The sequence below is a fragment of the Cynocephalus volans genome, chromosome 10, assembly GCF_027409185.1.
Source record: "Cynocephalus volans isolate mCynVol1 chromosome 10, mCynVol1.pri, whole genome shotgun sequence".
Taxonomy (NCBI): Eukaryota; Metazoa; Chordata; class Mammalia; order Dermoptera; family Cynocephalidae; genus Cynocephalus; species Cynocephalus volans.
The window spans coordinates 107,158,838-107,230,926 of NC_084469.1; the positions used below are offsets into that span (position 1 = coordinate 107,158,838).

The 72,089-nt window shown below is 37.4% G+C and overlaps 2 protein-coding genes and 2 pseudogenes across 2 annotated transcripts; all 4 read left to right on the forward strand.

Annotated features, from left to right (window-relative positions):
• Window positions 1-7,706: 7,706 nt before the first annotated feature.
• LOC134387644 (olfactory receptor 7A17-like) lies at window positions 7,707-8,660 on the forward strand. Its single transcript, XM_063110049.1, has one exon. The coding sequence runs from the start codon at window positions 7,707-7,709 to the stop codon at window positions 8,658-8,660; it is 954 nt and encodes a 317-aa protein (XP_062966119.1).
• Window positions 8,661-34,241: 25,581 nt separating this feature from the next.
• LOC134387645 (olfactory receptor 7A10-like) lies at window positions 34,242-35,157 on the forward strand (annotated as a pseudogene).
• Window positions 35,158-43,376: 8,219 nt separating this feature from the next.
• Window positions 43,377-44,231, forward strand: LOC134387646 (olfactory receptor 7A10-like). Its single transcript, XM_063110050.1, has 2 exons — window positions 43,377-43,731; window positions 44,017-44,231. The coding sequence occupies exons 1-2, from the start codon at window positions 43,377-43,379 to the stop codon at window positions 44,229-44,231; spliced, it is 570 nt and encodes a 189-aa protein (XP_062966120.1).
• A 465-nt stretch (window positions 44,232-44,696) lies between these two features.
• Window positions 44,697-50,771, forward strand: LOC134387647 (olfactory receptor 7C2-like; annotated as a pseudogene).
• Window positions 50,772-72,089: the final 21,318 nt, after the last annotated feature.

A 72,089-nucleotide genomic window follows, 5' to 3' on the forward strand; every position in this document is an offset into this window, starting at 1 on the left:
TTCCTTGCTGCCTATTTGAAATTATACAAATAAATTGTTACCTGTATTCTTCCTACATTGGTAGAGAACACTAGATCTCATTCATCCTATCTACAATTTTGTATCCATTGATCACCCTCTCTCTATAACCCCTCCAATCTCCCCTTATATTATAACTGTTATATAACCACTAAATAGTCTATATAACCACTATTCTACTCTCTATTTCTGTAAGATTAACATTTTTAGATCCCACATATGAGTGACAACATGGGGTGTTTCTCTTTCTGTGTCTGTCTTGTTTCACTTAACATAATCTTCTCCGAGCTCATCCTTGTTGCTGCAAATTACAGAATTTCATTCATTTTAATGTCTGAGAAGTATTTCATTGAGTATAGACACCTCATTGTCTTTATCCAAACATCTAAGGGTGGATATTTACATTGATTCCAATATTGGCAATTGTAAATACAGCTGCAATAAACATGGGAGTGCAGGTGTCCATTCAGCATGTTGATTTCTGTTCCTTCAGGTATATACCCACTGGTGGGATTATTTGGATCGTATGTTAGTTGTATCTGTAGTTATTTTGAGAAACATCCCTTCAATTTTCCAAAATGGCTGTACTAATTTACATTCCAACCAACAGTGTATAACACTTCCACTTTCTCCACATCTTTACCACTATTTGTTATTTTCTGGTTTTTTGATAATAGTCACTCTTAATGGAGTGAGACGATATCTCAGTGTGGTTTTGATTTGCATTTCAATGATGATTAGAATTTTTTTGTACACCTGTAGGCCCTTTGTTTTTCTCCTTTTGAGAAATGTCTCTTCAGCTCATTTGCTCATTTTTTAAATTGTGGCAAAACATATATATAAATTAAATATCATCGTTTTAAGCATGTTTATACGTACAGTTGAGCCATCCGCCTGACTGATGGCACCATTGCACCTGACAGCTCACTGGCAGCAGCACTCCCTATTGCTGCCACAGACTCCAGTTCTGAGAGAGTGGCCCACGACACCCACCACCACAGCAACTGCAGCTGCAAGGGTGGTTTGCAGCCACAAACACCTTATAGGCTGCCCACTGATCACTCATTGGCATAGACAGAAGGAAAGGCACCACTGGATCTCAGGGAAAGAGATGAGTGACCACCGACCCAAGACCCACTGACCCAACCCACAGGGAGAATTATTCTGCATATGTGGTGTCACACCATGGGTTGGGAGATATGTGCACAGCCCATGGGACTGTCTTCATCTGGGGATAGACACATGTGGAACCTCCAAAAGTATGCAAGCCCAGGGTAACCAAATAGAGTTAGGAAGAAAATACCCAATCACCACCAACCCACCCCCGAACCAGAGGAAGCAAGGTCCCAGGAGGAGTCTCTGCCTATAAGAAAGATGAAAGAGAAAACCCACACAGGGTCACTCATTAGAAGTGAGGAGCACCAGTATACCCCACTGTGGTCATCAGAGACTGTCCTCCTCCAATGCATGTTCTTGGCTCCTTTGTTGAAAATCAATTGGCCATAGGTATATGGATTCATTTCTGTATTCTCCATTCTGTCCCATTGGTCTATGTGTCTGTTATAGTGCCAGTAGCATGCTGTTTTGATGACTATCATTTTGTAGTATATTTCAAAGTTAGGGCATGTGGTACATCATTATTTCTGTGAAGTATGTCATTGGTACTTTGATCAGGAAAGCATTGAATCTGTACATCCCTTTGGGTAGTGTGCTCATTTTGATCATATGGATTCTTCCAATCTATGGGCATGGGGTGTACTTCCTTTTTTGTGTGTTTTCTTTGATTTCTTAAATCAGTGTTTTAAAGTTTTCATTATAAAGATCATTTACCTCTTTGGTTAATTTATTTCTACGTATTTTTTTTTTTGGTTGTTATTGCAAATCAGATTGCTTTCCTATTTCTTTTCACACTAGTTTGTTGTTGGCATATAGCAACACAACCAATTTTGCTATGTTGATTTGGTATCTTGCAAGTTTACCGAACTTGTTTATCAGGTCAAAGAGGGTTTTGGCAGAGTTTTAAGTTTGTCTCCCTATAACAATATATCATCTGCAAACAGGGACAATTGGTTTTTCTTCTTTCCAATTCAAACGCTCTCTATTTCTTTCTCTTGCCTAATTGCTCTGGCTGCAAAAGAGGGATTCTGGAAAAAAATTTAAAAAGGAAATCTGCCTATGATAAGATAACTGCATCCCCGTGTTTCTTCCAGTACTATTCACTACAGCAGAGATAAAGACAGACCTATGTGTCTACTGACAGAAGAAAGGCTAAAAGCTGTGGTATACATACACAAAGGGTTTACTCGTGGGCTTTCAACCACTCTGCCCTCTGTGAGGGGACCTAGGATGAGGACCCACTTCATGACCACAGCACCCTGTCCGCCAGGAACAGGGCATACTAGACCCTCTTCCTGTCCCAAGAAATCTTTCTGGTGTCACAATGGGATTAGTAAATGTGGCAATGAGACTTAGTCAATGACAGCTGCTATCCATTGAACATCTGTGCCAGGTAATTTTCAATGAGCTTTAAAATATTATTTTCTTACATAAACTCCATAAGATAGGTGGAATTTTTAAAGTTTCATTTCCTGTCATGAAGGTACTTCTCAAGAGGCAAACGTCATGGTTTATGCAAAGTCTGTGCTACCAATTCAACATTTGATCACTTTAAGCCAGACCTGAGGTGGGTGGTAGGATGCTTGCAGAGCAAGTCCTCAAAATACTTGGAGCTGACTTTAACACTGCACCACAGCCTTGCTCCTCAAACAGTGGTCCATAAACAGGTCTGGAAGCACCAACATCAAGAGGGAAATAGTTACAAATGCAGAACACTGGGGTTGTGCCTAGACCTCCCAAATCAGAATCGGCACTTGAAAAAGAACACCAAGGGATTCATATACACGATGAAGGTAGAGATACTCTGGTCTAGAACAGTCTTTCAAACTCTTCGGTGTTGATGTTTTTGCTGAATAATTCTTTGTGGTCGGCAATAGTATCATGAGTAGCACCCTAGGCTTCAACCCATTAGATGCCAGTAGCACCTCCCCAGTTGTGACAACAAATAATTTTACCAGAAATTTCCAAGTGTATTACAGAGGCACAATCACCTCTCATTGAGAACCACTGACCCAAGGCAAAAGAATTGGATACACCATCATAAAGTTCAAACTAAAGTCCATCAATTACCTGGTTCATAACTTTGGCCAGATTACTTAATCCTTCTAAGCCACATTTCTGAAAATGTAGAATGAACTTTATCATAGTGTTGACTACATAGGAGGGAGTTTTATACAAATTAAATAGAAGACTACTTAGAAGGTGCCATTCTCAGTTCAATGTTCACAAAAATGTCTGAATGTACCTGATATAATTATCAAGCCTTTCATAAATAAAGGACTAAATGACAGCTCTGAACTTATAAGTGTGAAGTTTCTAATTCTTTCTGCAAAATTGTCATGAATCAAAGAAATGTATTACCCATGTTTAAAATCAGAGGATCACAGTTGCTGAAAGGGCAATAATTTTCTGGAGATTTCTGGGGCTGTGTCTCACTACAAGTCAAGGCTTCGGAGACCAAAGGGATATCGTCAAGACAGATTGGTTAGTCTTAGACTGTAGCAAAAACATTAAGTCAGGGATGGTATGAAGCTGTGGGAGGTGAGACCTCTAGAACACAGGAGAGTTCATGGAAAAGGGATAATAAAGACTGGATGCACATGATTTATAACCTGGTCTCTTGGGGACAAAAAATCTACAGGGAAAAAAGCCCTTTCTGTTCAAAGCAATATCCCACAGAGAAATGCTAAGCTCAGGGTTTAAAGTAGCAGTTGAGAGATGTGCCTAAAGAGCAGATGTATGCAGCTGTAAATATCTCCCCTACTGCTGTTCTTCAGAGTGTACCACCATAGGCTGGAAGGGACATAGTGCTTTTTTCTGGAGTCCTAAGTCTGACAAGGGGACCGATGCTTGACGCCTTCCTGCTGTCATGTCTGGTGACAGAGTTTCAGTCTCCATCATTAACCATCCAGGGAGGAACTCGGATTTTCACACAAAGACCTTCCTCTCAGACATCCCATCTAGGTGAGTCCAAGAGACCAGTGGGCACTGCAGGAAAGCTTCAGAGGGAATGGAAACCAAGAATGTTTCCTCGAGGTCACTTGAAAGCCAATTCAGCAAAGCCAGGGACCAGAGATTTCAGTGGTTGTCTGCTTGTTTGATTAAATAATGATTTAATGTTTTTATTTATGATGTTTAAAAAAAGAAGTGTGCATCGAACTCATCAATGCACTAGTCATGATTTAAATTTAAGAGTAGGTAATGAAAGCTCAATTAAGAGGGGATTGTAGGCATGACATTGTTCCAGTAGAAGTGCAACATGTGTCCAGGGTCCTTTCCAATTCCACGGAGTTTAGAAATAGGGTATTAGATGGGAGAGATGTACTGTGATGTGAGTGTATTTCTTTTTATATTTATGATGGGATATATTTGTGTACGCTTGCATAGTGATGAGAAAGATGCCGAACAATGGATTCCTCCCAAGTACTACCTTGTAAGAGCTGTTCATGAGGCACATATTTTGCAGTACCTACACTCATGCTAGATATAGCAATTTTTAAAAATCACTTAATATGTTTTTTTTAAAAAAGAAGTTTACTAATGAGCTTTGCTTCCAATGATTTCCTTACTTCTGAATCTGAATATATTTGTGGACTTGTTAGATGTTTACTTTGTCTATTCCAAATTGTCTCTGTGAATTCTATGCTTTTGTGTAGTGATGTCATTTCTGTTTTTGATTGCATTTTTCAAATATAAGAATTGGATTGTCAATGTGTACTAAATGGTGACCCATGATTTACAGTTAGATAGAAGAAGTAAGTTCTGATGTTCTTTTGCATAGTAGGAAGGCTATAGTTAGCAATAAGGTATTACATATTTCGAAAAAACTAAAAGAGAGGTTTTTGAATGTTCTCATAGCAAAGAAAGAATAAATGTTCAAGCTGAGGGAAATGCTAATCACCCTGATTTGATCATCACAGGATATCCACGTATATGGAAACATTACCCTGTACCCCATAAATATGTATAATTATCACGTGAGAATTATACATTTTTTTTAAAAAGAAAGAACTAATGTGAGATGCAAAAAAAAAAAAAAAAAGAATAGAATTTCAGTTTTCACCACCTTTGCTGTGTAGTATCTACTTCTTTTGTGTGTTATCTGGGGAATGTATAAAAGTTTGTAATTTTGTGTGGTAAAATTTATCCTTCAGTCACATTTTATTTTCCTCGTTGCTTTTAAATGTACAAAGTACATCTGCAGTATTTGAGTAAATAAATCACCTTCTGTATGTATTTCCAATGTATTTTTACATCTCTGTTACTCTTTAATCTGCCTTTCTTCCTTTTGTGATTAAATCTTTTTCTACTATTTACACTTCCTTCAGCCCTCAATTGAAAGGTATTCTTCTTCATCCTTAATACTAAAGATCATCTTTATATTTCATAAACATATTTGATCCACATATCTTTATATAAGATAAATTGTAAGATTAGATGATTCTAACTCAATTGTAGGATATATTCTCTTATGCATAGGTTTTTTGCAAATTGAATTATTAATCCATGTTGAAATCATTAAAATGTTGCTTTTCTATTTCTTTGCTTTAGTTATTGATAAACCTTTCATTTTGGTTAATGCCATTAATTTGAAATAACCCCGTGTTACTCTCCTGCCATTATTTTTTTTTAATCTCACAATTCTTTTTCTTAACAGTTACTTCTACACAATGCACATGTATTCAGGTATGTTTGTGAAAACATAAGGTGGACAGAGCTGGTGAAATCCTAGTCAGTTAGATCTTGCATTATAATGATGAAGACAGAACACAATGAAATAAATGTGGGCATAGTGCAATGCCACCAGGGATGAATTATATGAAAAAAGATTTTTCAGTGTAAAAGGATAGAATTGTCATGATCTGTGCAGGATTTTACAGAGTAACATCAGGGAGGCTTTGCATGTTGGATGAAGACCAGAACCAGGAATAGAATGTGCCATGGGATGTGTTAGAAAATATATACTGAATATCCAAACCTAAGAATACCACAGAATAGATTTCCACAAAAGAAAAGGAGGAATGGGCAGACTTAGATACTATCAGACCATACAAAAAGCAATTGTCAGAATGAAGGTTGAATAGGCAGAATAACAAATGGCCTTCTACAATTTTATATACTAAATGGGCAGATTTGGTTGTGTTTTTATATTTCCTTTCATGATATATTACTTTATTCCCTTTGTTTATTCTTTTTGTATGATTGTTTTATCTGCAAAGTTTGTGATATCAAAAAGATAGCATTACTTTAGTTTTTGAGACAAACATGTTTTTCTGTTTTATTACTTTTTCTGGGTATGAAAGGAACATAAGGTTATTTGGATGTGGACATAACCAAGGAAGCTTTGCCTTTTTCACAGTCTCTCAGCAACTACCAGGGGATCTTAGATATTTTTTTCCCATCAGGTCTATTTAATTCCCCTCCCTGTGTTGACAAAACAGATTTTTTACATATATTTCTTAAAACAGAGGGCAGAATGTAGCCATATCAAAATGGAAAGATAATTTGAAAATGAACACATGCCTGGTATCAACTCCTCTGTAATAGGTTACTAGGGGTCAGAATAATATGGTGTTAATATGTTCCTAGGAGTCAAAGTTTGCTTTATGTGTTTTCATGCTCTGTGTATGTGTATGCTGAGTGTGTGTGTGTGTGTGTGTGTGTGTGTGTGTGTGCACGCGCATGTGTCATAATACAGAGGCCAGAACTCAAGGCATCTTATGGAAATAAAGAGCAAATGCATTTAAATTCAAGAGCACATCTAAGCCAATTTATTACTGTGTAAATACAACAACACCTGGAGAGGACCTTCTGAGTCTTTCAATTTCAGCAGCAATGAGGCCACCTTGTCCTTCAACATTCTCTGACCCCATCTCCCATCACTCAGCTCTTCCTCATTTCCCTGCCACACAGGCTTCCTTGTGGGCCTCAGACATTAGAAAAAAGCATCTTCCTACAGGTGTTTCTACTGGACATTCCTCCTGCTGGGTACACTCATTCCCAAATATCCTTTTGGCTCCTGTCTTGTCTTCCCTGTGGTATTTTTTCAGATGTCACCTTATCTGCTCATCTTCCCTGAATGCACAGTCAAAACTCACACTTCCACCCACTCTCTTTTTAACCTTCTTTCTTTTTCTTGATAGCACTTATGACCATCTGAATAATATATGATATTTCTTATTTGCTTGGATTCTTTCTACATATTTTACTGTTGAAATTTTTATTGTTCTATACTGTCCAGTCATAGTTTACACAGTGCCTGGAACATGGAAATGAGCATTTCTCAAATGATTGAAAGAATTAGTTACTAAAATTTTTAAATACATGACCTCTTGGGAAAAAGGTAAACATGTGACTGGAATTCCTAATCAGACATGGGATGAGGAATCATTTACAAGGGATGGGATTGATAAATAAAATACAGGAATTAGTGTCCTATATGAAGAATATAAATGATAGCATTTCTGATAGGTTCATAATGCATGTTTGTTTCAAGTTCTTTTTCTCTCTCTCCTCTATCTTTTTTTTTTCTTTTCTTTTTTCTTTTTTCTTTTGGCAGTCACATCCACCGCATGGAACCAGAGAATTATACACAAACTTCAGTATTTCTTCTTCTGGGATTTTTTGAGGAACCAGAATTGCAACCCATCCTCTTTGGGCTGTTCCTGTCCATGTACCTCATTACCTTGTTTGGAAACCTGCTCATCATCCTGGCCATCATCTCAGACTCCCACCTGCACACACCCATGTACTTCTTCCTCTCCAACCTGTCCTTTGTGGACATCTGTTTCACTTCCACCACCGTCCCAAAGATGCTGGTGAATATACAGACACAGAGCAAAGTCATAACCTACACAGTCTGCATCACCCAGATGTTCTTTTTCATGCACTTTGTAGTGTTGGATGGCTTGCTCCTGACTGTGATGGCCTATGACCGGTTTGTGGCCATCTGTCACCCCCTACACTACAAAGTCATCATGAGCCCCTGGCTCTGTGTGTTGCTGGTTCTGGTGTCCTGGATGACGAGTGTCCTGCAATCCCTGTTACATACTTTAATGGTGATGCGGCTGTCCTTCTGTACACGCTTGGAAATCCCCCACTTTTTCTGTGAACTCAGTGAGGTGATCCATCTTGCCTGTTCTGACACCTTTCTTAATGATCTGGTGATGTATTTTACGGCAGCACTGCTGGGTGGGGGATCCCTTGCAGGTATTCTTTACTCCTACTCCAAGATAGTTTCCTCCATATGTGGAATTTCAACAGCTCAGGGGAAGTATAAAGCATTTTCCACCTGTGCATCTCACCTCTCAGTTGTCTCCTTATTTTATGGTACAGGCCTAGGAGTGTACCTTGGTTCTGCTGCTGCACACAATTCACACTCAAGCGCTACAGCCTCAGTGATGTACACTGTGGTCACACCCATGCTGAACCCATTCATCTACAGTCTGAGGAATAAAGACATAAAAATGACACTGAAGGATTCTTTGGGAAAGAAACTAAGAAAGAGCCAATTCTCCTGTTGCTAAAGATGTGCACCTCATTGTAGAAATTAAAGCCTCAAAGCCCAAAATTACTCTTATTTAATTAGATCATGGATATATGACTTGCTCCTTTTATTATATCCAGGAATTTCAATTTCTCTGATTTTGATTGCTTTGTAAAATGTACACAATTTTCCTTTATTAAGCTTTCTTCTCTGTCAAATATACAACATCCTTTCCCATCATCATTTTTCTGCTCTTGCAATTTAATTCCCAACATTGGATCAGAAACAATTTGGAAATTCTTATGTGTCTCACACAGTAAAGAATTATACCAGTTTTATGGAATAAACTATACTTATCCACTAAGGCCATTTAGAAAGTTCTATTGTAGAAGAATTTCTGACACCACATCTTCTCACCTTTGTGTCTATCATTCACTTCAATATCACTACCTTGAATTCTCTTTCTGATAATGAAGACTTTAACATACTAGTGTGTTGAATGCCGGTCGTGGGATTTTATGGTCCCATTTCAATCCTGTTCTCTTATTGCTCAGTGTCCACTGTACTTATTCTATTTTCTGGCACATATATTTCAGGCACACTGTCACTTCCATGACATCCTATGGGTCAAGGTGCCTAAAATTTCTAAGTCCAGCCAAGATTGAAAGGTGGAAAAACAGACTCTATTTCTCATCATGAGCAGCTTCACAGTCACATTGCAAAAGACATGAATATGCTGTACCTTCAGTAGTAAGAATAGAAGTTGTGGCAATGTTACTGAAATAGTTTTGTTTGGAATTATGTGCAGTCCCTGTCCACAACTACAAGTTAATATGCTTGGGACTAAAATGGTCTTTAAAAATGTACCAGCTCATGCCTTTGATAGACCAAACTAACAAACAAAAGCTGACCTCAAACTTTTAGAAAATGCTGACAGAGTAGGACCAGGCACGATGTAGGTCAGACCCAGGGAGAAAAGAACAAAAAGCCCCAGGGAGATGGATACACGCTCTGGTTTCCTAGGATACAATACTAGTAGAAGATAAGTTTCTTTTGAATTTGGCTGCCTCACTCATGGACACCAAACTGCTAAGAGAACAATTGATTTAATGAGCATTCATGAGAAATCAACCTCTGAGGCCCCAGAAATAGTAAATAACTCCTCTTACCCCACTTCCCTGCCTCTCAACTGTCACAGAAAGGAGAGAGGTCAACTGGTCCCTTGCAGAGGACTTATGCCTGATGCTGCTCCCATCACCCAGAGAAGAAAGGACCCAGGGAGCTCGTGGTTCAGCAACACCATTGGAGCACCTGGTGTGAGAAACAGGTGTTGAGGCAGGCAGAGCTAAAACCAGAATGAACTTTGGTGCCAAAGTGGTGATAATGTGTTGATGACAGTCCATCCACTCAAAGTACTCTATGCAATCGATTCCTGTGTCCCTCTCAACTTCTCTTCTCTTCAGCTTACTCTCATCTTGCCTTTTCTCTTTTCTGGAACCCAATTCTGAGGATCTCTTACCTTCCTAATAGAAACACACATTCTCTTAGCCTGCAGCATCTCTCAAAGGTTTGTAGCCAATCATCTTAGTCTTTTTCTGTAGTCATTACAACTGCTTCTGTTCTTCTCTATCAAAGATGCTCCTGTAGTCTTTTTTCTAAAATATCTTACTCATGCATTCATTCATTCACTCAAAAAACATTTCTGGAGGTCCATGTAGCAAAAACTTGCAAGCCCATTTCATATATCTTCTGACATGAGTTTACTTCACTTTTCTTTGGCTCCATTTTCACATTTGTAAAATAAGGATAATAATGTTATCCACTCCACAGAACTAATGTTAGGATGTCATTAAAGGAGATCATGTGTAGGAAGTTTTTTAATATGCTCTAATAGCTGGTGGACACCTATTCATGTTAATTATTATCACTGCATTGCTGTATACATTTTATTTGTTAAACCAAAAAACAAGTGATAATGATAATATAATCTAAGGTATATAAAGCATAACACAAGTGTGTGACATACAGAGTTCCATAATAAATTTTAGTTATTATTACTCTCATTGAGTATTTACAAGTCTCTTACCCCTGTTGCAGGGGGTTAATTTTTTTGTTGACATTTGAAATGACCCAGATCTATTTTCTAAGAGACTCAACTGTACATAGGAATGTTATCCTTTTTCCCTTGTACCCACATTTTTGTTAATTTTATCTTTGAATAATTTAAATTTACAGAAAAGTTGCAAAGAGGACAGAGGTCCCATATGAAAATATTTAGAACTAGATAGATGCAATTGTTGCAAAACTTTCTCAATGTACTATATGCCACTGAATGCCACTTTTAAATGGCTACTTTTTTTCTGTATTTGTTTTGTATCAACTATCTTACTTAAATTCTCAGTCACAATAGATCTCAGGCCACCAATTCACCACCTGCAGCCATTATCTGAAAACAATAGTATGTTGACTTTTCAACACTTATGTTTCATATCTTTTTCTTTTTGTTGCATTGATTCGAACTTCTATTGCACTAATAAACAATCAGTGATGAAAACTTAATTTTCTTCTTTAATACTTAAAGGGGAATTCTGCTATAGCTCCTGTGGATTTCTGGAGGTAAGTTTTGCTGTTCATTTAATTTCTTCCTTGGTTATTGATGTGTTATCCTCCATCCTGAATGAAATTTAGACACACATTTTCTCAGAAATAAGCTTATTTTTAAAAATATTAGTGCTTTTTGCATAAAGTTATAAGAAATATCATTTAGGGAAGTCGAGCACTTATCTCTGTGTGCATTAATGTCATTCTTAAATCTAGGTACTAGTATTCTTTCTCTCTTTTATTATCCCTTCCCTTAGACATCTGTCTATTTTTGTCTGTTCATTTGTGTATGCTAAAGAATTAGCTTTGAATTTATTTTTCAGTTCTAGTGTCTTTCTTCTTTTTAGTCCATGTATCTTTTTTCTTTACCTGCTAATTTCTGCTTTAACTAAGTTTGATTTATAAACTTTTTATTAACGATACCTTCATATTTTGAAACTTCTGTTTCTTGAGGATAGACTACATAGGTATTCACTTGCAATTATTGAAAAATATACTAGAAAATGAATCTAAAAATCACCTTTAATGTTATCACTCAAAGTTGATCCCTATTCAAATTTTGGTGTACCTTGTTGAAGATAATTATTCCTGTGCAAATATGTGTGTAATTATAAAAGATCTATATGCTGACTTAATTTCTCCAGCCCGGAGAAGGAGACCAAGGACATTTCAATACCAGTAACTGAAATGTTGTTTCTCTTTCCCCGTGATGGTATTTTGCATTTTTAATTTTCAAAAGACATCATAAATCCCGCATTGAAAAGGGTATCTTCAAGGGAGGACCGCAGCTCCTAGCCAGTCGTGGGGGGTGACCGCCATTTTGCCCCCGGCAGGAGAGGCTGCCTCATTTACAGGCAACTGCTTTGAAGTGTGGAGCAGGAAAAGAACTGTTACTTAGCTGCAAAAGCGAGTCTCGAAACAGGGAACACGGCGCCAGGGCTGCTGTGGATGCAGACAGGATCCCGGAGGCTGGGGCCACGGTAAAGGGAGCCAGCTGCCCTATTCAGGATTCGAGGTTTCAGGCTGGCATTCAAGAAGATTCCTGGGAGTGCCCAAGCCGCGCCGTGACTGAACAGCCCGAGGCGGCAGCGGCCGAGAACGGGGAAGGCAACAAACCAGAGGCAGAGAGTGAGCACCCAACCTGGAACAACCCTGTGAGTGACCCTTGGCCCAGCTCTGTTCGGGGGGCTGATGCCCACATTTCTAGTGCGTGCATCACTGGTTCACTCACTGCAGCAGGGCTGCCTCCATTTTCCCAGGTGCTGGCAGCTCTGCCCAGCTCGGCCATCACTGAGCCTTCCCAATTGTTGGCCCGGCGCGGGGCTTTCCAGAGCCTGTGGGATGGCCTCTCCTACCACTCCCTCTGTGGTTCTCTGGCAGGGCTAGTGGCTTGGGGCTTCCCCAGCCAGTGTCGTGAGGGCAAGGTAGTACGGTGGGCTGACTGTCACTCCACCACACCCTGGACTCTGGCCCCAGGAAACTTCCTGTTACTGGGAGGCAGATACCATCTCTGCGGCCACCAGTTCAGAAAAAAGCCTAACCAATTTCTGGTTGGGAATAGTGTGGTAGGTGAGTTCCCAAGTCCGCTTGAACCTGCCAGAGAGCTGGCTGCAGGGGGCGGTAGATTTGGTCTATGCCGGGGGTATACAAAGGTGAACAAGCCCCGAGAAAGATCTACATAGTGCTACAAAGGCACCCAGAGAGACCGGTCGTCTGTGCCTACCAGAAACCTGGTCGACTTCCTGGGCAAGGCAGTGCCGAGCAGGGTCTTGAAGGCCCAGCTGATAGACGAGGGGTGCAGAACACACACCCCAGCCCAGAACAGTGCACACAGAGTGGGGAGACATGCGGCCAGGGAGGTGGAGGCTTGACAGAAACCACACACCCAGTGGGGTCACCACTGCAAGATCCAACAGACTGGGCCAGAGTACACGGAACAGGGAGAAGTCCTGCACAGGAAGTGAAAGCTCAACAGAGATCACACACCCTGTGGTACATGATCCATCAGCCCAGCAGAGTCCAAGCTGACCTGAAGGTGGCTCCCCGGAGAAGCCAAAGACCCGAGGCAACCACACACACAAGGCACTAGAGGCCAACTGAGCAGTCACGGCGGGAGCCATACGAAATTGGCAACCACAGCAACATCCTAGTTAGTCATTAGTCTCAAACCAGTGGACTGTAAAACCCCCTGCCACAATGAATAAACACCAAAAAAAAGATACCAGAAATACAAAAAATCAAGAAAGTACACCACCAAAAGTTAATAAATCTCAAACTCTAGATCCTATAGAACAAGAAGCCCTTGAAATGACTGACAAGGAATTTCAAGTGATAATTCTAAGGAAACTGAACGAGAAGCAAGAAAACTCAGCTAGACATCATGATGAAATGAGGAAAAGTATACAGGATCTGAAAGAGGAAATGTACAAGGAAATCAATGTCCTGAAAAAAAATGTAGCAGAACTTGCCAAACTGAAGAAGTAATTCAGCAAAATAAAAAACACAACGGAGAGTTTAACCAGCAAGCTTGTCGAAGTGGAAAAGAGAACCTCTGAACTTGAAGATGGGCTGTTTGAAATAACAGAAGCAGACAAAAAGAAAGAAAAAATAATCAAGGACATGGAAGAAAATCTGAGAGAGATATCAGACAAACTTAAGTGCTCAAATATCCGAGTCATGGGTATTCCAGAAGGGGAGGAAAATGGAGATTCCATTGAAAACATACTCAACTAAATAGTGGCAGAAAACTTCCCAGGTATAGGAAAAATCACAGATCTTCAGATCCAGGAAGCTCAACGATCTCCAAACGTATTCAACCCAAAAAGGCCTTCTCCAAGATATGTCATAGTCAAATTGGCAAAACTCAGAGACAAAGAGAGAATCTTAAAAGCTGCAAGAGAGAAGCGTCAAATCACCTATAAGGGAGCCCCAATCAGGCTAACATCAGACTTTTCATCACAAACCCTAAAAGCTAGAAAGGAATGGGATGATATTTTCAAAATACTAAAAGACAATGATTGCCAGCCAAGAATACTCTACCTTGCAAGGCTATCCTTCCGAAATGAAAGGCAAATAGTATATTTCTCAGACAAACAAAAACTGCGGGAGTTCACTACCACATGACCACCCTTACAAGAAATCCTCAAGGGAGTACTGGGTTTGGTTCCTGAAAAATAACTACCACTCTGATAAAAACCCAAGAAAAATCAAAACTCGCTAGTATAATAAAAATGGCATTCATGAAGAGAAAACAGGCGAACAAAAACGCTATCTACAACCTAAGGAACCAACAAACACAGAAACCAAACAGTAAATCAGAAACCAAGGAACAAAAGACACTTAAGACAACCAAACAACCAATAAAATGCTAGGAATAAATCAACACCTTTCAATAACAACTCTTAATGTAAAAGGCTTAAATTACCCAATCAAAAGACACAGACTGGCTGACTGGATCAAAAAGCAGGACCCAACTATATGCTGCCTACAAGAGACCCACCTCACCCATAAAGATTCACACAGACTAAGAGTGAAAGGATGGAAAAAGATTTACCATGCAAACAGAAAAGAAAAACGAGCTGGAGTAGCAATTCTTATATCTGACAAAATAGACTTTAAACTAAAAACCATAAAAAGAGACAATGAGTGACACTACTTAATGATAAAAGGACTGATCCCTCAAGAAGACATAACAATCATAAATATGTAAGCACCCAATGATGGAGCAGCCAGATTTATAAAACAAACTCTATTACACCTAAAGAAGGAAATAGACACTAATACCATAATAGCAGGGGACCTGAACACCACAGTGTCAATATTAGACAGATCATCTAGGCAAAGAATCAGTAGAGAAACACAAGATCTAAACAAAACTCTAGACCAATTGGAATTGGCAGATATCTATAGAACATTCCACCCAACAACCTCAGAATATTCATTCTTCTCATCAGCACATGGATCATTCTCCAGAATAGATCACATATTAGGTCACAAATCAAGTCTCAATAAATTCAAAAAAATTGGAATTATCCCATGTATCTTCTCAGACCACAATGGATTAAAACTAGAAATTCATAACAAATGATACTCTGGAAACTATACAAACACAAGGAAATTAAACAGCAATCTACTTAATGACATATGGGTCCAAGAAGAAATCAAGCAGGAAATCAAAAATTTATTGAAACTAATGAAAACAATGATACATCATACCAAAACCTGTGGGATACTGCAAAAGCAGTATTGAGGGGAAAATTTATTGCATTAAATGCTCACTTCAGAAGAATGGAAAGATGGCAAGTGAACAACCTAACACTTCACCTTAAAGAACTAGAAAAACAAGAGCAATCCAAACATGAAGTTAGCAGATGGAACGAAATCATTAAGATCAGAGCACAAATGAATAAAATTGAAAACCAAAAAAGAATTCAAAAGATCAATGAATCAAAAAGTTGGTTCTTTGAAAAGATAAATAAAATTGACAAATCATTAGCATGGCTAACAAAAAAAGAAGAGAGAAGACTCAAATAACAAAAATTCGAAATGAAAAAGGCGATATTACAACTGATTCATTGGAAATACAAGGAATCATTCGAGACTACTATAAACAACTATGCGCCAACAAATTTGAAAATCTGGAGGAAATGGATAAATTTCTGGACACACACAAGCTCCCAAAACTGAACCGTGAAGATTTAGAAAATTTGAACAGACCAATAACAATAAAGGAGATTGAAGCTGTTATCAGAAGGCTCCCAACAAAGAAAAGCCCAGGACCAGATGGATTCACAGCAGAATTTTACCAAACATTCAAAGAGGAATTGACACCGATTCTTTACAAACTATTCCAAAAGATTGAAACGGACACAAATCTCCCAAACTCATTCTATGAAGCAAACATCATCCTGATACCAAAACCAGGTAAAGATATAACCAAAAAAGAAAACTACAGGCCGATATCCTTGATGAATATAGATGCAAAAATCCTCATGAAAATACTAGCAAACAGAATACAGCAACACATATGTAAAATTATTCATCACGATCAAGTGGGATTCATCCCAGGGATGCAAGGTTGGTTCAACATACGCAAATCAATAAATGTGATACACCATATTAATAAACTCACACACAAGGACCATATGATCATCTCTATAGATGCTGAAAAAGCATTTGATAAAGTTCAGCACTCATTCATGACAAAGACCCTGTATAAGTTAGGTATAGAGGGAAAGTATCTCAACATAATTAAAGCCATATATGCCAAACCCACTTCCAATATCATCCTGAATGGGGAAAAGCAGAAAGCTTTTCCTTTAAGAACAGGAACTAGACAAGGATGCCCACTCTCACCACTCCTATTCAACATAGTGTTGGAAATACTAGCCAGAGCATTCAGAGAAGAGAAGGAAATAAAGGGCATCCAGATAGGAAAACATGAAGTCAAAGTGTCCCTGTTTGCAGATGACATGATCCTATATATCAAACAGCCTAAAACCTCTACAAAAAAACTCTTGGAATTGATAAATGATTTCAGCACAGTAGCAGGATACAAAATCAACACACAAAAATCAGTAGCATTTCTTTTCTCCAATAGTGAACATGCAGAACGAGAAATCAAGAAAGCCTGCCCATTTACAATAGCCACCAAAAAAATAAAATACTTAGGAATTGAGTTAACCAAGGAGGTGAAAAATCTCTATGGTGAGAACTACAAACCACTGCTGAGAGAAATTAGAAAGGATACAAGAAGATGGAAAGATATCCCATGCTCTTGGATTGGAAGAATCAACATAGTGAAAATGTCCATACTACCCAAAGTGATATACAAATTCAATGCAATCCCCATAAAAATTCCAAAGACATTTTTCTCAGAAATGGAAAAAACTATCCAGACATTTATATGGAACAATAAAAGACCACGCATAGACAAAGCAATGCTGAGCAAAAAAAAATAAAGCTGGAGGCATAACACTACCTGACTTTAAGCTATACTACAAAGCTATAATAACCAAAACAGTATGGTACTGGCATAAAAACAGACACACTGACCAATGGAATAGAATAGAGAATGCAGAAATCAACCCACACACTTACTGCCATCTGATCTTTGACAAAGGCACCAAGCCTATTCACTGGGGTAGGGACTGCCTCTTCAGCAAATGGTGCTGGGATAACTGGATATCCATATGCAGGAGAATGAAACTAGATCCATACCTCTCATTGTATACAAAAATCAACACAAAATGGATTAAGGGTTTAAATATACACCCTGAAACAATAAAACTTCTTAAAGAAAACATATGAGAAACACTTCAGGAAATTGGACTGGGTACAGACTTCATGAATATGACCCCAAAAGCACGGGCAACCAAAGGAAAAATAAACAAATGAGATTATATCAAACTAAAAAGCTTCTACACAGCAAAAGAAACAATTAACAGAGTTAAAAGACAACCAACAGAGTGGAAGAAAATATTTGCAAAATATACATCTGACAAAGGATTAATATCCAGAATATATAAGGAACTCAAACAACTTTACAAGAAGAAAACAAGCAACCCAATTAAAAAATGTGCAAAAGAGCTAAGTAGGCATTTCTCTAAGGAAGATATACAAATGGCCAACAGACATATGAAAAAATGTTCAACATCACTCAGCATCCGGGAAATGCAAATCAAAACCACATTGAGATACCATCTAACCCCAGTTAGGATGGCTAAAATCCAAAAGACTCTGAACGATAAATGCTGGAGAGGTTGCGGAGAAAAAGGAACTCTCATACATTGTTGGTGGGAGTGCAAAATGGTGCAGCCTCTATGGAAAATGGTATGGAGGTTCCTCAAACAATTGCAGATAGATCTACCATACGACCCAGCTATCCCACTGTTGGGAATATACCCAGAGGACTGGAAATCATCAAGTCGAAGGTATACCTGTTCCCCAATGTTCATCGCAGCACTCTTTACAATAGCCAAGAGTTGGAACCAGCCCAAATGTCCATCATCAGATGAGTGGATACGGAAAATGTGGTACATCTACACAATGGAATACTACTCAGCTATAAAAACGAATGAAATACTGCCATTTGCAACAACATGGATGGACCTTGAGAGAATTATATTAAGTGAAACAAGTCAGGAACAGAAAGAGAAATACCACATATTCTCACTTATTGGTGGGAGCTAAATATTAATATATTAATTCACACACACACACACACACACACACACACACACAAAACCGGAGTGGGGGGAAGAAGATATAGCAACCACAATTACTTGAAGTTGATACGACAAGCAAACAGAAAGGACATTGTTGGGGGGAAGGGGGGAGGGAGAAGGGAGGGAGGTTTTGGTGATGGGAAGCAATAATCAGCCACAATGTATATCAACAAAATAAAATTTAAAAAAAAAACTAAAACACCCTACGCAACTGAAAATCTGTAACAAATCTGTAGGAGGAATACTTTCTCCTCAATAACCACACTAAAGTAACAGAAGAAGAAACAGTTCCACCAGATGACTAGACATCAACATAAAAGTAATAGAAATGTGAATAAACAAGAGAACATGACACAACCAAAGGAATACAATAATTCTCAAATACCAGAGAACATACAAGAGGAAACACTTGAAGTGTCTAAAAAGAAGTCCCAAGCAACAATCTTTAGGAAACTCACTTTAATTCGAGAATACTCAGTTAGATGACACAATGAAATGAGAAAAACAAGCCAGATCATGAAGGAAGACTTACAAAGGAATAAATACCATTAAAAAGAATGTAACTGAACTCCTGGAACTGAAAGACTCATTCAATGAAATAAAAACTACAATTGAGAGTGTAAACATCAGGCTAGAGTAAGCAGAAGAAAGAATTTCTGATCTGGAAGTCATTGTGAAGAAACCCAAGGGGGAATAAAAGGAAAAAAGAATTTGAAAAAATTTTTAAAAATCTAAGACACCTAGCAGATAAACTTAAGCACACGAATATCTGAAGCATGTGTGTTAAAGAAGGGGAGGAAAAAGTGAAAGGTACTGAAGCACATTCAAGGAAACAATAGTGGAAATTTCCCTGGTATAGCTAGGGATACCAAATTATAGATCAAAGAGGCTGGAAGATCTCCAAACAGATATATTCCAAAAAGGTCCTCTGGGACACATCAAAGTAAAACTGTCAAAAGACAAATAGAAAGAGAAAATGCTAAAAACAGCAAGAGAAAAGTATCAAGTCACCTATAATGGAGTCCCCATCAGAAAAGCAGAAAACTTCTCCGGAGAAACCATACAGGCCAGAAGATAATGGAATGATATGTTCAAAGGACTAAAAGAATGAAAACTGCCAGCCAAGAATACTATACCCAGCACGGTAATCCTTCATAAACAAAGGAGAAAAGGTATATTAAAAACAAACAAAAACTACTGAACTGCATCACAACACGACCACCCCTACAAGAAATCCTCAAGGGAGTCCTGCACCTGGAAGCCAGAAAATGAAAATCATTAGCATGATTATACAGGAAAGACCAAAACCCACTGGTAGAACAAAAATGCAAATGTGAAAGAGGGAAGTTACATCTTACCACTCCCAAAAAACAATAAACATTTAAGTCAAACGATTAAAGGGGAAGAAAGGAAAAATAGGTATATAAAAAATCCAAAGGAAAATTGATACATTACTAGGAATAAGACAATATCTTTCAATAATAACCCTAAATGTAAATGGATTAAATTCGCTACACAAACTACACAGATTGACTGATTGAATTATAAAGATAGACCCAAGTATATGCTGTCAACAAGGGATTCACCTCACCTGTAAAGACACACACAGACTAATAATGAAGGGATAAAAAAAGATAGACCTTGCAAATAGAAATCAAAGATAAGCAGAGGTATTTATTCTTATTTTGGGTAAAATAGACTTTAAACCAAAAACCATAAAAAGGGAAAAAGAAAGTCATTATATAATGATAAAAGGTTCTATCCAGCAAGAAGATATAATAATCATAAATGTACATGCACCCAACACCATAGCACCAAGAATATAAAGCAAACACTATTAAACCTAAAGAAAGAGACCCCAAGATGAAAACAGTTGGAGACCTGAACATACCACTCTCAACCTTGGACAGTTCATCTAGGCAATAAATGGAGAAACAGGATAGATACTACACTTAAGACCAATTTGTACTTGACAGACCTCTATAGAATATTTCATCAAAAAACTTCACAATAAGCATTCTTCTCATCAGCACATGGAACATCCTTCAAGATAGACCACGTGTTGTCACAAATCAAGTCTCAACAAATTTTTAAATTAAAATGATTTCAAGTATGTTTTCAGATCTCAGTGGATTAAATTTACAAATCACTAACAAGCAAATTTCTAGAAACTATACAAGTACATGGAAATGAAACAATATGCTCCTGAATGACCTATTGGCCCAGGAAGAAATTAAACAGAAAATCAAAAAACGACTTTAAACTTATGCAAATAAAGACACATCATACCAAATGAGGTGCAATAAACAAAAAGAAGCACTAACATAAAAGTTTGTGCAATAAATGCTTGTGTCAAAAGAATAAAAAGATTTCAAATAAAAAACCTTATGCTACTCCTGAAAGAACTAAAAAAAAAGAACAATCCAATCCCAAAATCAGTAGATGAAAAGAAATATTTGAGACCAGAGCAGAACTAAATGAAAGAGACCCATAAAATAATAAAAAAATCAATAAAATGAAAAGTTGTTTTTTTGAAAAAATAAACAAAATACACAAACCGTTAGTTAAGCTACCTAAAAAAGAAGAGAAAAGACCCAAATAACAAAAATCAGAAATGAAAGAGGAGACATTACAATCAATACCACAGAAATACAAGGAATCATTAGAGACTGTAACAAATGACTGTTGACTGGCAACTTTGAAAACCTGGAGGAAATGGGTAAATTTCTGGACACATACTTCCTAGACTGAAACAAGGAGAAATAGAAAACCTGAACAGACCAATAACAGGAATGAGATTGAAGCAGTAATCCCCAGTCTCCCAACAAAGAAAAGCCCAGGACCAGACAGATTTACTGCTGAATTCTATCAAAATTTTAATAGGAATTGACACAATTCTCTTCAAACTATTCCAAAACATTGAAACAGAGGCCACACTCCAAGCTCATTCTATGAGGCCAGCATCACTGAGATACCAAAACCAGACAGAGATACAACAAAAATAGAAAAGAAAAAGCCAATATCTCTGAGGAGCATAGACATAAAAATCTACAGCATAATATTAGCAAAGAGAATATAGAAACACATCAAAAAAATTATACACCATGATCAATGGGCTTCATCCAGGGAGGCAAAATGGTTCAACATAAGCAAATCATTAAATGTGATAAACCACATCAACACAATAAAAATAAAAACCATATAATTATCACAGTAAACACAGAAAAAGCATTCAACAAAATTCAATATCCCTTCATGATAAAGGGTTTCCGGTTATTAGATATAGAATGAGAGTATCTTAACACAAGAAAAGCCATATACAACAAACCCACCAGTATTGTCATCCTAAATGGGGAGCAGCTTTCCTTTAAGAACAGGAGAAATAAGACAGAGATACCGAATCTCACCACAACTATTTAATTTGATATTGGAAGTACTGGCCAGAGCAATCAGGCAACAAAAAGACATAAAGGTCATCCATATTGAAAATGAGAATTCAAACTGCTCCTCTTTGCAGATGACATGATCCTATACACAGAAAAAACCTGAAGACTACCAAAAACCTCTTAGAGTTGATTCATCACTTTAGCAAAGTTCCAAGATACAATATCAACACGTGAAAATCAGAAGCGTTTTTATACTCCAATAACAAACTAGCAGAAAAAGAAATTAAGAAAACAAGCCCATTTACAATAGTCACCAAATAATTAGAATATTTAGGAATCAATTTATCCAAGGAGGTGAAAGATCTCTATGACAAGAACTACAAATCACTGCTGAAAGAAATTAGAGAGGACAAGAAAAGATGGAAAGAAATTCCATGCTCTTGGACTGGGAGAATTAACATTGTGAAAATGTCCATACTACTCAAAGAGATCTACACATTCGATGCAATCCCTGTCAAAATACCAATGACATTCATCACAGAAATAGAAGAAACAACCCTAACATTCATATGGAACAACAAAAGACCACAAAGAACCAAAGCAATCCTGAGCAAAAATAAAAATAAAATAAAATAAAGCTGAAGACTGTATTTATGCATATTTTTATTGTCTTTGCCAAAGATCAACTGGCCACAAGTATGTGGGTTGATTTCTGGGTTCCCTATTCTGTTCCATTGGTCCAAGTGTCGATTTTGATGCTAGTACATGTCATTTTGCTCCTATGGCATCATAGTATAATTTTTTTTTCATAGTACTTTTTTTATTGGCTACAAATATCTGTGAGATACAAAGCTAATGCCTCTATTTTTGCTTTTCCTCAGAATTGCTTTGCTCTTTGGGGTCTTTTGTTGTTTTATATGAATGTTAGGGTTGTTTCTTATATTTCTGTGAAGAACGTCATTGGTATTTTAATGGGGATTGCATTGAATGTGCAGATTGCTTTGGGTAGTATGGACATTTTCACAATGTTAATGCTTTCAATCCAGGAGCATGGAATGTGTCAGCAGCCTAGCTTTCTCATTCCTCAATGGTGAAAAAGCAGTCTCTTCATTAAATTGTGTCTGGAAAACTGAGTATCCACATACAGAGGAATAAAAGTAGAGCCTGATCTCAAAGCACATACAAAAGTAAATGTGAGCTAAGAGGTAAAGGAAGGGAGGAAAGAAACACCACAGTAGTGCAGTGGCCTTACAGAGGGAGGGACCATTCCTAGATCTACAAAGCACAGCAGGGGAGAGAAGGGGAAAGGGAGGGAGTTTGGAGGATAATTGGATGGGGACACAGGGTGCAAAAGTAATATCTGGTAATGGGTATTTCCCCAGTATGAGTCTGGCCCTCACATCATGAGCATGAGGGGTGACAATTAGCTTTGTATCTCATGAATATTCTTCATAAGTAAAAGCAAACAAACAAACAAACAAACAAACAAATAAATAAATAAAAGCAATCTTAAGAAGAAAAGAAAAAAATGTTCTTTTTTCATCTTTTTAGTTGTGATATATGTCTAGCACAGTGCAGAGTCCTTAAGAGTTAAGCTTGACAAATTTTCACATATGTTCACTTACTGTTAACTGCTATTCAAGGTCAAGTTACAGAATACTTCTATCACCCCCTAAAGTTTCCCTCCCACTGCTTATTAGTTAGAACTCCCCCTGGCCACCCACAATAATAAACACTATGCAACTTCTACCACCCTAGATTAGTTTTGCCTGGATTTGCATTCTCTATAAATGGAATTATACAGTAAAGCAATAAAAACTAAAATAAATAAAAATAAACTTAAAAATGATTCCCAACTTAAATGTAAGAACAGAATCTATGGAATTACTGGAAGAAAGCATTGGGGGAAATCACTGTGACATTGGTCTGGACAAAGATTTTTTTCAATGTGACCTCCAATGCACAGGCAACAAAAACAAAAGTGGACAAGTGGGATTAAAACAAACTGAGAAGCTTCTTTACAGCAAAGGAAACAATCACGGAGTGAAGAGACAATCTAAAGGACTGGAGAAAATATTTGGAAACTATACATCTGATAAGGAGTTTCTCAGTCTTAGACATTGGAAAGTTTTTGACTCAGGATTGGGATAATGTATTAGGATTTTATATCTCTGAAAGTAAGGTAAGTTCATGGAGAAGGAGTAAAAACGATTGGATTCCCCTGGTGGTTCATCTGGTGTCTTGGGAACAAAGAATCTACAGGGGAAAAGTCATTTCAGTACAGAGCAATGTCCCCTAGGGAAATTACATTCTCAGGGCTGTATTGACAAGTGAGCCATGTGCCTAATGAGCAGATATGTGGAGCTGTAAATATCTCCTCTGCTGTTGTCCCTCAGCCTGTCCAACTTTGGGCTGGATGGTAATGGTTGTTTCTTTGGGAGCCCTAAGTTTGACTCAGGGTCTGATGCTTGACCCTTTCCTGCTGTCGTGTCTAGTGCCAGAGCTTCTGTCTCCATCATCGACCATCCAGAGAGGAATTCAGACTTCCACATGGAGACCTTCCTTTCATAGAACTGACCTAGGTGAGTCTGAGAGCACAATTAACACTGCAGGAAAGAGTCAGGAAGATAAAAACTGTCAACATGTACCTGGAGCCGATCCACCCTAGCCCAGTGTAGAGAGATTTCTGTGGTTATTGGCTTCTTTGATTAATTAATTAATCAATACATGTATATATTGACGATGTTACAAAAAGAACTGGACATTGAACTCAGCCATGGAGGGTGATTGTTGATGATTAAACAATGGTAATAGAAGGCTAATTGTATTAGGGAAATGGAGGTTTAAAATGGTTCCAGTAAAAGTAGAACATATACCCAAGGATCTTTGAAATTTAATAAAGATGAGAAATAGGGTATTAGAAGCAGAGGGACATATGCTGAAATGACAGCATTTCTTTTTTATTTTTAAGATGATGAGGCAATTTGAATATTTCCATATTGATGAGAAAGATCCAGACCAATGGATTCCTTTCAATCATTACCTCATGACAGCAGACCATGGGGTCTACATTTTGCAATATTTCTCTCATGCTGGATATCCAAGTAAAATCTGAAAAAATATTTAAAAGATGAAAAGCAGTATACTAACAACCCTCACTTTTCAATTATTTCCACATTCACATGGCTGATTATATTTGTGCATTTGTTAGATATTTACCACTTATTATAAATTACAAGTGCAAGTTCCTTGCCTTTTGTTGGGGCATTGAGGCCACACACCTCCTCCTGGGGCAGACAACTAGCCACGACCCCACCCACGTATGCATATGTAATCTATTGAAAACATTGGCCTGGACAGGAGAGATAAAGATGGTGCCTGATGGAAGCCACCGGGTAGTGGCCAAGGAAAGACATAGTTTAAAATTATTGGATAAAAGATATTTCCGTGCTCGTGCTCGTGCTCACTGTGTGATTGCAATAGCAAAGCATTAGAGCAAGATGCATGTTCACATGACCTTTAAGATGATAGGTTGAAGTTAGGAAATCCCCTTGCCATATGTTTATAAAAGCAGGTGCTTGTGTGAAAATAAACGGAACTGCTTGATGGAACCCCTGCCACGTCTGAGTGTCTTTCTGTGGGGCAGAATAGGCAGGCAGAATCCTCACCTTCCTCCCGGGCTCTCCTGGCCACTAGGGTGGCAGGAGTAATCCTACCGGTTCCCTCTCTTGCTCATCCCGTGGTGGGGGGATAAAAGGGGTAACTGGGAGGTTCGGGGCCCTCTGCCCCTGAGCCCCTGCAGCCTTTGTGTAGTGCAGTGGGAGTTTTCTTATTCTTGGTTTTTATTGCATTAATTTAAAAATATGAACTGGAGTTTTTCAATCATTTTGATGTTTGCCACTCAGTTTTTCATAGAAGTATCAATGTATTTGGTGAGTAATGTACCAAAGTTTATAGATATTCTGTACCCAAATCCATCTATCAGTCATACAGTGATACTCTCATTGTTTCATCAATGTAAAAAGTTCTTCTGGACCATTTGGCTAAATAAATTTCTTTTTATATATAAATTTCTCACTTGTTTTCATGCCTCTGTTATTCCTTATTGTGCCTTTTACTTTTTTATATTAGATCTGTTTCTAGAAGCTGCTGCATCTTTGTCCATCATTTGAAAGGCATTTATTATCATTTGACTACTATCACCTTTATCTTTCATAAGCATATTTGAATTCTTATATCTTTATATAAGATGAAATTATAACTTTAGATACTGCTTCCTCCACACATTTTAAAACACTTTCTGTTATATTGTTTTATTTCCAAGCCTTTGACAAGTTAATCTTGAATTAGAGACCCATGTTGATGTCATTAAATAATTACTAGTTTATACCTTCATGTAAAGTTAGTTTCTGATTTTCATTCTATTCTGTCTCATACCATTGTTGGAAACCACTACACATAACCCAATTGTATATTCACGGGCCATTCTTTGTTCTCAAAATTCTTAGTTACATTTAAAACTTCTCTTTCTATAGTATGCAAATACGCACATACTCATCCGGTGTTTACCCAAATGCATGAGTAGTATCCTATGCACATCACAAATGTTCTTTAGGTTTTAGTGGGGTTTTTTTGTTTTTTTTTACTTTGAATTCCTCTTTCCTTTTTTAATCAATACTATAAACTATTTTGGTATTTTTACGTTAAAACTGCAGTTCTCACCTGGGGATGATTTTGTCCCCCGATAGATCTTGAGCACTGACAGTTTCAGCTTTCAGCCCAGGGAGGCACCCTACAGCTAGGGATTCTGATAAACAGAGTGCACAGAAGGACTCCACCACAAGCAGTGATCTGGCCCAGACCTTCAGCAGCGCTGGCATTGGAGAATCGTTGAGTTAACAAATACCTGCACTTTTCATATTTGTAGCTGTCTTCAGATTTTTTTCCCAAGACCTGTAACACTTCACATTTCTGGCAGCAAAATTAGAGAGTACCCCCTTGCTACCTGTTTAAAAGTTCCACACAACTCAGTGATGCAACTCTTTACATTTTGTCCAGGCTCATGTGTTTGGAAGAGATTTCTTGATTTTGTCTTAAACCATTATGAGTTTGAGGAAACTTTCATAAATAAAATCACCATCTTCATTTGCTCATTGTTAGTATATGCTCATGGTTCTACAGTTATCAGCATCACAAATAATTTTTTTTATGGATTATTGTTTCTTCCTTGACATTTGGGGGGATATTTTTGCCCATAATATGTTTTGCATTTTATCTGGTTGAATATATGTCTATCTTCTTACTTTTGTTTCTTGCCTTGGTTTTCTCCTCATGCAGATTTTATTTTAATTTTTTTAAATTTTTTTTATTTTTATTTTTATTTTTTTATTTAATCAATATACAATGTACTTGATTTTCATGTCCCTGTACCAATTCCTCCCTCCCCACTCCCTTTCCCCACCCCCAACCTTGAACATCACATCGGTTCACTTGTCTTAACAACTTCAAGGAATTTTGATTGTTGTGTCTTCTTCCCCACCACCCCCTGTGTGTGGATTTATTTATTTATTTTTAGCTACCACAAATAAGTGAGAACATGTGGTATTTCTCTTTCTATGCCTGACTTATTTCACTTAATATAATTTTTTCTAAGTCCATCTATGTTGCTGCAAATGGTAGTATTCCATTCTTTTTTACAGGAGAGTACCATTCCATTGTGTAGATATATACCACATTTTCCATATCCACTCATCTGATGATGGACATTTGGTCTGGTTCCAACTCTTGGCTATTGTAAATAGGGCTGCAAAAAACATTAGAGTACAGGTATCATTTCAACATGATGATTTCCACTCCTCTAGGTATATTCTCAGCAGCGGAATAGTTGGGTCATATGGTAGATCTATCTGTAATTGTTTGAGGAACCTTCAAACCGTTTTCCATAAAGGCTGCACCATTTTGCAGTCCCACCAATGGTGTAGGAGGGTTCCTTTTTCTCTGGAAACCTGCCAGCAAGTTTTCTAGATATTCATCTAAAATGCAGCATTTACTTTAACACTGAGGTCCTTACATCCTCTGAATTTTTGTAAGACGTGTGAGTTAGGGGAACAACATTATTGCCTTCCAGGTAGATATCCATTTATGTCAGCTTTAATTCATGTTTTTCCAACTAAATTGAAATACAACCTGGTCCTATATGAAATATCACGTATTTACCGAGACTTATTTCCTAATTTATTCAACAAATATTGAGTATCTGCCATGTACCAGAACTTTCTAGGAACATTATGTATTATATTATTGTATGCATAGATCTTTATCTACTTAATAATTAATTTACTTTATACCAGCGATTTATTGTTATATTATATCATGTTTCAGTTGCTCTTTTTTTTAAAATTATTAAATTTATTTATTTTATTTATTTATTTTTGTTTCAGTTTTATTTTATTTTGTCAATATACAATGTGGTTGATTATTGTAGCCCATTACTGAAACCTCCTTCCCTCCTACCTCTTCCCCCTCCCTCCCAAAACCTCCTTTCTGTTGGCTTGTCGTATCAACTTCAAGGAATTGTAATTGTTGTGCCTTCTTCCCTCCCCCCCAGTATGTTTGTGTATTTATTTACTTATTTTTAGCTCCCACAAATGAGTAAGAACATGTGATATTTCTCTTTCTGTGCCTGACTAGTTTCAATTGCTATAATTCTCTCTAGGTTCATCCATGTCGTTGAAAATGGCAGTATTTCATTCCTTTTAAAGAAGAGTAGTATTCCACTGTGTAGATACACCATATTTTCTGTATGAACTCATCTGATAATGGACATTTGGGTGGGTCCAACTCTTAGCTATTGTAAAGAGTGCTGCGATGAACATTGGAGAACAGGTGTACCTTCAACTTGATGATTTCGATTCCTCTGGGTATATTCCCAGCAGTGGGATAGCTGGGTCATATGGTAGATCTATCTGCAATTGTTTGAGGAACCTCCATACCATGTTCTATACAGGCTGCACCATTTTGCAGTCCCACCAAAAATGTATGAGAGTTTGTTTTTCTCTGCAACCTCACCAGCATTTATCGTTCACAGTCTTTTGGATATTAGCCATCCTAACTGGGGTGAGATGGTATCTCAGTGTGGTTTTGATTTGCATTTCCTAGATGCTGAGTGATGTGGAGCATTTTTTCATGTGTCTGATAGCCATTCATATATCTTCCTTTGAGAAATACCTATTTAGCTCTTTTGCCCATTTTTGAATTGGGTTACTTGGTTTTTTGTTGTAAAGTTGTTTCAGTTCCTTGTATATTCAGGATATTAATCCTTTGTCGGATATATATTTTGCAAATATTTTCTCCCACTCTGTTGGTTGCCTTCTAACTCTGTTAATTGTTTCTTTTGCTGTGCAGAAGCTTTTTAGTTTGATATAATCCCATTTGTTTATGTATCCTATGGTTGGCCATGCTTTTGGGGTTGTATACATGAAGTCTGTGCCTAATCCTACTTCCTGAAGTGTTTCTCTTATGTTTTCTTTTAGTAGTTTTATTGTTTCAGGGTGTATATTTAATTCTTTAATCCATTTTGATTTGATTTTGGTATATGGTGAGAAGTATGGGTCTACTTTCATTCTCCTGCATATGGATATCCAGTTATCCCAGCACCATTTGCTGAAGAGGCAGTCTCTTCCCCAGCATATAGACTTGGTGCCTTTGTCAAAGATCATATGGCTCTAGGTGTGTGGGTTGACTTCTGGATTCTCTATGCTATTCCGTAGATCAGAGTGTCTGTTTTTATGCCAGTACCATGCTGTTGTGATTATCATAGCTTTGTAGTATAGTTTAAAACCTGGTAGTGCTATACCTCCAGCTTTATTTTTCTTGCTCAGAATTGCTTTGGCTATACATGGTCTTTTGTTATTCCATGTAAATGTCTGCATAGTGTTTTCTATTTCTGAGAAATATGTCATTGGAATTTTGATGGGGATTGCATTGAATTTGTAGATTACTTTAGGTAGTATGGACATTTTCACAATGTTCATTCTTCCACTACAAGAGCATGGAATATCTTTCCATCTTCTAGTGTCCTCTTTAGTTTCTCTCAGCAGTGGTTTGTAGTTCTCATGATAGAGATTTTTCACATCCTTGTTTAACTCTATTCCTAAGCATTTTCTTATTTTGGTGGCTAATGTAAATGGGCAAGGTTTCTTGATTTCTCTTTCTGCATGTTCACTATTAGAGAATAGAAATACTACTTACTTTTGTGTGTTGATTTTGTATCCTGCTACTTTGCTGAAATCATTTATCAATTCCAAGAATTTTTCTGTTGATGCTTTAGGCTGTTTGATATATAGGATCATGTCATGTGCAAACAGGGACAGTTTGACTTCATCTTTTCCAATCTGGATGCCCTTTATTTCCTTCTCTTCTCTGATTGCTCTGGCTAGTACTTCCAACACTATGTTGAATAGGAGTGGTGAGAGTGGGCATCCTTGTCTAGTTCCTGTTCTTAAAGGAAAAGCTTTCAGCTTTTCCCCATTCAAGATGATATTTGCAGTGGATTTATCATATGTGACTTTAATTATGTTGACATACTTTCCATCTATACCTAACTTATAGAGAGTCTTTATCATGAATGAGTGTTGAATTTTATCAAATGCTTTTTCAGCATCTATAGAGATGATCATATGGTCTTTGTGTTTGATTTTATTGATATGGTGTATCACATTTATTGATTTGCGTATGTTGAACCAACCTTACATCCCTGGGATGAATCCCACGTGATCATGGTGTGTAATTTTGCATATGTGTTGCTGTATTCTCTTAGCTATTATTTTATTGAGGATTTTTACATCTGTATTCATCAAGGATATTGGCCTGTGGTTTTCTTTTTTGGTTATATCTTTACGTGGTTTTGGTATCAGAATGATGTTTGCTTCACAGAATGAGTTTGGGAAATTTGCCTGTGTTTCAATCTTTTGGATTAGTTTGTAGAGAATTGGTATCAATTCCTCTTTGAATGTTTGGTAAAATTCTTCTGTGAATCCATCTGGTCCTGGACTTTTCTTTGTTGGGAGCTTTCTGATAACAGCTTCAATCTCTTTTATTGTTAGTGGTCTGTTCAGATTTTCTACATCTTCTTGGCTCAGTTTTGGGAGCTTGTGTGTATCCAGAAATTTATCCATTTCCTCCAGATTTTCAAATTTGTTGGCCTATAGTTGTTTATAGTAGTCTTGAATGACTCCTTGTATTTCAAATGTATCAGTTGTAATATTGCCTTTTTTATTTCTAATTTTTGTTATTTGGATCTTCTCTCTTCTTTGTTTTAGTTAGCTGTGCTAATGGTTTGTCAATTTTATTTATCTTTTCAGAACAACTGTTTGATTCATTGATTATTTGTATTGTTTTTTGAGTTTCAATTTCATTAAGTTCTGCTCTGATCTTAATGATTTCTTTCCATCTTCTAACTTTGGGTTTCGATTGTTCTTGTTTTTCTAGTTCTTTAAGGTGAAGTATTAGGTTGTCACTTGCCATCTTTCCATTCTTCTGAAGTGAGCATTGAATGCGATAAATTTCCCCCTTAGTGCTGCTTTTGCATTATCCCATAGGTTTTGGTATGATGTTTCATTGTTTTCATTAGTTTCAATAAAATTTTTGACTTCCTATTTGATTTGTTCTTGAACCCATATGTCATTAAGTAGAATGCTGTTTAATTTCCGTGTGTTTGTATAGTTTCCAGAATTTCGTTTGTTATTGATTTCTAATTTTAATCCATTGTGGTCTGAGAAAATACATGGGATAATTCCAATATTTTTGAATTTGTTGAGACTTGATTTGTGGCCTAGCGTGTGATCTATCCTGGAGAATGATCCATGTGCTGATGGGAAGAATGAATATTCTGAGGTTGTTGAATGGAATGTTCTGTAGATATCTGCCAAATCCAAGTGGTGTATAATGTTGTTTAGATCTTGTGTTTCTTTGCTGATTCTTTGCCTAGATTTCAGTTGCTTTTTGATTCTCATTCAGTTTTGTTTAATATGGTTGTTTTAAAATCTCTATATTTAACCTCCCCACCCTTCTTTTTATTTCATAACTTCTTCGTTAAGTTTTTTCTACAGAATGCATGCATACCACATACGTTTGAGAATATACATGAGTAAGCAAAGCAGGTGAAGTCTCTGCTCATTTGGATCTTGCACAATAATTATTAAGATACAGAATAATAAAATAAATGTCCGTATGACGTAAAATCTTCAGAGATCAATTATGTGAGAAAAGGTTTTTTGGGTTTTGGGTGTTTATTTTTATATTTTTTATTTTATTTTATTATTATTATTTTTTTTTTTTTTGGTGTACAGGAATAGAATTGTCATGATGTGTGCAATATTTCATGAAGAAATGTTAGGGAAAACTTTATGTGTTGGACAAAGACAAGAACCAGGACTACAGTGTACCCACTGGATTTGTCAAACAGATCAAAACCAAAAGACTAAGAATAACAAATACAAGATGGCACACAAGGAAAGTGAGAGAGGTGCTTCTGTCATTCACTGTGGAAACATAGAAATCTAATACGTCAAGTAAATATGGAATGTGTACAAGAAGAACTTGTCTTCTGTTTAATGTAAAAAAAAAGCCCATATAAGTGTGTTATTTGTGTATTTCCTTTTTTGCATTGCTGGTTTCTTCCATTTATTCATTTTTTCTACTGGGATGTTCCACCTTGGAGTGCCTTGGCCTTGAAAAGATATCATTCTGTTTGTTGTCTGATGCTGTAGCCTGGATGTCCCACTACCGACCACACTGAAGCTTAAATCCCCACTGTCACTGTTGAAGGTGGAAATCTTCTCATGGTAACTGAAAGGAGGATCCTCAAAGAGGTGATTAGATTGTAGGACCATAGAGTTTTGAATCAATTCTACATTCTCTAGAGGAGAGACAATCAGATACTGACAACTTGCTTGTTATCAATCCCTTAATAATAAACTGGGGGTAGAAAGAACATGGTATTAACATGGCCCAAGCAGGCCACATTGTGCTGCGTGTGTGTGCATGCACACGCTCATGTATATAACTTTAGAGGTGGGCACAGGTTTCAGTAAAAAGTTGTGAGGCTCAACATATTTGAAAATATGACTAACAATATGAAGGGGTCAACTGAAGGCAACCTATGGAAATAAAAAGGAGCTGCATTTCTGTCACAGAGAACCTTTCCAGCCAATTTAATAAAGTGACATGCAACATATGGACAGAGGGACTCCTTGTATTCTGAACTTTCAGCACCTACAAGGCCACATCATTCTTCAACATTTTCTGACACCAACTCTGATCAATTTCCCTTTGCTCATTCCTCTGCCACACTGGCTTCTTTGTTTGCCATGAACAAGCTCCATTCTCAGGGACTTTAACTGTTCCTCCTTCCAGAAACACACTTCTGCAGGTGATATTGAGATTCGCACCATGTCTTCATTATGGTCTCTGTTCAATTGTCACTGTGTCTGGTGATCTTTCCCTAATTCCCAGTAAAAGAAAATAATAATAACCCCACAATCACTCTTTCCTTTTCTTCACAGGATTTGTCACCATCTGACACAGTATATGGCATTTTAGAAATTTGCTCATATTCTTTCTCCATTTTTAGATTGCACAGACTTTTGTTTTATAGCTCTCTTCACTCACTGTCTAGACTTTTTGCAATGTGCCAAAATTCAGTATACTTTTCTCAAATACATTAAAAATTTTCTCATTAAAACTATGGAAAACATGCTCTCAGGAAAAGGCTGAGAGTGGGATGGAAATTCTTAATCATAAATGAAGTGTGTATCCCTAAAGGGGATCACATTAACACAGAAAATATAAAAATTACCTTCTTGTACATTGGAGGTTACCAGAGAGGGGGCTGTAGTAATGGGGTGGGGTTGAGGTTGAATGGATATGGGGGAAAAATAGAACAATACACTAAGATAGGAGGAATATATCCAAGAGATCTCTAGTTCAACATGGTGGCCTAGTTAATTATGGTAAATTGTACTATTGAAAAATACAAAGAAAGCAGATGTTAAGTGTTCTCAGCATTACAATGATGTCTGTGGAGTAATGTATAGGTTAATAGCTACAGTTAACCATATCAGAATGTATATACACTTCAAATCATGGTGTACACAATAAATATATAAACTTTTATCTGCTGATATAGAAACAAAAAAGAAAGAAGGAAAGGAAGAAAAAAGGAAAGAAAGGAGAGAAGAAGGAAAGGAGAAATACAGGGAGGACAGGGGGAGGTAGAGAGGAATGAAGACAGAGAGAGACAGAATTTAACTTTCTGACTGTCGAAAAAATAATAGCATTTCTGATAGGTGAGTACTACATGATTGTGTCATGATGTCTTTCTCTTTTCTTTGTAGTCACATCAGCCAGATGGAACCAGGGAATGATACACCAATTTCAGAATTCCTTCTTCTGGGATTTTCAGAGGAACCAGAATTGCATCCCTTCCTCTTTGGGCTGTTCCTGTCCATGTACCTGATCACTGTGCTCAGAAACCTGCTCATCATCCTTGCCATCATCTCAGACTCCCACCTTCATATGCCCATGTACTTCTTCCTCTCCAGCCTGTCCTATTCTGACATCTGCTCCCCCTCCTCCACCGTCCCAAAGATGTTGGTGAACATACAGACTCAGAGCAAAGCCGCAACCTATGAAAGCTGCATCACCCAGATGCATTTTTTCATACTCTTTGTAGGGTTGGAAGACTTTCCCCTGACCGTGATGGCCTATGACCAGTTTGTGACCTGCACTACACAGTCATCATGAACCACCGGCTCTGTGTGTTGCTGGTTCTGGTGTCCTGGGTCATGAGTGTCCTTCATTCCCTCCTACAAAGCTTCATGGTGTTGCTGCTGTACTTCTGTACTGACTTGGAAACCCACAATTTTTCTGTGAACTTAATCAGGTGATCCATCTTGCCTGCCCTGACACCTTTCTTAATGACATGTTGATGTATTTTGCAGTGGGAGTGCTGGGTGGTGGAACCATCTGTGGGATTCTTTACTCTTATCCCAAGATACTTTCCACCATATGTGGCATCTCGTCAGCTCAGAGGAAGTATAAATCATTTTCCACCTGTGCATCTCACCTCTCATTTATCTCCTTGTTTTATGGTACAGGCCTAGGAGTGAACCTTAGTTCTGCTGCTACACAGAACTCATACTCCAGTGCTGCAGCCTCAGTGATGTACACTGTGGTCACACCCATGCTGAACCCCGTCATCTACAGTCTGAGGAATGAGGACATAAAGGGGGCTGTGACGAGATTCTTCAGTGGAAAACAATGAAAGAACCATTCTTTCTTTTTTCATCATAACAAAATGCATATAACATAACATTTGCCATTTAAATCATACTTAAACATACAATTCCATGGAATTAATTACATTCCCAATGCTGTAAACCCATCACCTCTGTTTTTAAACCTTTTCATCATCATCCTAAATATAAACTCTGCACCAATCAAGCATCAATTTCTAATTATTCCTTTGTATGTCCCCACCCCAAGCTTTTGACAGCCTCTAATCTACTTCTGCCTGTGAATTATTTTAATTTACTTTCTTTAAATGACACATGATAACTGTAAACATTTATTGAGTGCGATGTGATGTTTGGGTACATTTACACAGTGTGCAATGATCATATCGGGGTAATTAACGTATCCATCAACTCAATAATTTGTTATTTCTTTGTGTTGGGAACATTCAGAATCCCCTTTCATACCTATTTGAAGTTATACAATAAATTGTTAACTGTATTCTCCCTAAATTGGCAGAGAACACTAGATCTCATTCTTCCTAGCTTCAACTTTGTATCCATTGACCACTCTCTCTCTATTCCTCCTCCACCCCACTTTGCCAGTCTATATAACCACTACTGTACTCTCTACTTCTACATGATTGGCTTTTTTAGCTCCCAAATATGAGTGAGAACAAGGGGTATTTCTCTTTCTGTGCCTGGCTTATTTCACTTAACATAATCCTCTCCAAGCTCATCTACGTTGCTGAAAATGACAGAATTTCATTCTTTTTCATGGCTGAGAAGTATTTCGTTGAGCATAGATACCTCATTTACTTATTCAATCATCTGAGAATGGACATTTAGGTTAAATAGAGCTGCAGTAAACATGAGAGTGTAGGAATCCATTAAACATGTTGATTTCTGTTCTTTCAGATATATACCTCTAGTGAGATTTGCTGGATCATATGTTAGTTCTATCTGTAGTTATTTTGTGAAACCTGCCTTCATTTTTTCCATAATGGCTGTACTAATTTACATTACCACCAACAGTGCATAACAGTTCCACTTTCTCCACATCTTCACCACTATTTGTCATTTTCTGTTTTTTTGATAAAAGTCACTCTTAATGGAGTGAGATGATACCTCAGTGTGATTTTTGATTTTCATTTCAATGATGATTCGATTTTTTTCATACACCTGTAGGCCATTTGTTTGTCTCCTTTTGAGAAATGTTTCCTCAGATCATTTGTTATTTTTTTGTTGTTGTTCTGGCAAAACATACATATAAAATAAAGATCGTCATTTTAAGCATCTTTAAACATATAGTTGAGCCAAACCCCTGACTGACGGAACTGGTGCAGCAGACACCTCACTGGCAGCAGCACTCCCTGTTGCTGCCACAGACACCAGTTCTGAGAGAGTGGCCCATGACTGTGACCACCACAGCAACTGCAGCTGCAAGGGTGGCTTGCTGTCACACCATCAGCCAGCACCACCTTGTAGGCTGCCCACTGATCACTCATTGGCATAGACAGAAGGAGAGTCACCACTGGATCCAAGAGAAAGAGGTGAGTGATCACCGACTAATGACCCACTGGCCCAACTCACAGGGAGAATTACACTGCCATGTGTGGTAGCACATCAGGGAGTGTGAAGTATGTGCACAACCCACGGCACTGTCCTCATCTCGGGAGAAATACAGGTGGAACCCTCAAAATATGGAAACCAAGGATAAGAAAATCAAGTTAGGAATAAAATTCCAAATCACCACCAACCCATAACCCAATTAAAGGAAGCAAGATCCCAGGAGGAGCCTCTGCCTGTAGAAAAGATAAAAGAGAAAACACACCCAGGGTCACTCATTTGAACTGAGGAGCATCACGATACCTCACTGCGGTCATCAGACTGTCTTTCTCCAATGCATGTTCTTGGCTCCTTTGTTGAAAATCAGTTGGTCATAGGTATGTGGATTTATCTCTGGATTTTCTATTTTGGTCCATTTGTCTCTGTGTCTGTTACAGTGCCAGCATGCTGCTTCGATGACTGCTGCTTTTTAGTATATTGGGAAGTTAGGAAGCTTGATACATCACTATTTCTGTAAAGTATGTCATTTACTTTGGTTGTGAATGCATTGAATCTGTACATCCCATTTGGTAGTATGCTCATTTTGACAACATTGATTCTTCTGATCTCTGAGAATGGGATGCAGTTCGTTTATATTGTAACTTCTTTAATTTCTTAAATCAGTGTTTTGTAGCTTTTATTGTAGAGATCCTTCACCTCTGTGGTTAACTTTTTTGTTTGTTTTTTTGGTTTTTTGGTTTGGGTTTGGGTTTGAGTTTGGGTTGCTATTGTAAATCAATTGCTTTCTTATTTCTTTTACACTAGCTTTCTGTTGGTGTATACTAACACAACCAATTTTGCTTTGTTGTTTTTCTATCTTCCAAGTTTACTGAATTTGTTTATCAGGCCTAGGAGGATTTTAGCAGAGTCTTTAGGTTGGCCTCTCTGTAAAAATATGTCATCTGCAAACAGGGACAACTGGACTTTCTCCTTTTCAATTCAAATGCCCTTTATTTCTTTCTCTTGCTTAATTGCTCTGGCTGCAAAAGAAGTCTTCAGGAAACAACAACAACAAAAAAAGGAAATCAGCATACCAAAAGACACCTGCACCCCTGTGTTTATTGCAGCACTATTTACTACAGCAAAGATATGGATTCAACCTAGGTGTCCACTGACACATGAATGGCTAAAAGAGATGTGGTATGCATACACAAAGCATAGGCTGGTGGGCTCTCAAGCACTCTGCCCCCTATGAGGGGCCCTCCGAGGAGGTACCACTCCATGATCACAAGGAACAGGGCATGCCAGACTCACTTCCTATCCAAAGAAACTTTTCTGGAGTCACAATGAGCTTAGTAAATGTAGAACTGGGATTTAGTCAATGACAGTTGCTATCCATTGAACATCTGTGTGAGGTAATTTCCAATGAGCTTTAAAATATTACTTACTTACATAAACTCCATAACATAAGTGGAATTTCACTACGTTTCATTTCCTGTCCTGAGGGAAGCATTCAAGTGGCAAGTGTAAACTTGTTGATGCAAAAGCTGAGCTACCAAGTTCAACACTTGACCACTTAAAATCAGACCTGAGGAGGGAGGTTGGATTCTTGCACAGGAAGTCCTCAAAATACTTGTAGCTGAATTCAACACTGCCCCACAGCCTTGATCCTCTAAAAGAGGTCCACAAACAGGACCGGCAACACCAACAGCAACAGGGAAATAGCGACAAATGCAGAATGTCCGAGTTCCTTCTAGATCTTCCAAAGCGGAATCTGCACTTGAACAAGCTCACCAAAAGATGCATATAAACATTGAAGTTGGAGATATTCTGGTCTAGAACAGTCTTTCACCCTCCTCAGTATTGACATTTGTGCTGAATAATTCTTTTTGGTGGCCAAAGTGCTGTGCTTTATAGTATGATGAGAAGCACCCTAGGCTTCAATCTACTAGATGCCATTAGCACCTTCCTAGTTGTGACAATCAATAATTTTACCAGGAATTTCCAAATGTATCATGGAGGCACAATCACCTCTCATGGAGAACCACTGCCCTAGAGCAAATGAACTGGATACACCATGATGGAGTTCACATCAAAGTCCACCTCTTACTTGGCTCATAACTTTGGGCAGATTACTTAATCCTTCTAAGCCACAGTTCTGAAAATGTACAATGCAGTTTATTATACTGCTGACCACATACGATGGAGTTTTATAAAAATTAAATAGTAGACTACTTAGAAGATGTTAATCTCAGGGCAATGTGCATAAAAATATCTAAATATATCTGTTATAATTATCAGGCCTTTCATAAATAAACTCCTAAAGGACAGCTCTTATATGTGTGAAATTCCTGATTCTTAGTGGAATTTTTTCATGAAGGAAAAAATCATATTACCCATGTTTAAAATCAGAGGAACACAGTTGTTGAAGAGGGCAATAATTTTCTGGAGAAAACAGGGGCTGTGTCCCACCACAAGTCAAGTCTTTAGAGATCCCGGGGACATAATCAAGACAGATTGTTCAGTCTTAGACTTTAGTGGAAACTTTAACTCAGGAGTGGTATAAGATTGTGGGAGGCAACACCTCTAGAAGGCAGGAGAGTTCATGAAAAAGAAATAATAAAGACTGGATTCACCTGATTTTGAACCTGGTCTCTTGGGAACAAAATATCTGCAGGGAAAAAAATCCTTTCTGTGCGAAGCAATGTCCCAACAATTGGGAAATGCTCCTAATGAGCAGATATATAGAGCTGTAAATATCTCCTCTACTGCTGTTCCTCAAAGTGTACAACCGTGGGCTGGAAGAGACATAGTTGTTTCTTCTGGAGTCCTAAGTCTGACAAGGGGACTGATGCTTGACGCCTTCCTGCTCTCATGTCTAGGGACAGAGTTTCAGTCTCCATCATCAACCATCCAGGGAGGAACTCGGATTTTCATACAAAGACCTTCCTCTCAGACATCCCACCTAGGTGAGTCCAAGAGACCAGTGGGCACTGCAGGAAAGCTTCAGAGAGAATGGAACCAAGAATGTTTACTTGAGGTCACTTGAAAGCCAATTCGGCAAAGCTAAGGGACCAGAGATTTCAGTGATTGTTTGTTTCCTTTCTTGATTAATAAATTGATTAATATTTTTATTTATGATGCTTTTTAAAAATTCCCATTTAACTCAGCAATGCACTCGTCATTATTGAAATTTGAAAGATGGCAATGACAGTCTAGTTAGAAGAGGGGATTTTAGGCATGACATTGTTCGAGTAGAAATACATGTGTCCAAGGAAACTTGCAATTACATGGAGTAGAGAAATAGGGTATTAGATGGGGAGAGATATACTATGATGTGAGGGTATTTCATTTTTATGTGGAAGATGGGACATATTTGTGTATGCTTGCATATTGATGAGAAAGTTCCAGAACAATGGATTCCTCTCACATACCACCTTGTACCAGCAGTTCATGAGGCACATATTTTGCAGTTATCTACCCTCATGCTAGATATGGAGACTTTTAAAAATCACTTAATAGGTTTTTTTAAAGTATACTAATGAAGATTACTTGCAATTATTACCTTACTTCTGAGTCTGAATATATTTGTGGATTTGTTAGATATTTACTTTGTCTATTGCAAATTGTCTGTATGAGTTCTTTGCTTTTGTATAGTGATTTTATTTCTGTTTTTGATTGCATTTTTCAAATATAAGAATTGGGTTGCTCAATGGGTAACAAATGGTTACAAGTAAGTTACAGTTAGAAGGAATAAGTTCTGATGTTCTATTGCATAGTAGAATGACTGTACTAAACAATAATGTATTACATATTTCAAAATAGCAGAGGTTTTTGAATATTCTCATAACAAAGAAGGGATAAATGTTCAAGTTGAGAGAAATGTTAATCACCCTGATTTGACCATTACACAATATATACATGTATGGAAACATCACCTTGTACCCCATAAATATGTATACTTCTCATGGGCCAATCTTACATTTTTTCAAAAGAAAGAATGAAATGTGAGATGCAAAATTAAAAAAGAAAAGTATTGGAGTTTTCACCACCTTTGCTGTGTACTGTCTGTTTCTTTTGTGGATTATCTCAAGAATGTATAAAAGTTTGTAATTTTGTGTGGTCAAATTTATCATTCAGTTATATTGTTTTTTCCTCATGGCTTTTTAAATATACAAAGTTCATCTGCAGTATTTGAGTCAATATATCACCTTCTATATGTATTTCCAATGTATCTTTGCTTCTCTTTTGTTCTTTAATGTGCCTTTGTTCCTTTTGTGATTAAATCTATTTCTACAATTTACATTTCCTTCAACCATCAATTGAAAGACATTCTTCCTCATCATTTTACTAAAGATCACTTTTATATTTCATTAACATATTTCATCTGTATACTTTTATGTAAGATAAATTATAATTTTAGATGATTCTAACTCAATTATGGGTTATATTCTCTTATGTATAGGTCTTTGCAAATTTAATTATTAATCCATATTGGAATCATTAAATCATTGCTATTTTATATCTTTCCTTTATTGATGCACCTTTCAATTTGGTTAATACCATTGTTTTGAAACCACCTGGTTTTATTCCCCTGCCATTCTTTTTAGCTCACAACTTCTCATTTCCTTAACATTTACTTCTATATAATGCATACATATTCATGTACCTTTGTGAACTCACAGGGTGGACAGAGCAGGTGAAATCCCTGCTCAGTTAGATCTTGAATTATAATGGTGAAGACAGTACAAAGAAAGAAATGTGGGCATGGTATCATGCCCCCAGCGATGAGTTATATGAAGAATATTTTTCAGTGTAAAAGGATAGAATTGTCATGTCTGTGCAGGATTTTAGAGCAAAGTCAGGGAGACTGCGTTTTGGACAAAGACAAGAACCAGGAACAGAATGTGCCATGGAATGTGTTAGGAAATATGTAACAAATCTCAAAACCTAAGAATACCAAAGAATAGATTTCCACACAAGAAAAGTGAGGAATGGGCAGCCTTAGATACTATCAGACCATATAAAAACCAATTGTCAAAATCAAGGTGGACTAGGAAGAATGACAAAAAAGTCTTCTACCATTTTATGCACTAAATGACCAAATCTGGTTGTCGTCTTATATTTCCTTTCATGATATTTTAGCTTATTCCCTTTGTTCATTCTTTCTATATGATTGTTTAATCTACAAATGTTGTGACACCAAAAAGATAGCATTACTTTTGTTTTTAGGCAAACTTATTTTTTTCTCTTTTATTACTTTTTCTGAGTATTAAAGGGATGTAAGTTTAGTTGGATGTTGACATAACCAAGGAAGCCTTGTCTTTTTCATGTTCTCTCAGGAAACATCTGAGCTTATTAGATTTTTTCCCCCATTAGTTCTATTTAAATCCCTTCTCTGTGTTTATGAAGGAGATATTTTAAAAATTTTTGTTTCTTTAAATAGAGGGCAGAACATAGTCACATCAAAATAGAAAGATAATTTCATAATGAAAACATGCCTGGCATCCATTCCTCTTTAAAATGTTATTGGGTGATAGAAGAATATGGTATTGATAAGTCCCCAGAAGTACAAATTTGCTTTATGTGTATACATGCTCTGTGTAAGTGTATACTGAGTGTTTTGTGGTGTGTGTATGTCCCTTTAGGTGTGAGAGGAGGTTTCACATCAAGGAGACTTGGACTCAATGTGTTCAAAAAAGTGACTCATAATACAGAGGCCAAAACTCAAAGCAACTATGGAAATAGAGAATGCATTGAAATTCATAGGACAATTTAAGCCAATTTACTACAGTGCCAGCATAACAACATCTGGAGAGAAAGACCTCATGTGTCTTTAAGTTTCAAAAGCAGTGAGGCCACCTCATTCTTCAGCATTCTCTGACACCGTTTCCCATCACTCTCCTCTTGCTCATTCCCCTGCCACACTGGCTTCCTTGTGGGCCTCAGATCTGAAAAAAAGCATCTTTCTATAGGTGTTTGCACTGGACATTCCCCCTGCTGGCCACATATATTCCCAAATATCCATGTGGCTCCTCTCTTGTCTTCCTTGAGGTCTTTATTCAGATGTCACCTCATCTGCTCAACTTCCCTGAATGTACAGGAAAAAAAATAAACAACGCCTCTTATCCACTCTCTCCTTTTTACCTTCTTTCTTTTACTTCATAGCACTTATGACCATCTAAATAATGTATGACATTTTTATTTGCTCTCATTCTTTCTACATATTTTACTGTAGAAGTTTATGTTGTTCTATACTGTTCAGTCATGGTTTAGACAATGCCTGGAACATGGAAAATAACCAATGAGTATTTCTCAAATGCTTGAAAAAATTAGTTATTAAAATTTTTGAATACATGACCTCCTGGGAAAAGGGTAAACATGGGATGGGAATTCCTAATCAGACATGGGGTGAGGAATCATTTGAAGTGGAACAGATGGGTACACTTATACAGAGATTAGTGTCCTAATTATATAATATAAATGATAGCATTTCTGATAGGTTATTAATGAATGTTTGTTTCAAGTTCTTTTTCTATCTCTTCTTTTGTTTTGTTTTTTTTTCATTGTTTTTATTTTTTTCTTTTGCAGTCACCTCCACCACATGAAACCAGAGAATGACACACAAATTTCAGTATTTCTTCTTCTGGGAATTTTAGAAAAACCAGAATTACAACCCTTCCTCTTTGGGCTGTTCCTGTCCATGTACCTGGTGACCTTGTTCGGAAACTTGCTCATCATCCTGGCCATCATCTCAGACCCCCACCTCCACATGCCCATGTACTTCTTCCTCTCCAACCTGTCATTTGTGGACATCTGTTTCACCTCCACCACAATCCCAAAGATGCTGGTGAATATACAGACACAGAGCAAAGTCATAACTTACACAGGCTGCATCACCCAGATGTACTTTTTCATACACTTTGTTGGATTGGACAACTTCCTCCTGACTGTGATGGCTTATGACCGGTTTGTGGCCATCTGTCAACCCCTGCACTACATGGTCATCATGAACCCCCGGCTCTGTGTTTTGCTGGTTCTTGTGTCCTGGATCATGAGTGTCCTGCAATCCTTGTTACATAGTTTAATGGTGTTGCGACTGTCCTTCTGTACACACTTGGAAATCCCCCACTTTTTCTGTGAACTCAATGAGGTTGTCCACCTTGCCTGTTCTGACACCTTTCTTAATGACCTGGTGATGTATTTTGCAGCAGCACTGCTGGGTGGGGGACCCCTCGCTGGTATCCTTTACTCCTACTCCAAGATAGTTTCCTCCATATGCAGAATTTCATCAGCTCAGGGGAAGTATAAAGCATTTTCCACCTGTGCATCTCACCTCTCAGTTGTCTCCTTATTTTATGGCACAAGCCTAGGTGTGTACCTTGGTTCTGCTACTACACACAACTCACACTCAAGCGCAACAGCCTCGGTGATGTACACTGTGGTCACACCCATGCTGAACCCCTTCATCTACAGTCTGAGGAATAAAGACATAAAAAGTACACTGAAGGAATTTTGGGGACAGAAACTAGAAAGGAGCCAGTTGTCCTGTTGCTAAAGATGTGCACCTGATTGCAGAAATTAAAGCCTCAGAGCCAGAAATTGCTCTTATTTAGTTAGATCATGGATGTATAACTTGCTCATTTTATTATATCCAGGCATTTCAATTTCTTTGATTTTGACTGCTTTGTAAAATGTAAGCAATTTTCATTTATTAAGCCTTCTTCCCTGTCAAATATACAACATTTCTCCATCATTTTTCTGCTCTCACAAAGTAATTCCTATTGTTGGATCACAAACAAGTCGGAGATTCCCATGTTTCTCATATAGTGACACAGTTACACTAGTTTTATGGGATAAACTATACTTATCAACTAAGGCCATTTATAAAATCCTATTGTAGAAAAATATCTGACACCACAGCTTTTCAATTTCATGTCTATCATTCATTTCTACACCACTGCCCTGAATTATCTTTCTGATAATATCGACTTTAACACACTAGGGTGTTTAATAGCTGGTCATGGGATTTGATGCTGCCATTGAGATCCTGTTCTGGTATTGCTCAGTGTCCACAGCACTTATTCTATTTTCTGCACAGAGTATTTCAGGCACACTCTCACTTCCATGATATTCTACAGGCCAAAGCAAGTAAAAAATCTTAAGTTTAGCTCAGATTCAAAGGTGGACAAACAGACTCTACATGTAATTCTGAGGAGCTTCACAGTCACATTGTAAAAGACGTGGATACTTTGCATCTTCAGGAATAGAAGTTGTGGCAAAGTCATCGGAATAGTTTTGTTTGGAGTCATGTGTGGTCCCGTTTCACAACTGCAAGTTAGGATGCAGGGACTCAAATGGTCTTTTAGAACGTGCCTGCTCATGCCTTTCATAGACAAAAACAAACAAACAAAAGACCGTGTCAAACATTTAGAAAATGCTCACAGAGGAAAACAATGGGCCATGTAAGTCAGACCCAGGGAGAAAAGAATACTGTGAGCAAAAAGCCCTGGAGAGAAGGATAAACACCTCTGGTTTCCAAGATGCTTCCAAGGATAGAAAAATAGCAGAAAATAAATTCTTTCCCATTTTGACTCCCTCACTCATGGGAACCAAACTGCTCAGAGAATAGAGTAACATGGAACCATTAATTTCATGAGAATTCAACCTCTGAGGCATAAGAAATAGGAAATAAGCCCCTCACTCCTCCTGCCTGTGACTCAACTGTTGCAGGAAGGAGGGAGGTCGACTGGACCCTTGCGGAGGACTTCTGTCTGATGCCGCTTCTGTCACCCAGGGAAGAAAGGACCCAGGGAACTGCAGTCTCAGCAGCGCCACTGAAGCACCTGGTGTTGGAAACAGTCATGGAGACAGGCAGAGCTCTCAGAGGAAAAGCTTCGGTGGTAAAAACTGTGAAAATGTGTTGACGAGAGTCCATCCACTCAAAGCATGCTACACAGTGAATTCCTGTGTCACTCTCTACTTCTCTTTCTCTCGGGTTCCTCTCATCTTGCTTCCTCTCTCTTCTGGAACACAGTTCTGAGGATCTCTTACCTGAGAAATGGACCTTCTCTTAGTCCTCAGCACCTCTCAAGAGTTTGTACCCAATCACCTTAGTCACTTCCTGTATTCATTACAAATGCTTCTATATTTCCCTATCAAAGACGCTCCTGTATTCTTTTATCTATAATGTCTTACTCATTCATTCCTTCGTTCACTTAAAAACCATTTCCTGTGGTTCCACATAGTAAACCCTCGCAAGCCCATTTCATGCATCTTCTGACATGAGCTTACTTAATATTCCTGTCTTCATTTTCCCATTTGCAAAATGGAGAAAACAGTGTTATCCAGTCCTTAGAATTAATGTTAGGATGACATTAAAGGAGATCATGTGTGGGAATTTTTTAATAGTCTCTAAAATGAGTAGGCACCTATTCATGTTAATTATCATCCCTGCATTGCTGTACATACATTTTTATTTGTTAAACCAAAAAAATGTATACTGATGATGATAATATAGGCTAAGGTATATAAAGCATACCACAAGTGCTTGACTTATGGAGTTCCATAGTAAATTATAGTTATTATTACTCTCATTTGTGGAGAATTTACAAGTTTCCTGCCCTTGTTCCAGGAGTTTTATATTTTTGTTAAAATTTGAAATGATCACCATCTATTTTCTTAGAGATTCAAACGTTCATAGGAATGCTATCCTTTTCCTCTTGTACCCACGTTTTGTTGATTTTATTTTCAATAATTTATATTTATAGAAAAGTTGCAAAGAGAGGACAGAGGTCCCATAGTGATGAAAGTGTTTGGAACTAGAGAGATGCAATTTTTACAAAACCTTCTGAAGGTACTACATGCCACTGAATGCCACATTAGAATGACTACAGTTCTTTCTGTATTTGTTTTGTATCAACTGTCTTACTAATATGCTCAGATGCAATAGGTTTCCGGCCACCAACTCACCACCTGCAGCCATCATCTGAAAACAATGTTATGTTGCCTTTTCAACACTTAGGTTTCATTTCTTTTTCTCCTTGTATTTCATTGATTGGAACTTCCAGGGCACAAATAAACAATTACTGATAATTAACTTAATTTTCTTCTTTAATACTTAAAGGAGAATTCTGCTATTGCTCCTGGCACAGGGGTCCACCCGTGCATTTCTCTAGGTAAGTTTTGCTGTTCATTTAATTTCTTCCTTGGTTACTGATGTGTTACCCTCCCTCCTGAATGAACTTTGGACACACATCTTTTCAGAAATAAGTTTGTTTTTGAAGATATTAATCCTTTTAACATGAACTTACAAGTAATATCATCTATAGAAGTTGAACACATCTCTGTGTGCATTTTTGTCATTCATAAATCTAGGTATTTCTGTTCTTTCTCACTTTTATTATTTCTTCCCTTAGACTTCTGTCTATTTTTGTCTATTCAATTGTGTATGTGTAAGAATTAGCTTTGAAATTTATTTTTCAGTTCTAGTGTCTTTCTTCTTTTTAGTGCATTTATCTTTTTTTTTCTGTGTGCTTTCATCTTTACCTGCTAATTTCTGCTTTAACTCTTTGTTTTGTAAAACTTTTATTTTTGATATCTTCAAATTTTGAGATTTTTATTTCATGAGGATACACTACATAGGTATTCACTTGCAATTATTGAAAAATATGCTAGAAAATGAATCTAAAACTCAACATTAATGTTACCACTCAAAGATGATCCTTGTTCATATTTTGGTGTACTTTGTTGAAGATAATTTTTCCTGTGCAATTATGTGTGTAGTTTAAAAAATCTATATGCTGATTTAATTTCTCCAGCCCCGAAAAGGAGACCAAGAGCCTTTTATTAGCAGTATCTGAAATATTTCTCTTTCCGCATGATGGAATTTTGCATTTTTAACCAAAAAAAAAAAGAGACATCTTAATTCCCTCATTGAAAAGGGTATCTTCATTTTAATAGTACATTCTTAGATTAATAGTAAGAATGAAAAAATTTTTAAACAATTTTTACATTGCTTCACATGGATCTTTAATATTTCTATGCCTTTTTCCCAGCAATGCATTATTCTGTCTATGAGTTATAATTAAGATTTTAGAGATTAAAGTTATTAACTTTTATCACACAAATAGATTATTATTACATTCTAATTTTCTGCATGGAACTATTTTTATTTCAGGAGTTTAATTTATGGTTGCAATTATTGATCTTTTCTTCTGTTATTTCTACCAACGACTTTTAGTTTCAAAGGAAAAAATTACTTTGAAAGGTTATACATATCTATGCATAAATTTATAATATGTACATATTTAATTAAATTTCCTATAGACAGCTAATGTAGTCCCCTGTTCTACATTTCATGTTTGAAATTTATTTACAAATATGTAGATAAGATTTAACATTATTTTTTCAATATAGTCATTGAACACTTATTCCTACCCTTTTCTTAGACCCTCAAAAGTGTCCAGAAATAAATACAAGTTAACATGATAAAAGAATCATATATTTTCATCGTGATGAGCATAATATTAAAGTATGAAACTCTAGGGTTATTCCCTTAGGGGGGAAAAAAAATAAAAATAAGAATTCCAGCTCATCATAAATTTTAATGGGGTTTTGAAATTTCAAACCAATGAAAAAGACAAAGAATAGAAATAAATGTTATTAATTAATATTATGATGACAAAATACATAAATATAAAATTATGAAATTAATAAAAAACACCAGAAAAGTAACATCACCCCTCATCAATTTGTAAAAATCAAAATCTTTCATAATATAACAGCAATGACAAAGATAATGTGGAAAAATATCATTCATAATAACATTAAATCTAAGATACACTAAAATACTATTCACAAGGAATGAATGTATTCTATATTTTAAAAAACTGCAGGGAAGTTTATTCATATATGATTGAAATATCTAGAGGAAAATGCCTGGTTATTTGAATGGGAGTCTGAACAGAATAAATATGTCCGCTTTATTCCAAATTAGTTTATAATTTTAATGGAATCTCCAGTAAAATTAAGATGCTATTTTTCTTCTAAGGAGGATAGGTGATTCTATAGTTCACATGTGAGAATAAATGGAAAGAGAAGTAATATTATGAAAGATAGAACTAAGAATAGATGAGTTTCTCTACTCAAATTTTAAGCATATTATGAGGATAGAAAATTAAACGTATAAAACAAAAGATTTGACAGCCTACTTAACAGTTATGACACAGATAATCAGTTACAAGAATGTGAATAAGGAAATACTGTAATTTTTAATAACTGAGAGAGGCTATTTACACATAATCCTAAAAGAAAAAAACATATAAAATTAAAATCAATCCAAACGTTATTTTTTCTTAAAAATCTTAGAAAGAAAAAAAATGTCCAAAAATGTGAAACTTTTAAATAGCCATTTCCTTTGGGTGGATTATTTTAATATGATGAGAATCAGAAAATGAAAAATGTACAGAGGATTCACTGCTATATTTAAAAACTCTAGGATTTCGACACTGACAAATTTCATTTTCCTTAAGGGTATATAAAGAAATTGGTAATAAAATTGAAACAGAAACAGTGATTCATAATAATAGTGGTTATTAATCATTTTTAGCAGAAGCAGCATGCAAGGTCCAGAGGATATAACTAATCTACATTACAGAGACTCAGCACTATAACAACAATCTTCCAATGATTGAAAGATCTGCCTAGAATTAGGGAATTTTCCTTCCACCATGCATTAGGCAGAAAGGGCAAGAACAACCCCAGGGATGCTGGGGGAGGGAGCACTGCTTAGGAATGTGGGCGAGCACTGCAGTGGTGGTGTTCAAACTGTGTGTGCCTCAGAATTCCCAAAAGGGCTTGTTAAATCACAGAGTGCCAGCTGCACCCACCAGGGCCTGACGATACACTTTTCTAACAACTTTCCAGGTGATCTGATGTTGCTGTTCCAGGGACCACAATTTGAGACCACTGACCTAGAGACAATCTTTCCAGGTAGTGATAGTAGCTACAACTTGTCCACAATAGGATCCAGTGGTTAGCCAAAATGGATGACTTCTTGAATCCCCTGGGTTTAAATAAAGGATATTGCTCTCATTCTAGAGAAGGTTTATTTGAAGTGAATTTTGCGTTGCTTTTTTTCCCTCACTCTGAGCAAACCCAGAAACCCCTTGGAAGAAGGAAAACAAACAGGAGATAAGAACTTTCTCCTCCTGGGATTCACAGGGGACTCTGACCAGCAGTCCCTCTTCTTTGGGCTGTTCCTCTCCATGTACCTGGTCTCAGTACTCGGGAACCTATTCATAATCCTGACCAGTATCTCAGACTCCCACCTGCACACCCCATGTACTTCTTCCTCTCCAACCTGTCCTTTCCTGACATCTGTTTCACTGCCATCACCATCCCAAACATGCTGGTGAATGTGCAGACACAGAGCAAAGTTATCAGCTTTGCAGGCTGCCTCAGCCAGATATATTTTTTCATTGTGTTTGGATGTCTGCACAGTTTAATCCTGACAATGAAGGACTACAACTGATTTGAGGCCATCTGTCACCCTCTGCACTACATGGTCATCATGAACACCTGGCTCTGTAGGCTGCTGGCTCTGGGGTTCTGGATCTTGAGTGCCCTGGGCTCCCTGCTTGAGACCTTGAGCACTTTCAGGCTGTCCTTCTGCACAAACATGGACATCCCAAGCTTTTTTTGTGACTTTCCCGAAGTCCTGGAGCTCGCCTGTTCTAACACACTCATCAATAACATAGTGACATTCTTTTTGTCCATTGTCTTAGGTGTTTTCCCTCTGTCTGGGATCCTTTTCTCTTACTCTCAGATTTTCTTCTACACCCTGAGAGTTGCATCAGCCAGTGGCAAGTGCAAAGCCTTTTCCACCTGTGGGTCTCACCTCTCAGTGATCTCCTTGTTCTATGGCACAAGCCTTGGGGTCTACCTCAGTTCTGCAGCCGCATGGTCCTCTAGTGCAAGTATGATGTCCTCGGTGATGTACACCATGGTCACCCCCATGCTGAACCCCTTCATCTACAGTCTGAGGAACAGGAACATGAAAGGGGCTCTGAGGAGACTCCACAGCAAAGCTCCTTGAAGGGCCATTGCAGGACTCTCGTGAATAACATTACATGCAATACTGAGGACCAGAAAGCCTGGCATCCTCCATCCAATATTTTGAATACATCTGCAAAGAAATTTTTTCTTTGCCTTTTCCTGTGGGTTATTTCCTGCTTTAGCTATTGTTTATAAAGTTCTATATTGGATCACAGTATTCACTTTCTAACCAGTAGTTTTAACCTTTTATAAATAAAACCTGCCATTTTCCCTATTACCTTCAGTAATAATCTTGTGTTTTTTAAGTAAATCAAATCTTACATGTTTAACATAAATCCTCAGAAGTGATGGGATGTATACCTACGTTAGAAATGTTTCCCTGGTAACTCACTTACAAAGATGTTTTCTGATGTTATGTGATCAAAATTAACTCAAAGATTTCCTTCCTTTTCATTCGATTCACTTTTATTTCAGACACAGTGACTTTATTGAATTTTTTTACTTCTACCCAATATGAATATTGGAATTTGAGAACTATATCTCATCCATCTTTGCAACCATGATGCTTAGTACAGTTCTTGATAAGAAGTTTAGGCTCAGTGAATATTTCTCAAATAGAGTGAAAAATAGACAGATGGTTGGTTAAATATAAGACTCGGACCAGAAAAATGTGGTTAGATGATTATAAAATATATACATGTATTCAAATAACCATCTGTACCTAGTAAACACATACAATGAAATAATAAAGTAATTTTTTTTAAATTTTAGAGCTAGAAAAGAAATTCGAAGATACTAATATTGAAATTAATAGTAACAACATTCAGTATATGCCAGCACTGTTTAAGCATTTTATACAAGTTTGTGTTCACTAAAAATTACCCAGTCTCAGGTATTGGGTTTTTTTTAATTTATGTTTTTATCTATCGTTATACAATAGAGTTGATTTTTGTGGCTCTTTACCAATTCCTCCTTTCCCTGCTCCATCTACCCCCTTTCCCACCCCTATCTACATCATAGCTGTTGTTTTAACAACTTCAAGGAATTATTGTGATTGTTATGTCTTTTTATTTCTATTGATTTGTTTGTTTTTTATATATAGCAGGGCACATCAACTAAGATAGTGACTACAGTTAATAGCAATGTAGTGAATTTTTCTTTTATAAAATTTTTAATTGACACATTATAATTGTACATATTTCTGTGGTACAATCTGATGTTTTGATACATATGTATGTGTATAATAACTGGGTCTGGGTAATTAGGGTTTCTATCACCTCATGCGTTTATCATTTCCTTGTACCAAGAGCATTCAAAAACCTCTCCTCTATTACATGACATGCAAAACCTAATGTTAACCATAACCATTCTGCTGTGCAATAGAACACCAGAACTTATTTCTCCTATCTAATTGTGATTTAGTACCGGTTTGCCAAACTTTCCTAGTTTCCTCTTCCCCCTTCCCCTCCCAATATAGTTCATTCCTGAAAATTGCTAAGGCAATAGATTTTAAGTGTGTTTACACCAGAAATGATGAGTATTTGAGGTAATGAATATGTAAATGAACTGCATGTAGCCACTCCAGAATGTACACATATTTCAAAACATCATTTTATAATAAGAAATATGTTAAACTTTTATTTGTCAGTTGAGAAATAATGAATAAATATTTAGAAACAAAACCAAATTCAAACAGGGGAAGAAAGAGACATGAGGAATTTCATAACCCTGCTGACATCAAATGTTTATGAATTATATGCAATGAAGTCAAAACAAGGAGGATGAGATGAGTTAGAGGAATAATTTGGTATTTTTTTTAATTGAAACATAATTGATTTTACATATCTTTGGGGTACAGAGTACAATATGTGATGTTCAAATCAAGATAATTAGTGCACTCAACATTATACAATGTAATCATTTTTCATCATCCTTTACCAATTTGGAGGAATAATTTGATGCACCCAGAAACAGTAACTTTACACATATTTCAACAAGTAAAACTCAGTAAAAAAGTTGGAAGACAGATCATTTTGACAAAAAATAAACAAAGAAACATTGTATTTAAACTGCACTATAAACTAAATGGACTTGATGGGCATTTACAGACTATTTCATATAACAGCTACAGAATTCCTCTCATCAGGACATGCATTGTTTTCCAGCATAAACCACAGGTTAGGCTTCAAAACAAGTCCTAGCAAATTTTTAAAATTGAAATCATATCAAGTATATTTTCAGACCAATATAAAATAAAACTAGAAATACTAATCAGTGAAACATTTGAAATTGTATAGATTCATGGAAACTAAACAATATAATCCCAAACAATCAATGGGTCAAAGAAGAACTTAGGCAGGAAATCAAAACATTCCTTGAAACAAATGAAGATTGAAACACATCTTACTGAAGTGTATGGGATATAGCCAAGGAGGTATTAAGAGGAATGTTTGTAGCAATAAAAACCTACATCAGAAAAACAGGAAGATTTCAAATCAACAACCTAACAATACACCTCAAGGAAATAAAAAAGCAAGAACAAAGCAATCCCAAAATAGGTAGATAAAAAGAAATATTTAAAATCTAAGCAAAAATAAATGAAATAGTAACTCAAAAAACCTACACAAAAGATCAACATAATGATAAGTTGGTTTTTGAAAGGATAAACAAAATTGACAAACCATTAGCTAGACTAAGAAAAAAAAAAGGAGAGTGGGGCAAGATGTTGGGCTAGAGGTGCCCAATGCATGACCCTCCCTGAGAAAGGGACCAGAGCAAGGAATGAAAACCTAAGTACAGGATAAAGCATCAGTGGGAGAGTGTGGGAGGGCACTGGGAGCCCAGTGAGATCCCTGTGGTGCACAAAAACAAAGTAGGGTGGGGTAGAAGAGAAAGAGGTATGTTGCTTTGGGCACCACCATGTCTCCAACACCAGGATCAGCCAGAAGGAATTCCCTTGTAACAAAAAGAATCTGCTCAGCTGTGAGCATTTCCCAGTAGTAACCCCCCTCTTCCCCCTGACCCAGCTCACCCCGACCACCACCATTGTTGCCTGTGCCATTGTCTAGTCCCAGAGCCATGGTCCTTCTCCCTGCACAGGAATTCCTCCTGCACAGCACACCCCACAACATGGCCCATGTCACCAGCTCAGCACTAAGCACATATGCAGCTCCAGCTTTCCAGCCACCTGCATGGCCCTGGCTGCCCATGTGACCCTAAAACCCAGCCACATGCACAGCCCCACCAACCTGCTGGGGAACTCTTGTCCAGCTACCCATGTGGCCTCACCAAGTCATGTGGGTCCAGCCATCTAGCCTTCCTTGTGCTCCAGCCACCTCAGCTGTACATGTAGCCCTACCCACCCATGTGAGCCTGGTAACCTACCCCCCCATGGAGCCCTACCCACCCATCCACACCCATGTATTCACCCACCCACATGTCCCAACCCACCTGAATGTGCCACCTGCAAAATCCCAGACACAGATGTAGCTGCTAGCATCCACCAGAACTACTAAGTCTACCCAGAATTACTGAGTCTACCTTCAAAAACTGAGTTTACTCAGAACTATTGATACTACTCAGTCCATCTGGAACAAAAACTAAAACACCCCACACAACAGGAAATGTGTAACAAATCTGTAGTAGGAAGTCATACTCCTCAAAAAACACCTCAGAATAATAGAAGAAGCAACAGATCCGCCAGAAGACTAGACATCAACATAAGAATACTAGAAATATGAATAAACAAGAAACTATGAAACCACAAAAAGAATTCTATGATTCTCAAATATCAGACCCCATAAAAGAGGAAACACTTTTTTTGTCTAAAAAGAAATCCAAGCCAACAATCTTTAGGAAACTCAGTGAGACAAAAGAACACTCAGTTAGATGACACAATGAAATGAGGAAAACAATCCAGGAGATGAAGGAGAACATGTACAAAAGAATTAATACCATTACAAAGAATGTAACAGAGCTTCTGGAACTGAAAGACTCATTCAGTGAAATAAAAACTACAATTGAGAGTGTAAGCAGCAGGCCAGAGCAAGCAGAAGAAAGAATTTTTCATCTAGAAGTCAGATTTTTGGAGTAACCCAAGGGGAGAAAAAAGAAAGAAAAAGAAAAAAAGAATTTTAAAATATGAAGAAAATCTAAGACAGCTAGCAGACAACCTTAAGCACACAAATGTCCAAACCATGGGTGTTCTGTAGGGGAGGAGAAAGTAAAATGTACTGAATCACATTCAATGAAATAATAGTGGAAAACTTCCCTGGTATTGGTAGAGATACAAACTTACAGGTCAAAGAGGATGAAACATGTCCAAACAGATATATTCCAAAAAGATCCTCTCTGCAACACATCATAGTAAAACATTCAAAAGGCAAGGAGAAAGAGCGAATCATAAAAACAGCAAGAGAAAAACATCAAGTCACCTGTAAGGGGGTCACCATCAGTAAAACAGACTTCTCAGCAGAAAGCCTACAGGCCAAAAGAGAATGCAATGATATATTCAAAGGATTAAAAGAAAAAAAAACTGCCAGTCAAGAATTCTATACCCAGCAAGGCAATCCTTCAGAAATGAAGAGGGAAAGGTGTCTTGCAAACAAACAAAAGCTGCAGGACTGCATCAACCCAAGACAACCCCACAAGAAATCCTGAAGGGAGTCCTGCATCTGGAAGCCAAAAAATGATAATAACTACCATGAATACACTGGAAAGAATCAAACCCACTGGTAGAACAAAAATGAAAATGAGAAAAAGAGAGAAATGACATCTTACCACCCCCAAAAAAACAACAAACATCTAAGTCAAACAATAAAAGGTGGAAAAAAGGAAGTACAGATATATAAAACATCCAAAGGAAAATTGATAAATTGCCAGGAGTAAGACAATATCTTTCAATTATAATGCTAAATGTACATAGACTAAATTCCCTACACAAAATGCACAGATTGACGGACTGGATTAAAAAGCTAGACCCAAGTATATGCTGTTGACAAGGGATTCACCTCACCTGTAAGGACATACAGAGACTAATAATGAAGGGATAGAGAAGTATAGATAGACCATGCAAACAGAGACCAAAAATGAACAGAGGTAGTTATTCGTATGTTGGGCAAAATAGACTTCAAACCAAAAACCACAAAAAGGAAAAAAAGAAGATCATTATATAGTAATAAAGGGATCTATCCAGCAAGAAGACATAATATTCATAAACATACTTACACCCAACTCCAGAGCACCAAGAATATAAAACAAACACTATTAGACCTAAAGAAAGAAACTCCAAGATGAAAATAGTTGGAGACCTGAACATACCACCCTCAACCTTGGACAGATCATCTATGCAATAAATCAATAGAGAAACACCACAGGACTGATACTACACTTTAGACCAGTTTGGACTTGGCAGACAACTGAAGAACATTTCATCAGACAACAGCACAATAAGCATTCTTCTCATCAGTACATGGAACATTCTTCAGAAGAGACCACATGTTAAGTCACAAATCAAATCTCAAGAAATTTTTTAAAATTAAAATCATTTCAAGTATGTTTTCAGACCTCAGTGGATTAAATTTACATATCAATAACAAGCAAATCTCTAGAAACTATACAAATACATGGAAATTTATGCTCCTGAACAAACTATAGGCCCAAGAAGAAATTACACAGAAAATCAAAAAATGACATCAAACTTATTCAAATAAAGAAACATCATACCAAAAATGGGCAATACACAAAAGGAATTACTAAGAGGGAAGTTTGTTGCAATAAATGCTTACATGAAAAGAATAAAAAGATTTTGAATAAAAAACCTAACACTACTCCTGAAAGAACTAGGAAGAAAAGAACAATACAATCCCAAAATTAGTAGATGGAAGGGAATAATAGAGACCAGAGCAGAACTAAATGAAAGAGTGCCAAAAAATGATACAAAAGGTCAATGAAACAAAAAGTTGGTTTTCTGACAAGATAAACAAAATATACAAACCTTTAGTTAAGCTACCAAAAAGGAAGAGATAAGACCCAAATAACAAAAATCAGAATTGAAAGTGGAGACATTATCACCAATCCACAGAAATGCAATGAATCATTAGAGAGCATGACAAATGACTGTACACCAGCAAATTTTAAAACCTGGAAGAGATGGATAAATTTCTGGACACATACTGCCAAGACTGAAACAAGGAGAAATAGAAAATCTGAACAGACCAATCACAAGCAATGAGATTGAAGCAGTAATCAGCAGTCTCCCAACAAAGAAAAGTCCAGGACTGGATGGATTTACTGCTGAATTCTACCAAAACATTAAGAGGAATCGACACAATTCCCTTCAAACTATTCCAAAAAATTGAAACAGAGGCCACACTCCAAACTCATTCTATGAGGCCAGCATCACCATGATACCAAACCAGACAGAGATACAACAAAAATAGAAAAGTAAAGGCCAACATCTCTAATGAGCATAGATGTAAAAATCCATCACAAAATATTAGCAAATGGAATACAAAAACACATCAAAAAAATTAAACATCATGATCAAGTGGGCTTCATCCAAAGAGGCAAGGATGGTTCAACATATGCAAGTCAACAAATGTGATACACCACATCAACAAAATAAAAACAAAACCTGTATACTTATATCAATAAACACAGAAAAAGCATTCAACAAAATTCAACATCCCTTCATGATAGTTTCAGGTAATTAGGTATAGAAGAGTATCTCAACACAATAAAAGCCAAATAAAATAAACCAACCACTAGTGTAATCCTGAATATGGAACAGCTTATCTTTTAAGAACAGGAAGAATAAGACAAAGATGCTGATTCTTACCACTCCTATTTAACATAGTATTGGAAGTACTAGCCAGAGCAATCAGCCAACAAAGAGAAATAAGGGGTATCCTTATAGAAAATCAGAAGTCAAACTGTTCCTTTTGGCATATGACGTGATCCTATATATATAGAAAAATCCTAAAGACTTGTCCAAAATCCAATTAGAACTGATTCATGATTTGGTTATGGTTGCAGGATACAAAATCAACATGCAAATATCAGTAGCATTTTTATACACCAATAACAAACTAGCAGAAAAAGAAATCAAGAAATCAAGCCTATTTACAGGAGTCACCAAAAAATTAAAACACTTAGGAATCAATTTAAAAATAAAAATAAAATAAAATAAAGCTGAAGGCTTTATTTATTCATGTTTTTGGTGCCTTTGCCAAAGATCAATTGGCCATAAGTACATGGGTTGATTTTTAGGTCCTCTGTTCTGTTCCATTGATCCAAATGTCAATTTTTATGTTAGTACCATGTCGTTTGGTTGTTATACCTTTGCAGTATAATTTTTTAAATTTTTTTATATTGCTTTTTGTTGCTTATGAATATTCATGAGACACAAAGTTGATGTCTCTATTTTTATTTTTTTTCCTCAGGATTGCTTTGGCTCTTGGGGGCTTTTTGTTGTTTTACATGAATGTTAGGGTTATTTCTTATATTTCTGTGAAGAATATCATTGGTATTTTAATGGGAATTGCATTGAATGTATAGATCACTATGGGTAGTATGGATATTTTCACAATGCTAATGCTTCCAATCCAGGAGCATTATCTTCCTCATTTCACAATGTTGAGAAAGCAGTCTCTTCATTAAATTGTGTCTGTAAAATTGGGTATCCACACACAGAGGAATAAACTTAGGCCTTTATCTCAAATTATATATAAAATTCAACTCAAAATTGATTCCAGACTTATGTGAGAACAGATGATATGAAATTACTAGAAGGAAACACTGGGGGAAAACTCTCTAACATTGGTCTGAGCAATGATTTTGTTTTCAACGTTACCTCAAAAGCACAAGCAACAAAAGCAAAAGTGGACAAGAGGGATTAAAACAAAAAAACTTCTCTACAGCAAAGGAAACAATCACAGAGTGAAGAGACAACCTAAAGAATGGGAGAAAAATATGCAAACTATATAACTGATATGGGGATTCTCAGTCTTAGACTTTGGAAAATTTTTGACTCCAGGTTGGGATAAGGTATGAGGAAGTTAGATCTCTGAACGGCAGGTAAGTTCTTGAAGAAGGAGTAAAAACGACTGGATTCCCCTGATGTTTCATCTGGGGTCTTGGGAGCAGAGAATCTATAGGGGAAGAAATCATTTCAGTACAGAGCAATGTCCCCTAGGGAAATCAAATTCTCAAGCCTGTTGTGACAAGAGGGCCATGTGCCTAATGAGCAGACCTGTGGAGCCATAAGTATCTCCTCTGCTGTTGTCCCTCAGCATGTCCAACCTTGGGCTGGACGGTAATGATTTTTCTTTTGGAGCCATAAGTTTGACTCAGGGCCTAATGCTTGACCCTTTCCTGCTGTTCCATCTGGTGCCAGAGCTTCAGTCTCCATCATCAACCATCCAGGAAGGAATTCAGACTTCCACACGGAGAACTTCCTTTCGTAAAACCAATGTAGGTGAGTCTAAGACCCCAATTAACACTGCGGGAAAGAGTCAGGAAGATGGAAACCGTAAACATGTATCTGAGGTCAGATCCAGCCTAGCCCGGTGTGGAGAGATTTCTGTGGTTATCTGCTTCTTTGATTAATTAATTAATCAATTTATGTATACATTTATGATATTACAAAGAGAACTGAACATCGAATTCAGCCATGGAGGGTGATTGTTGACAATTAAACAGTGGTAATAGAAGACGAATTATAACAGAGAAATGGAGGTTTAACTTGGTTCCAGTTACAGTAGAACATACACCCAAGGATCTTTTTGAAATTAAATCAAGATGAGAAATAGGGTATTAGATTTGGAGAGATGCATTCTGAAACAAGGGCATTTCTTTTCTATTTTTAAAATGGGGCAATTTGAATGTGTTTCCATATTGATGAGAAACATCCAGACTAATGGATTCCTTTCAAATACTACCTCATAAAAAAAAAAAAATACTACCTCATGACAGAGCCCATGCATGGGGTCTACATTTTGCAATATTTCCCTCATGCTGGATATTCAAATGAAATTTTAAAAAGTATTTAAGTCATGAAAAGTGGTATGCCAACCACCCTCACTTTACAATTATTTCCTCACTCATGTGGCTGTTTTATTTGTGTGTTTGTTAGATATTTACCACTGATTACACGTTGCCTCTGCAAGTTCCTAGCTTTTGTGTGGTGCATTCGGACTGTTTTTATTTCTGGTTTTTATTGAATTACTTTAAATACATGAATTTGAGCTTTTCAAATATTTTGATGTTTGTCACTCACTTCTTTCATGGAAGTATCAATGTATTTGGTGACTAAAGCATGAAAGTTTATAAATGTTCTATATCCAAATCCAGCTATCAGTTATACAGTGTTACTCTCATTGCTTCATCAATATAGAAAGTTCTTCTGAACCATTTGGCTAAATGAATTGCTTTTTATACATAAATTTTCCCCTTGTTTTCATGCCTCTGTTATTCCTTATTGTGCCTTTTACTTTTAATGTTTCTTAAATTTGCTACATCTATGCCCATCATTTGAAAGGCATTTATTATCATTTGACTATGATTGCCTTTATCTTTCATAAACATAATTGAATTCTTATATCTTTATATAAGATGAGGTTTAATTTAGATACTGCTTCTTCCTCACATTTTAAAACATTTTCTGTTATGTTGTCTCATTTCCAATCCTTTGGCGATTTAGTCTTGAATTAGACACCCATGTTGATGTCGTCAAATCATTACTAGTTTATAACTTCATGTAAACTTAGTTTCTGATTTTCATTCTATTCTGTTTCATACCGTTATTTGGAAACCACTACACTTACCCCAATTGCATGCTCACTGCCATTCTTTGTTCTTTATGTTCTTAGTTTCATTTAAAACTTCTCTTTCTGTATTATGCAAATACATACGTACTCATCCAGTGTTTGCTCAAATGCATGAGTGGTACCCTATTCATATCAGAAATGTTCTTTAGGTTTTAGTGTATTTTTTTAGCTTATCTTCCCCTTTCCTTTTCCTTTCCTTTTTTATTTTATCAATGCTATAAAATATTTTGGGATATTTAGGTTAAAACTATGATTCTCACCTGGAGGTGATTTTTTTCCCAAGAGAGAAATTGAGCAAAGATATTTTCAGCGTTCACCCTTGGATGCACCCTACAGCCAGGGATTCTGATAAACATATAGAGTGCACAGAACGACTCCACCACAAAGAGTGATCGTGCCCAGACCTTCAGCACTGTTGGGACTTAAAACCTTTGAGTTACCAACACCTGTATTTTTCATAGATAGAGCTCTCTCCAGATTGTTTTCCCGAGATCTTGTAACACTTCAAGTTTCTGCCACCAAAATTAGAGAGTACCCCCTTGTTACTCATTTAAAAATTCCAACCCTGAAAAGGTGGCCACTGGGCCTCAGGCAGCGGGAAACATGTGGACCTTCCTCTTGCCATCTCTTAAGGGAGGACCGCTGCTGCTGGCCGGTCGTTGGGGGTGACCACCACTTTGCCCCCAGCAGGAGAGGCTGCCTCATTTACAGGCAACAACTTTGAAGTGTGGAGCAGGAAAAGAACTGTTTCTTAGCTGCAAAAGCGAGTCTAGAAACAGGGAACACGGTGCCAGGGCTGCTGTGGATGCAGACAGGATCCCGGAGGCCGGGGCCATGCTGAAGGCGACCCGCTGCCCTATTCAGGATTCAAGGTTTCAGGCTGGCATTAAAGAAGACTCCTGGGAGCACCCGAGCCACACCGTGACTGAACAGCCCGAGGTAGCAGCGGCAGAGAACAGGGAAGGTGACAAACCAGAGACAGAGAGTGAGCACCCGACCTGGCACAGCACTGTGAGTGACCCCTGGCCCAGCTCTGTTCGGGGACTCCCGCCCACCCGGCTCCCGCCTACATCACCAGGCCACTCAGCGCCCGGGGGCTGCTGCCATTTTCCCACGTGCTGGCAGTTCCGCCCAGCTCGGCCGTCACTGAGCCTTCCAACCTGCTTGGCCTGGCCCGGGGCTTTCCGGAGCCTGCGGGCTGGCCTCCCCTCCCTCTCCCTCCGCGGTTCTCTGGTGGGGCTGGGGGCGTGGGGCATCCCCGGCCAGTGTCGGGAGGGCAAGGAAGTACTAGCGGGCCGACTGTCACTCCACCACACCCTGGATTCCAGCCCCCCGTAAACTTCCTGTTACTGGGAGGCAGATACCATCTCTGCGGCCACCAGTTCGGAAAAAAGCCTAACGAATTTCTGGTTGGGAACAGTGTGGCAGGAGAGTTCCCAGGTCCGCTTGAACCTGCAGGAGGTCAGGCTGCAGGTGGGCGCTAGATTCAGTCTATGCCGTGGGGATACAAAGGTGAACAAGACCCGAGAAAGATCTATACAGGGCTACAAAGGCACCCAGAGCAACTGGTCGTCTGTGCCTACCAAAACCTGGTAGACTTCCTGAGCGAGGCGGTGCCAAGCAGGGTCTTGAAGGCCCAGCTGATAGACGAAGGGTGCAGAAAAAACACCCCAGGCCAGCACAGTGTGTACAGAGTGGGGAGACGTGTGGCCAGGGAGGCGGAGACTGGACAGAAACCACATACCCAGTGGGGTCACCACTGCACGATCCAACAGCCTGGTCCAGAGCACACGGAACATGGAGAAGTCCACACAGGAAGAGAAAGCTCAACAGAGATCACACACCATGTGTTACGTGATCCACCAGCCCAGCACAGTCCAAGCTGACCAGAAAGGTGGCTCCCCGGAGAAGCCCAAGACCCAAAGCAACCACACACACAAGGCACTAAGGCCAACTGAGCAGTCACAGAGGGAGCCATACGAAATTGGCAACCACAGCAACATCCTAGTTAGTCATTAGTCTCAAATCGGTAGACTGTGAAACCCCCTGCAACAATGAATAAACACCAAAAAAAGGATACCAGAAATACAAAAAATCAACAAAGTACACCACCAAAAGTTAATAAATACCAAACTCTAGATCCTATAGAACAAGAACCCCTTGAAATAACTGACAAGGAATTTTGAGTGATAATTCTAAGGAAATTGAATGAGATACAAGAAAACTCAGCAACACATCATGATGAAATGAGGAAAAGCATACAGGATCTGAAAGAGGAAATGTACAAGGAAGTCAATGTCCTGAAAAAAGATGTAGTAAAACTTGCCAAACTGAAGAAGTTATTCAATGAAATAAAAAACACAACGGAGAGTTTAACCAGCAGGCTTGTCGAAGTTGAAGAGAGAACCTCTGAACTTGAAGATGGCTGATTGAAATAACACAAGCAGACAAAAAGAAAGAAAAAAGAATAAAGGATATTGAAGAAAATCTGAGAGAGATATCAGACAACCTTAAACGCTCAAATATCCGAGTCATGGGTATTCCAGAAGGGGAGGAAAATGGAGATTCCATTGAAAACATATTGAACAAAATAGTTGCAGAAAACTTCCCAGGTATAGGAAAAATCACAGATCTTCAGATCCAGGAAGCTCAACGATCTCCAAATGTATTCAACCCAAAAAGGACTTCTCCAAGACATGTCATAGTCAAATTGGCAAAACTCAGAGACAAAGAGAGAATCTTAAAAGCTGCAAGAGAGAAGCGTCAAATCTCCTATAAGGGAGCCCCAATCAGGCTAACATCAGACTTTTCATCACAAACCCTAAAAGCTAGAAAGGAATGGGATGATATTTTCAAAATACTAAAAGACAAAGATTGCCAGCCAAGAATACTCTACCCTGCAAGGCTATCCTTCCGAAATGAAGGGCAAATAGTACATTTCTCAGACAAAAAAAAACTGCGGGAGTTCACTACCACACGACCAACCTTACAAGAAATCCTCAAGGGAGTACTGGGTTTGGTACCTGAAAAATAACTACCACTGCCATAAAAACACAAGAAAAATCAATACCCACTAGTATAACAAAAATGGCATTCATGAAGAGAAAGCAAGCAAACAAAAACACTATCTACAACCTAAGGAACCAACAAACACAGAAACCAAATGGTAAATCAGAAAGCAAGGAAGAAAAGAAACCTAAGACAACCAAACAACCAATAAAATGCTAGGAAAAAATCAACACCTTTCAATAACAACTCTTAATGTAAAAGGCTTAAATTCCCCAATTAAAAGACACAGACTGGCTGACTGGATCAAAAAGGAGGACCCAACTATATGCTGCCTACAAGAGACCGACCTCACCCATAAAGATTCACACAGACTAAGAGTGAAAGGATGGAAAATGATTTACCATGCAAACAGAAAAAAAAACGAACTAGAGTAACTATTCTTATATCTGACAAAATAGACTTTAAACTAAAAACCATAAAAAGAGACAATGAGGGACACTACTTAATGATAAAAGGTCTGATCCATCAAGAAGACATAACAATCATAAATATGTATGCACCCAATGTTGGAGCAGCCAGATTCATAAAACAAACTCTATTAGACCTAAAGAAGGAAATAGACACTAATACCATAATAGCAGGGGACCTGAACACCCCACTGTCAATATTAGACAGATCATCTAGGAAGAGAATCAGTAGAGAAACACAAGATCTAAACAAGACTCTAGACCAATTGGAATTGTCAGATATCTACAGAACATTCCACCCAACAACCTCAGAATATTCATTCTTCTCATCAGCACATGGATCATTCTCCAGGATAGATCACATATTAAGTCACAAATCAAATCTCAATAAATTCAAAAAAATTGGAATTATCCCATGTATCTTCTCAGACCACAATGGATTAAAACTAGAAATGAATAACAAACGAAACTCTGGAAACTATACAAACACATGGAAATTAAACAGCATTCTACTTAATGACATATGGGTCCAAGAAGAAATCAAGCAGGAAATCAAAAAATTTATTGAAACTAATGAAAACAATGATACATCATACCAAAACCTGTGGGATACTGCAAAAGCGGTATTGATGGGAAAATTTATTGCATTAAACGCTCACTTCAGAAGAATGGAAAGATGGCAAGTGAACAACCTAACACTTCACCTTAAAGAACTAGAAAAACAAGAACAATCAAAACCTAAAGTGAGCAGACGGAAAGAAATCATTAAGATCAGAGCAGAACTGAATGAAATTGAAAACCAAAAAACAATTCAAAAGATCAACAAATCAAAAAGTTGGTTTTTTGAAAAGATAAATAAAATTGACAATCCATTAGCATGGCTAACAAATAAAAGAAGAGAGAAGACTCAAATAACCAAAATTAGAAATGAAAAAGGCGATATTACAACTGATTCATCTGAAATACAAGAAATCATTCGAGACTACTATAAACAACTATACGCCAACAAATTTGAAAATCTGGAGGAAATGGATAAATTTCTGGACACACACAAGCTCCCAAAACTGAACCGTGAAGACGAAGAAAGTTTGAACAGACCAATAACAATAAAGGAGATTGAAGCTGTTATCAGAAGGCTCCCAACAAAGAAAAGACCAGGACCAGATGGATTCACAGCAGAATTTTACCAAACATTCAAAGAGGAATTGACACCGATTCTTTACAAACTATTCCAAAAGATTGAAACGGACGCACATCTCCCAAACTCATTCTATGAAGCAAACATCATCCTGATACCAAAACCAGGTAAAGATATAACCAAAAAAGAAAACTACAGGCCGATATCCTTGATGAATATAGATGCAAAAATCCTCACTAAAATACTAGCAAACAGAATACAGCAACACATACGTAAAATTATTCATCACGATCAAGTGGGATTCATCCCAGGGATGCAAGGTTGGTTCAACATACGCAAATCAATAAATGTGATACACCATATTAATAATCTCAAACACAAGGACCATATGATCATCTCTATAGATGCTGAAAAAGCATTTGATAAAGTTCAGCACTCATTCATGAAAAAGACCCTCTATAAGTTAGGTATAGAAGGAAAGTATCTCAACATAATTAAAGCCATATATGCCAAACCCACTGCCAATATCATCCTGAATGGGGAAAAGCTGAAAGCTTTTCCTTTAAGAACAGGAACTAGACAAGGATGCACACTCTCACCACTCCTATTCAACATAGTGTTGGAAGTACTAGCCAGAGCAATCAGAGAAGAGAAGGAAATAAAGGGCATCCAGATTGGAAAAGATGAAGTCAAACTGTCCCTGTTTGCAGATGACATGATCCTATATATCGAACAGCCTAAAACCTCTACAAAAAAACTCTTGGAATTGATAAATGATTTCAGCACAGTAGCAGGATACAAAATCAACACACAAAAATCAGTAGCATTTCTTTTCTCCAATAGTGAACATGCAGAAGGAGAAATCAAGAAAGCCTGCCCATTTACAATAGCCACCAAAAAAATAAAATACTTAGGAATTGAGTTAACCAAGGAGGTGAAAAATCTCTATAATGAGAACTACAAACCACTGCTGAGAGAAATTAGAGAGGATACAAGAAGATGGAAAGATATTCCATGCTCTTGGATTGGAAGAATCAACATAGTGAAAATGTCCATACTACCCAAAGTGATATACAAATTCAATGCAATCCCCATCAAAATTCCAAAGACATTTTTCTCAGAAATGGAAAAAACTATTCAGACATTTATATGGAACAATAAAAGACCACGAATAGCCAAAGCAATGCTCAGCAAAAAAAATAAAGCTGGAGGCATAACACTACCTGACTTTAAGCTATACTACAAAGCTATAATAACCAAAACAGTATGGTACTGGCAGAAAAACAGACACACAGACCAATGGAATAGAATAGAGAATCCAGAAATCAACCCACACACTTACTGCCATCTGATCTTTGACAAAGGCACCAAGCCTATTCACTGGGGAAGGGACTGCCTCTTCAACAAGTGGTGCTGGGATAACTGGGTATCGATATGCAGGAGAATGAAACTAGATCCATACCTCTCACCGTATACTAAAATCAACTCAAAATGGATTAAGGATTTAAATATACACCCTGAGACAATAAAACTTCTGAAAGAAAACATAGGGGAAACACTTCAGGAAATAGGACTGGGCACAGACTTCATGAATACAACCCCAAAAGCACGGGCAACCAAAGGAAAAATAAACAAATGGGATTATATCAGACTAAAGAGCTTTTGCACAGCAAAAGAAACAGTTAAAAGAGTTAAAAGACAACCAACAGAGTGGGAGAAAATATTTACAAAATATACATCTGACAAAGGATTAATATCCAGAATATACAAGGAACTCAAACAACTTTACAAAAAGAAAACAAGCAACCCAATTAAAAAATGGGCAAAAGAGCTAAGTAGGCATTTCTCTAAGGAAGATATCCAAATGGCCAACAGACATATGGAAAAATGCTCAACATCACTCAGCATCCGGGAAATGCAAATCAAAACCACATTGAGATACCATCTAACCCCAGTTAGGATGGCTAAAATCCAAAAGACCCTGAACGATAAATGCTGGCGAGGCTGCGGAGAAAAAGGAACTCTCATACATTGTTGGTGGGACTGCAAAATGGTGCAGCCTCTATGGAAAATGGTATGGAGGTTCCTTAAACAATTGCAAATAGATCTACCATAGGACCCAGCCATCCCACTGTTGGGAATATACCCAGAGGAATGGAAATCATCAAGTCGAAGGTATACCTGTTCCCCAATGTTCATCGCAGCACTCTTTACAATAGCCAAGAGTTGGAACCAGCCCAAATGCCCATCATCAGATGAGTGGATACGGAAAATGTGGTACATCTACACAATGGAATACTACTCAGCTATAAAAACGAATGAAATACTGCCATTTGCAACAACATGGATGAACCTTGAGAGAATTATGTTAAGTGAAACAAGTCAGGCACAGAAAGAGAAATACCACATGTTCTCACTTATTGGAGGGAGCTAAAAATTAATATATAAATTCACACACACACACACACAAACCGGGGTAGGGGAGGAAGATATAACAACCACAATTATTTGAAGTTGATACAATAAACAAACAGAAAGGACATTGTTGGGGGGGAGGGGGGGAGAGGGGGAGAGAGAAGGGAGGGAGGTTTTGGTGATGGGGAGCATTAATCAGCTACAATGTATATTGACAAAATAAAATTTAAAAAAAAAGAAAAGAAAAGAAAACTTCCCAGGTATAGGAAAAATCACAGATCTTCAGATCCAGGAAGCTCAACGATCTCCAAATGTATTCAACCCAGAAAGACCTTCTCCAAGACATGTCATAGTCAAATTGGCAAAACTCAGAGACAAAGAGAGAATCTTAAAAGCTGCAAGAGAGAAGCGTCAAATCACATATAAGGGAGCCCCAATAAGGCTAACATCAGACTTTTCATCACAAACCCTAAAAGCTAGAAAGGAATGGGATGATATTTTCAAAATACTAAAAGACAAAGATTGCCAGCCAAGAATACTCTACCCCGCAAGGCTATCCTTCTGAAATGAGGGGCAAATAGTATATTTCTCAGACAAACAAAAACTGCGGGAGTTCACTACCACATGACCACCCTTACAAGAAATCCTCAAGGGAGTACCGGGTTTGGTTCCTGAAAAATAACTACCACTGCCTCAAAAACTCAAGAAAAATCTAAACCCGCTAGTATAATAAAAATGGCATTCATGCAGAGAAAACAAGCTAACAAAAACACTATCTACAACCTAAGGAACCAACAAACACAGAAACCAAACGGTAAATCAGAAAGCAAGGAAGAAAAGAAACCTAAGACAACCAAAAAACCAATAAAATGCTAGGAATAAATCAACACCTTTCAATAACAACTCTTAATGTAAAAGGCTTAAATTCCCCAATTAAAAGACACGGACTGGCTGACTGGATCAAAAAGGAGGACCCAACTATATGCTGCCTACAAGAGACCGACCTCACCCATAAAGATTCACACAGACTAAGAGTGAAAGAATGGAAAATGATTTACCATGCAAACAGAAAAAAAAAACGAACTAGAGTAACTATTCTTATATCTGACAAAATAGACTTTAAACTAAAAACCATAAAAAGAGACAATGAGGGACACTACTTAATGATAAAAGGTCTGATCCATCAAGAAGACATAACAATCATAAATATGTATGCACCCAATGTTGGAGCAGCCAGATTTATAAAACAAACTCTATTAGACCTAAAGAAGGAAATAGACACTAATACCATAATAGCAGGGGACCTGAACACCCCACTGTCAATATTAGACAGATCATCTAGGAAGAGAATCAGTAGAGAAACACAAGATCTAAACAAGACTCTAGACCAATTGGAATTGGCAGATATCTACAGAACATTCCACCCAACAACCTCAGAATATTCATTCTTCTCATCAGCACATGGATCATTCTCCAGGATAGATCACATATTAGGTCACAAATCAAATCTCAATAAATTCAAAAAAATTGGAATTATCCCATGTATCTTCTCAGACCACAATGGATTAAAACTAGAAATGAATAACAAACGAAACTCTGGAAACTATACAAACACATGGAAATTAAACAGCATTCTACTTAATGACATATGGGTCCAAGAAGAAATCAAGCAGGAAATCAAAAAATTTATTGAAACTAATGAAAACAATGATACATCATACCAAAACCTGTGGGATACTGCAAAAGCGGTATTGATGGGAAAATTTATTGCATTAAACGCTCACTTCAGAAGAATGGAAAGATGGCAAGTGAACAACCTAACACTTCACCTTAAAGAACTAGAAAAACAAGAACAATCAAAACCTAAAGTGAGCAGACGGAAAGAAATCATTAAGATCAGAGCAGAACTGAATGAAATTGAAAACCAAAAAACAATTCAAAAGATCAACAAATCAAAAAGTTGGTTTTTTGAAAAGATAAATAAAATTGACAATCCATTAGCATGGCTAACAAATAAAAGAAGAGAGAAGACTCAAATAACCAAAATTAGAAATGAAAAAGGCGATATTACAACTGATTCATCTGAAATACAAGAAATCATTCGAGACTACTATAAACAACTATACGCCAACAAATTTGAAAATCTGGAGGAAATGGATAAATTTCTGGACACACACAAGCTCCCAAAACTGAACCGTGAAGACGAAGAAAGTTTGAACAGACCAATAACAATAAAGGAGATTGAAGCTGTTATCAGAAGGCTCCCAACAAAGAAAAGACCAGGACCAGATGGATTCACAGCAGAATTTTACCAAACATTCAAAGAGGAATTGACACCGATTCTTTACAAACTATTCCAAAAGATTGAAACGGACGCACATCTCCCAAACTCATTCTATGAAGCAAACATCATCCTGATACCAAAACCAGGTAAAGATATAACCAAAAAAGAAAACTACAGGCCGATATCCTTGATGAATATAGATGCAAAAATCCTCACTAAAATACTAGCAAACAGAATACAGCAACACATACGTAAAATTATTCATCACGATCAAGTGGGATTCATCCCAGGGATGCAAGGTTGGTTCAACATACGCAAATCAATAAATGTGATACACCATATTAATAATCTCAAACACAAGGACCATATGATCATCTCTATAGATGCTGAAAAAGCATTTGATAAAGTTCAGCACTCATTCATGAAAAAGACCCTCTATAAGTTAGGTATAGAAGGAAAGTATCTCAACATAATTAAAGCCATATATGCCAAACCCACTGCCAATATCATCCTGAATGGGGAAAAGCTGAAAGCTTTTCCTTTAAGAACAGGAACTAGACAAGGATGCACACTCTCACCACTCCTATTCAACATAGTGTTGGAAGTACTAGCCAGAGCAATCAGAGAAGAGAAGGAAATAAAGGGCATCCAGATTGGAAAAGATGAAGTCAAACTGTCCCTGTTTGCAGATGACATGATCCTATATATCGAACAGCCTAAAACCTCTACAAAAAAACTGTTGGAATTGATAAATGATTTCAGCACAGTAGCAGGATACAAAATCAACACACAAAAATCAGTAGCATTTCTTTTCTCCAATAGTGAACATGCAGAAGGAGAAATCAAGAAAGCCTGCCCATTTACAATAGCCACCAAAAAAATAAAATACTTAGGAATTGAGTTAACCAAGGAGGTGAAAAATCTCTATAATGAGAACTACAAACCACTGCTGAGAGAAATTAGAGAGGATACAAGAAGATGGAAAGATATTCCATGCTCTTGGATTGGAAGAATCAACATAGTGAAAATGTCCATACTACCCAAAGTGATATACAAATTCAATGCAATCCCCATCAAAATTCCAAAGACATTTTTCTCAGAAATGGAAAAAACTATTCAGACATTTATATGGAACAATAAAAGACCACGAATAGCCAAAGCAATGCTCAGCAAAAAAAATAAAGCTGGAGGCATAACACTACCTGACTTTAAGCTATACTACAAAGCTATAATAACCAAAACAGTATGGTACTGGCAGAAAAACAGACACACAGACCAATGGAATAGAATAGAGAATCCAGAAATCAACCCACACACTTACTGCCATCTGATCTTTGACAAAGGCACCAAGCCTATTCACTGGGGAAGGGACTGCCTCTTCAACAAGTGGTGCTGGGATAACTGGGTATCGATATGCAGGAGAATGAAACTAGATCCATACCTCTCACCGTATACTAAAATCAACTCAAAATGGATTAAGGATTTAAATATACACCCTGAGACAATAAAACTTCTGAAAGAAAACATAGGGGAAACACTTCAGGAAATAGGACTGGGCACAGACTTCATGAATACAACCCCAAAAGCACGGGCAACCAAAGGAAAAATAAACAAATGGGATTATATCAGACTAAAGAGCTTTTGCACAGCAAAAGAAACAGTTAAAAGAGTTAAAAGACAACCAACAGAGTGGGAGAAAATATTTACAAAATATACATCTGACAAAGGATTAATATCCAGAATATACAAGGAACTCAAACAACTTTACAAAAAGAAAACAAGCAACCCAATTAAAAAATGGGCAAAAGAGCTAAGTAGGCATTTCTCTAAGGAAGATATCCAAATGGCCAACAGACATATGGAAAAATGCTCAACATCACTCAGCATCCGGGAAATGCAAATCAAAACCACATTGAGATACCATCTAACCCCAGTTAGGATGGCTAAAATCCAAAAGACCCTGAACGATAAATGCTGGCGAGGCTGCGGAGAAAAAGGAACTCTCATACATTGTTGGTGGGACTGCAAAATGGTGCAGCCTCTATGGAAAATGGTATGGAGGTTCCTTAAACAATTGCAAATAGATCTACCATAGGACCCAGCCATCCCACTGTTGGGAATATACCCAGAGGAATGGAAATCATCAAGTCGAAGGTATACCTGTTCCCCAATGTTCATCGCAGCACTCTTTACAATAGCCAAGAGTTGGAACCAGCCC

Bases quoted from the DNA above. Each gene is read 5' to 3' on its own strand.
- LOC134387644 (XM_063110049.1), top strand. From the start codon at position 7,707: ATGGAACCAGAGAATTATACACAAACTTCAGTATTTCTTCTTCTGGGA.
- LOC134387646 (XM_063110050.1), top strand. From the start codon at position 43,377: ATGTACCTGGTGACCTTGTTCGGAAACTTGCTCATCATCCTGGCCATC. The intron at 43,732-44,016 runs GTGTCCTGCAAT...CTCACCTCTCAG, and splicing joins TCTTGTGTCCTGGATCATGA to TTGTCTCCTTATTTTATGGC.